The 72,089-nt window shown below is 37.9% G+C and overlaps 3 protein-coding genes and 2 long non-coding RNA genes across 5 annotated transcripts; 1 reads left to right on the plus strand and 4 right to left on the minus strand.

Moving 5' to 3' along the window:
- Positions 1-26,825: 26,825 nt before the first annotated feature.
- On the plus strand, positions 26,826-27,770 carry LOC149677712 (uncharacterized). The gene has a single exon (XM_089837383.1). It carries the CDS (start codon positions 26,826-26,828, stop codon positions 27,768-27,770), a length of 945 nt encoding a protein of 314 aa, XP_089693509.1.
- A 12,932-nt stretch (positions 27,771-40,702) lies between these two features.
- On the minus strand, positions 40,703-43,249 carry LOC149677713 (uncharacterized). Its single transcript, XM_089837384.1, has one exon. The coding sequence runs from the start codon at positions 43,247-43,249 to the stop codon at positions 40,703-40,705; it is 2,547 nt and encodes an 848-aa protein (XP_089693510.1).
- Positions 43,249-44,508, minus strand: LOC149677714 (uncharacterized). The gene has a single exon (XM_089837385.1). The coding sequence runs from the start codon at positions 44,506-44,508 to the stop codon at positions 43,249-43,251; it is 1,260 nt and encodes a 419-aa protein (XP_089693511.1).
- A 3,463-nt stretch (positions 44,509-47,971) lies between these two features.
- On the minus strand, positions 47,972-49,201 carry LOC149677715 (uncharacterized). The gene is made up of 3 exons (XR_016366376.1): positions 49,046-49,201; positions 48,898-48,957; positions 47,972-48,793 (listed from the first exon to the last, which is right to left on the minus strand). It is a non-coding gene; the product is annotated as an uncharacterized LOC149677715 (long non-coding RNA).
- Positions 49,202-49,401: 200 nt separating this feature from the next.
- LOC149677716 (uncharacterized) lies at positions 49,402-49,984 on the minus strand. The gene is made up of 2 exons (XR_016366427.1): positions 49,708-49,984; positions 49,402-49,632 (listed from the first exon to the last, which is right to left on the minus strand). It is a non-coding gene; the product is annotated as an uncharacterized LOC149677716 (long non-coding RNA).
- Between the last annotated feature and the right edge of the window lie 22,105 nt (positions 49,985-72,089).

Here is a 72,089-nt window from a genome sequence, read left to right on the forward strand (position 1 = left end):
AATAAAGAGGTAAAACATGTGGGTCAAACCTTTCCTTCCATCTCACTTTATGGTGCCTGCGCTGTACTCTATTATTATATTTTATGAAAAATCCACTGAATTTTTCAACGTGGTTTAAACCGGTTTAGTCGAGGTAACCGGACTGGATACCAGCGTGCCAACCCTGAAAAGCAGGGTCCGAGTAATTAAACGAAATGTTCACGAACGTAGCCCCCGTTCGTAGGAAAAAGTTTTTTTGTAATCTTCAATAGGGCAGGGTCTGATAAAGATTTTTCTAAACGCGCGTTCCGACCAACCAATTTAGCGTGGCGAAAAATTCAACTCAGTTTCACGAGTTTCGGGTGCGCAGTAGGAGGAGGATGCGTCAAAATAACCCACAATATATGGGAATGGACCATTTCGATGAAATAAAGAGGTAAAGACATGTGGGTCACACTTTTCCTTTTATCTCACTTTATGGTGCCTGCGCTGTACTCTATTATAATATTTTATGAAAAGTCCATTGAATTTTTCAACGTGGTTTAAACCGGTTTAGTCGAGGTAACCGGACTGGATACCAGCGTGCCAACCCTGAAAAGCAGGGTCCGAGTAATTAAGCGAAATGTTCACGAACGTAGCCCCCGTTCGTAGGAAAAAGTTTTTTTGTAATCTTCAATAGGGCAGGGTCTGATAAAGATTTTTCTAAACGCGCGTTCCGACCAACCAGTTTAGCGTGGCGAAAAATTCAACTCAGTTTCACGAGTTTCGGGTGCGCAGTAGGAGGAGGATGCGTCAAAATAACCCACAATATATGGGAATGGACTATTTCGATGAAATAAAGAGGTAAAACATGTGGGTCAAACCTTTCCTTCCATCTCACTTTATGGTGCCTGCGCTGTACTCTATTATTATATTTTATGAAAAATCCACTGAATTTTTCAACGTGGTTTAAACCGGTTTAGTCGAGGTAACCGGACTGGATACCAGCGTGCCAACCCTGAAAAGCAGGGGCCGAGTAATTAAACGAAATGTTCACAAACGTAGCCCCCGTTCGTAGGTAAGCTTTTTTTGTAATCTTCAATAGGGCAGGGTCTGATAAAGATTTTTCTAAACGCGCGTTCCGACCAACCAATTTAGCGTGGCGAAAAATTCAACTCAGTTTCACGAGTTTCGGGTGCGCAGTAGGAGGAGGATGCGTCAAAATAACCCACAATATATGGGAATGGACTATTTCGATGAAATAAAGAGGTAAAACATGTGGGTCAAACCTTTCCTTTCATCTCACTTTATGGTGCCTGCGCTGTACTCTATTATTATATTTTATGAAAAATCCACTGAATTTATCAACGTGGTTTAAACCGGGTTAGTCGAGGTAACCGGACTGGATACCAGCGTGCCAACCCTGAAAAGCAGGGTCCGAGTAATTAAACGAAATGATCACGAACGTAGCCCCCGTTCGTAGGAAAAAGTTTTTTTGTAATCTTCAATAGGGCAGGGTCTGATAAAGATTTTTCTAAACGCGCGTTCCGACCAACCAATTTAGCGTGGCGAAAAATTCAACTCAGTTTCACGAGTTTCGGGTGCGCAGTAGGAGGAGGATGCGTCAAAATAACCCACAATATATGGGAATGGACCATTTCGATGAAATAAAGAGGTAAAGGCATGTGGGTCAAACCTTTCCTTTCATCTCACTTTATGGTGCCTGCGCTGTACTATATTATTATATTTTATGGAGGAGGATGCGTCAAAATAACCCACAATATATGGGAATGGACTATTTCGATGAAATAAAGAGGTAAAACATGTGGGTCAAACCTTTCCTTTCATCTCACTTTATGGTGCCTGCGCTGTACTCTATTATTATATTTTATGAAAAATCCACTGAATTTATCAACGTGGTTTAAACCGGGTTAGTCGAGGTAACCGGACTGGATACCAGCGTGCCAACCCTGAAAAGCAGGGTCCGAGTAATTAAGCGAAATGTTCACGAACGTAGCCCCCGTTCGTAGGAAAAAGTTTTTTTGTAATCTTCAATAGGGCAGGGTCTGATAAAGATTTTTCTAAACGCGCGTTCCGACCAACCAATTTAGCGTGGCGAAAAATTCAACTCAATTTCACGAGTTTCGGGTGCGCAGTAGGAGGAGGATGCGTCAAAATAACCCACAATGTATGGGAATGGACCATTTCGATGAAATAAAGAGGTAAAGACATGTGGGTCACACTTTTCCTTCCATCTCACTTTATGGTGCCTGCGCTGTACTCTATTATAATATTTTATGAAAAATCCATTGAATTTTTCAACGTGGTTTAAACCGGTTTAGTCGAGGTAACCGGACTGGATACCAGCGTGCCAACCCTGAAAAGCAGGGTCCGAGTAATTAAGCGAAATGTTCACGAACGTAGCCCCCGTTCGTAGGAAAAAGTTTTTTTGTAATCTTCAATAGGGCAGGGTCTGATAAAGATTTTTCTAAACGCGCGTTCCGACCAACCAGTTTAGCGTGGCGAAAAATTCAACTCAGTTTCACGAGTTTCGGGTGCGCAGTAGGAGGAGGATGCGTCAAAATAACCCACAATATATGGGAATGGACTATTTCGATGAAATAAAGAGGTAAAACATGTGGGTCAAACCTTTCCTTCCATCTCACTTTATGGTGCCTGCGCTGTACTCTATTATTATATTTTATGAAAAATCCACTGAATTTTTCAACGTGGTTTAAACCGGTTTAGTCGAGGTAACCGGACTGGATACCAGTGTGCAAACCCTGAAAAGCAGGGGCCGAGTAATTAAGCGAAATGTTCACGAACGTAGCCCCTGTTCGTAGGAAAAAAGCTTTTTTGTAATCTTCAATAGGGCAGGGTCTGATAAAGATTTTTCTAAACGCGCGTTCCGACCAACCAATTTAGCGTGGCGAAAAATTCAACTCAGTTTCACGAGTTTCGAGTGCGCAGTAGGAGGAGGATGCGTCAAAATAACCCACAATATATGGGAATGGACCATTTCGATGAAATAAAGAGGTAAAGACATGTGGGTCACACTTTTCCTTCCATCTCACTTTATGGTGCCTGCGCTGTACTCTATTATTATATTTTATGAAAAATCCACTGAATTTTTCAACGTGGTTTAAACCGGTTTAGTCGAGGTAACCGGACTGGATACCAGCGTGCCAACCCTGAAAAGCAGGGGCCGAGTAATTAAACGATATGTTCACAAACGTAGCCCCCGTTCGTAGGTAAGCTTTTTTTGTAATCTTCAATAGGGCAGGGTCTGATAAAGATTTTTCTAAACGCGCGTTCCGACCAACCAATTTAGCGTGGCGAAAAATTCAACTCAGTTTCACGAGTTTCGGATGCGCAGTAGGAGGAGGATGCGTCAAAATAACCCACAATATATGGGAATGGACTATTTCGATGAAATAAAGAGGTAAAACATGTGGGTCAAACCTTTCCTTCCATCTCACTTTATGGTGCCTGCGCCGTACTCTATTATTATATTTTATGAAAAATCCACTGAATTTTTCAACGTGGTTTAAACCGGTTTAGTCGAGGTAACCGGACTGGATACCAGCGTGCCAACCCTGAAAAGCAGGGTCCGAGTAATTAAGCGAAATGTTCACGAACGTAGCCCCCGTTCGTAGGAAAAAGTTTTTTTTTGTAATCTTCAATAGGGCAGGGTCTGATAAAGATTTTTCTAAACGCGCGTTCCGACCAACCAATTTAGCGTGGCGAAAAATTCAACTCAGTTTCACGAGTTTCGGGTGCACAGTAGGAGGAGGATGCGTCAAAATAACCCACAATATATGGGAATGGACCATTTCGATGAAATAAAGAGGTAAAGACATGTGGGTCACACTTTTCCTTCCATCTCACTTTATGGTGCCTGCGCCGTACTCTATTATAATATTTTATGAAAAATCCATTGAATTTTTCAACGTGGTTTAAACCGGTTTAGTCGAGGTAACCGGACTGGATACCAGCGTGCCAACCCTGAAAAGCAGGGTCCGAGTAATTAAGCGAAATGTTCACGAACGTAGCCCCCGTTCGTAGGAAAAAGTTTTTTTGTAATCTTCAATAGGGCAGGGTCTGATAAAGATTTTTCTAAACGCGCGTTCCGACCAACCAATTTAGCGTGGCGAAAAATTCAACTCAGTTTCACGAGTTTCGGGTGCGCAGTAGGAGGAGGATGCGTCAAAATAACCCACAATATATGGGAATGGACCATTTCGATGAAATAAAGAGGTAAAGGCATGTGGGTCAAACCTTTCCTTTCATCTCACTTTATGGTGCCTGCGCTGTACTCTATTATTATATTTTATGGAGGAGGATGCGTCAAAATAACCCACAATATATGGGAATGGACTATTTCGATGAAATAAAGAGGCAAAACATGTGGGTCAAACCTTTCGTTTCATCTCACTTTATGGTGCCTGCGCTGTACTCTATTATAATATTTTATGAAAAATCCATTGAATTTTTCAACGTGGTTTAAACCGGTTTAGTCGAGGTAACCGGACTGGATACCAGCGTGCCAACCCTGAAAAGCAGGGTCCGAATAATTAAGCGAAATGTTCACGAACGTAGCCCCCGTTCGTAGGAAAAAGTTTTTTTGTAATCTTCAATAGGGCAGGGTCTGATAAAGATTTTTCTAAACGCGCGTTCCGACCAACCAGTTTAGCGTGGCGAAAAATTCAACTCAGTTTCACGAGTTTCGGGTGCGCAGTAGGAGGAGGATGCGTCAAAATAACCCACAATATATGGGAATGGACTATTTCGATGAAATAAAGAGGTAAAACATGTGGGTCAAACCTTTCCTTCCATCTCACTTTATGGTGCCTGCGCTGTACTCTATTATTATATTTTATGAAAAATCCACTGAATTTTTCAACGTGGTTTAAACCGGTTTAGTCGAGGTAACCGGACTGGATACCAGCGTGCCAACCCTGAAAAGCAGGGGCCGAATAATTAAGCGAAATGTTCACGAACGTAGCCCCCGTTCGTAGGAAAAAGTTTTTTTGTAATCTTCAATAGGGCAGGGTCTGATAAAGATTTTTCTAAACGCGCGTTCCGACCAACCAGTTTAGCGTGGCGAAAAATTCAACTCAGTTTCACGAGTTTCGGGTGCGCAGTAGGAGGAGGATGCGTCAAAATAACCCACAATATATGGGAATGGACTATTTCGATGAAATAAAGAGGTAAAACATGTGGGTCAAACCTTTCCTTCCATCTCACTTTATGGTGCCTGCGCTGTACTCTATTATTATATTTTATGAAAAATCCACTGAATTTTTCAACGTGGTTTAAACCGGTTTAGTCGAGGTAACCGGACTGGATACCAGCGTGCCAACCCTGAAAAGCAGGGGCCGAGTAATTAAACGAAATGTTCACAAACGTAGCCCCCGTTCGTAGGTAAGCTTTTTTTGTAATCTTCAATAGGGCAGGGTCTGATAAAGATTTTTCTAAACGCGCGTTCCGACCAACCAATTTAGCGTGGCGAAAAATTCAACTCAGTTTCACGAGTTTCGGGTGCGCAGTAGGAGGAGGATGCGTCAAAATAACCCACAATATATGGGAATGGACTATTTCGATGAAATAAAGAGGTAAAACATGTGGGTCAAACCTTTCCTTCCATCTCACTTTATGGTGCCTGCGCTGTACTCTATTATTATATTTTATGAAAAATCCACTGAATTTTTCAACGTGGTTTAAACCGGTTTAGTCGAGGTAACCGGACTGGATACCAGTGTGCAAACCCTGAAAAGCAGGGGCCGAGTAATTAAGCGAAATGTTCACGAACGTAGCCCCTGTTCGTAGGAAAAAAGCTTTTTTGTAATCTTCAATAGGGCAGGGTCTGATAAAGATTTTTCTAAACGCGCGTTCCGACCAACCAATTTAGCGTGGCGAAAAATTCAACTCAGTTTCACGAGTTTCGGGTGCGCAGTAGGAGGAGGATGCGTCAAAATAACCCACAATATATGGGAATGGACCATTTCGATGAAATAAAGAGGTAAAGGCATGTGGGTCAAACCTTTCCTTTCATCTCACTTTATGGTGCCTGCGCTGTACTCTATTATTATATTTTATGGAGGAGGATGCGTCAAAATAACCCACAATATATGGGAATGGACTATTTCGATGAAATAAAGAGGTAAAACATGTGGGTCAAACCTTTCCTTTCATCTCACTTTATGGTGCCTGCGCTGTACTCTATTATTATATTTTATGAAAAATCCACTGAATTTATCAACGTGGTTTAAACCGGGTTAGTCGAGGTAACCGGACTGGATACCAGCGTGCCAACCCTGAAAAGCAGGGTCCGAGTAATTAAACGAAATGTTCACGAACGTAGCCCCCGTTCGTAGGAAAAAGTTTTTTTGTAATCTTCAATAGGGCAGGGTCTGATAAAGATTTTTCTAAACGCGCGTTCCGACCAACCAATTTAGCGTGGCGAAAAATTCAACTCAGTTTCACGAGTTTCGGGTGCGCAGTAGGAGGAGGATGCGTCAAAATAACCCACAATATATGGGAATGGACCATTTCGATGAAATAAAGAGGTAAAGGCATGTGGGTCAAACCTTTCCTTTCATCTCACTTTATGGTGCCTGCGCTGTACGCTATTATTATATTTTATGGAGGAGGATGCGTCAATATAACCCACAATATATGGGAATGGACTATTTCGATGAAATAAAGAGGTAAAACATGTGGGTCAAACCTTTCCTTTCATCTCACTTTATGGTGCCTGCGCTGTACTCTATTATTATATTTTATGAAAAATCCACTGAATTTATCAACGTGGTTTAAACCGGGTTAGTCGAGGTAACCAGACTGGATACCAGCGTGCCAACCCTGAAAAGCAGGGTCCGAGTAATTAAGCGAAATGTTCACGAACGTAGCCCCCGTTCGTAGGAAAAAGTTTTTTTGTAATCTTCAATAGGGCAGGGTCTGATAAAGATTTTTCTAAACGCGCGTTCCGACCAACCAATTTAGCGTGGCGAAAAATTCAACTCAGTTTCACGAGTTTCGGGTGCGCAGTAGGAGGAGGATGCGTCAAAATAACCCACAATATATGGGAATGGACAATTTCGATGAAATAAAGAGGTAAAGACATGTGGGTCACACTTTTCCTTCCATCTCACTTTATGGTGCCTGCGCTGTACTCTATTATAATATTTTATGAAAAATCCATTGAATTTTTCAACGTGGTTTAAACCGGTTTAGTCGAGGTAACCGGACTGGATACCAGCGTGCCAACCCTGAAAAGCAGGGTCCGAGTAATTAAGCGAAATGTTCACGAACGTAGCCCCCGTTCGTAGGAAAAAGTTTTTTTGTAATCTTCAATAGGGCAGGGTCTGATAAAGATTTTTCTAAACGCGCGTTCCGACCAACCAGTTTAGCGTGGCGAAAAATTCAACTCAGTTTCACGAGTTTCGGGTGCGCAGTAGGAGGAGGATGCGTCAAAATAACCCACAATATATGGGAATGGACTATTTCGATGAAATAAAGAGGTAAAACATGTGGGTCAAACCTTTCCTTCCATCTCACTTTATGGTGCCTGCGCTGTACTCTATTATTATATTTTATGAAAAATCCACTGAATTTTTCAACGTGGTTTAAACCGGTTTAGTCGAGGTAACCGGACTGGATACCAGCGTGCCAACCCTGAAAAGCAGGGGCCGAGTAATTAAACGAAATGTTCACAAACGTAGCCCCCGTTCGTAGGTAAGCTTTTTTCGTAATCTTCAATAGGGCAGGGTCTGATAAAGATTTTTCTAAACGCGCGTTCCGACCAACCAATTTAGCGTGGCGAAAAATTCAACTCAGTTTCACGAGTTTCGGGTGCGCAGTAGGAGGAGGATGCGTCAAAATAACCCACAATATATGGGAATGGACTATTTCGATGAAATAAAGAGGTAAAACATGTGGGTCAAACCTTTCCTTTCATCTCACTTTATGGTGCCTGCGCTGTACTCTATTATTATATTTTATGAAAAATCCACTGAATTTATCAACGTGGTTTAAACCGGGTTAGTCGAGGTAAACGGACTGGATACCAGCGTGCCAACCCTGAAAAGCAGGGTCCGAGTAATTAAACGAAATGATCACGAACGTAGCCCCCGTTCGTAGGAAAAAGTTTTTTTGTAATCTTCAATAGGGCAGGGTCTGATAAAGATTTTTCTAAACGCGCGTTCCGACCAACCAATTTAGCGTGGCGAAAAATTCAACTCAGTTTCACGAGTTTCGGGTGCGCAGTAGGAGGAGGATGCGTCAAAATAACCCACAATATATGGGAATGGACTATTTCGATGAAATAAAGAGGTAAAACATGTGGGTCAAACCTTTCCTTCCATCTCACTTTATGGTGCCTGCGCTGTACTCTATTATTATATTTTATGAAAAATCCACTGAATTTTTCAACGTGGTTTAAACCGGTTTAGTCGAGGTAACCGGACTGGATACCAGTGTGCAAACCCTGAAAAGCAGGGGCCGAGTAATTAAGCGAAATGTTCACGAACGTAGCCCCTGTTCGTAGGAAAAAAGCTTTTTTGTAATCTTCAATAGGGCAGGGTCTGATAAAGATTTTTCTAAACGCGCGTTCCGACCAACCAATTTAGCGTGGCGAAAAATTCAACTCAGTTTCACGAGTTTCGGGTGCGCAGTAGGAGGAGGATGCGTCAAAATAACCCACAATATATGGGAATGGACTATTTCGATGAAATAAAGAGGTAAAACATGTGGGTCAAACCTTTCCTTCCATCTCACTTTATGGTGCCTGCGCTGTACTCTATTATTATATTTTATGAAAAATCCACTGAATTTTTCAACGTGGTTTAAACCGGTTTAGTCGAGGTAACCGGACTGGATACCAGCGTGCCAACCCTGAAAAGCAGGGGCCGAGTAATTAAACGAAATGTTCACAAACGTAGCCCCCGTTCGTAGGTAAGCTTTTTTTGTAATCTTCAATAGGGCAGGGTCTGATAAAGATTTTTCTAAACGCGCGTTCCGACCAACCAGTTTAGCGTGGCGAAAAATTCAACTCAGTTTCACGAGTTTCGGGTGCGCAGTAGGAGGAGGATGCGTCAAAATAACCCACAATATATGGGAATGGACTATTTCGATGAAATAAAGAGGTAAAACATGTGGGTCAAACCTTTCCTTCCATCTCACTTTATGGTGCCTGCGCTGTACTCTATTATTATATTTTATGAAAAATCCACTGAATTTTTCAACGTGGTTTAAACCGGTTTAGTCGAGGTAACCGGACTGGATACCAGCGTGCCAACCCTGAAAAGCAGGGGCCGAGTAATTAAACGAAATGTTCACAAACGTAGCCCCCGTTCGTAGGTAAGCTTTTTTTGTAATCTTCAATAGGGCAGGGTCTGATAAAGATTTTTCTAAACGCGCGTTCCGACCAACCAATTTAGCGTGGCGAAAAATTCAACTCAGTTTCACGAGTTTCGGGTGCGCAGTAGGAGGAGGATGCGTCAAAATAACCCACAATATATGGGAATGGACTATTTCGATGAAATAAAGAGGTAAAACATGTGGGTCAAACCTTTCCTTCCATCTCACTTTATGGTGCCTGCGCTGTACTCTATTATTATATTTTATGAAAAATCCACTGAATTTTTCAACGTGGTTTAAACCGGTTTAGTCGAGGTAACCGGACTGGATACCAGTGTGCAAACCCTGAAAAGCAGGGGCCGAGTAATTAAGCGAAATGTTCACGAACGTAGCCCCTGTTCGTAGGAAAAAAGCTTTTTTGTAATCTTCAATAGGGCAGGGTCTGATAAAGATTTTTCTAAACGCGCGTTCCGACCAACCAATTTAGCGTGGCGAAAAATTCAACTCAGTTTCACGAGTTTCGGGTGCGCAGTAGGAGGAGGATGCGTCAAAATAACCCACAATATATGGGAATGGACCATTTCGATGAAATAAAGAGGTAAAGGCATGTGGGTCAAACCTTTCCTTTCATCTCACTTTATGGTGCCTGCGCTGTACTCTATTATTATATTTTATGGAGGAGGATGCGTCAAAATAACCCACAATATATGGGAATGGACTATTTCGATGAAATATAGAGGTAAAACATGTGGGTCAAACCTTTCCTTTCATCTCACTTTATGGTGCCTGCGCTGTACTCTATTATTATATTTTATGAAAAATCCACTGAATTTATCAACGTGGTTTAAACCGGGTTAGTCGAGGTAACCGGACTGGATACCAGCGTGCCAACCCTGAAAAGCAGGGTCCGAGTAATTAAACGAAATGTTCACGAACGTAGCCCCCGTTCGTAGGAAAAAGTTTTTTTGTAATCTTCAATAGGGCAGGGTCTGATAAAGATTTTTCTAAACGCGCGTTCCGACCAACCAATTTAGCGTGGCGAAAAATTCAACTCAGTTTCACGAGTTTCGGGTGCGCAGTAGGAGGAGGATGCGTCAAAATAACCCACAATATATGGGAATGGACCATTTCGATGAAATAAAGAGGTAAAGGCATGTGGGTCAAACCTTTCCTTTCATCTCACTTTATGGTGCCTGCGCTGTACGCTATTATTATATTTTATGGAGGAGGATGCGTCAAAATAACCCACAATATATGGGAATGGACTATTTCGATGAAATAAAGAGGTAAAACATGTGGGTCAAACCTTTCCTTTCATCTCACTTTATGGTGCCTGCGCTGTACTCTATTATTATATTTTATGAAAAATCCACTGAATTTATCAACGTGGTTTAAACCGGGTTAGTCGAGGTAACCAGACTGGATACCAGCGTGCCAACCCTGAAAAGCAGGGTCCGAGTAATTAAGCGAAATGTTCACGAACGTAGCCCCCGTTCGTAGGAAAAAGTTTTTTTGTAATCTTCAATAGGGCAGGGTCTGATAAAGATTTTTCTAAACGCGCGTTCCGACCAACCAATTTAGCGTGGCGAAAAATTCAACTCAGTTTCACGAGTTTCGGGTGCGCAGTAGGAGGAGGATGCGTCAAAATAACCCACAATATATGGGAATGGACAATTTCGATGAAATAAAGAGGTAAAGACATGTGGGTCACACTTTTCCTTCCATCTCACTTTATGGTGCCTGCGCTGTACTCTATTATAATATTTTATGAAAAATCCATTGAATTTTTCAACGTGGTTTAAACCGGTTTAGTCGAGGTAACCGGACTGGATACCAGCGTGCCAACCCTGAAAAGCAGGGTCCGAGTAATTAAGCGAAATGTTCACGAACGTAGCCCCCGTTCGTAGGAAAAAGTTTTTTTGTAATCTTCAATAGGGCAGGGTCTGATAAAGATTTTTCTAAACGCGCGTTCCGACCAACCAGTTTAGCGTGGCGAAAAATTCAACTCAGTTTCACGAGTTTCGGGTGCGCAGTAGGAGGAGGATGCGTCAAAATAACCCACAATATATGGGAATGGACTATTTCGATGAAATAAAGAGGTAAAACATGTGGGTCAAACCTTTCCTTCCATCTCACTTTATGGTGCCTGCGCTGTACTCTATTATTATATTTTATGAAAAATCCACTGAATTTTTCAACGTGGTTTAAACCGGTTTAGTCGAGGTAACCGGACTGGATACCAGCGTGCCAACCCTGAAAAGCAGGGGCCGAGTAATTAAACGAAATGTTCACAAACGTAGCCCCCGTTCGTAGGTAAGCTTTTTTCGTAATCTTCAATAGGGCAGGGTCTGATAAAGATTTTTCTAAACGCGCGTTCCGACCAACCAATTTAGCGTGGCGAAAAATTCAACTCAGTTTCACGAGTTTCGGGTGCGCAGTAGGAGGAGGATGCGTCAAAATAACCCACAATATATGGGAATGGACTATTTCGATGAAATAAAGAGGTAAAACATGTGGGTCAAACCTTTCCTTTCATCTCACTTTATGGTGCCTGCGCTGTACTCTATTATTATATTTTATGAAAAATCCACTGAATTTATCAACGTGGTTTAAACCGGGTTAGTCGAGGTAAACGGACTGGATACCAGCGTGCCAACCCTGAAAAGCAGGGTCCGAGTAATTAAACGAAATGATCACGAACGTAGCCCCCGTTCGTAGGAAAAAGTTTTTTTGTAATCTTCAATAGGGCAGGGTCTGATAAAGATTTTTCTAAACGCGCGTTCCGACCAACCAATTTAGCGTGGCGAAAAATTCAACTCAGTTTCACGAGTTTCGGGTGCGCAGTAGGAGGAGGATGCGTCAAAATAACCCACAATATATGGGAATGGACTATTTCGATGAAATAAAGAGGTAAAACATGTGGGTCAAACCTTTCCTTCCATCTCACTTTATGGTGCCTGCGCTGTACTCTATTATTATATTTTATGAAAAATCCACTGAATTTTTCAACGTGGTTTAAACCGGTTTAGTCGAGGTAACCGGACTGGATACCAGTGTGCAAACCCTGAAAAGCAGGGGCCGAGTAATTAAGCGAAATGTTCACGAACGTAGCCCCTGTTCGTAGGAAAAAAGCTTTTTTGTAATCTTCAATAGGGCAGGGTCTGATAAAGATTTTTCTAAACGCGCGTTCCGACCAACCAATTTAGCGTGGCGAAAAATTCAACTCAGTTTCACGAGTTTCGGGTGCGCAGTAGGAGGAGGATGCGTCAAAATAACCCACAATATATGGGAATGGACCATTTCGATGAAATAAAGAGGTAAAGGCATGTGGGTCAAACCTTTCCTTTCATCTCACTTTATGGTGCCTGCGCTGTACTCTATTATTATATTTTATGGAGGAGGATGCGTCAAAATAACCCACAATATATGGGAATGGACTATTTCGATGAAATAAAGAGGTAAAACATGTGGGTCAAACCTTTCCTTTCATCTCACTTTATGGTGCCTGCGCTGTACTCTATTATTATATTTTATGAAAAATCCACTGAATTTATCAACGTGGTTTAAACCGGGTTAGTCGAGGTAACCGGACTGGATACCAGCGTGCCAACCCTGAAAAGCAGGGTCCGAGTAATTAAACGAAATGTTCACGAACGTAGCCCCCGTTCGTAGGAAAAAGTTTTTTTGTAATCTTCAATAGGGCAGGGTCTGATAAAGATTTTTCTAAACGCGCGTTCCGACCAACCAATTTAGCGTGGCGAAAAATTCAACTCAGTTTCACGAGTTTCGGGTGCGCAGTAGGAGGAGGATGCGTCAAAATAACCCACAATATATGGGAATGGACCATTTCGATGAAATAAAGAGGTAAAGGCATGTGGGTCAAACCTTTCCTTTCATCTCACTTTATGGTGCCTGCGCTGTACGCTATTATTATATTTTATGGAGGAGGATGCGTCAAAATAACCCACAATATATGGGAATGGACTATTTCGATGAAATAAAGAGGTAAAACATGTGGGTCAAACCTTTCCTTTCATCTCACTTTATGGTGCCTGCGCTGTACTCTATTATTATATTTTATGAAAAATCCACTGAATTTATCAACGTGGTTTAAACCGGGTTAGTCGAGGTAACCAGACTGGATACCAGCGTGCCAACCCTGAAAAGCAGGGTCCGAGTAATTAAGCGAAATGTTCACGAACGTAGCCCCCGTTCGTAGGAAAAAGTTTTTTTGTAATCTTCAATAGGGCAGGGTCTGATAAAGATTTTTCTAAACGCGCGTTCCGACCAACCAATTTAGCGTGGCGAAAAATTCAACTCAGTTTCACGAGTTTCGGGTGCGCAGTAGGAGGAGGATGCGTCAAAATAACCCACAATATATGGGAATGGACAATTTCGATGAAATAAAGAGGTAAAGACATGTGGGTCACACTTTTCCTTCCATCTCACTTTATGGTGCCTGCGCTGTACTCTATTATAATATTTTATGAAAAATCCATTGAATTTTTCAACGTGGTTTAAACCGGTTTAGTCGAGGTAACCGGACTGGATACCAGCGTGCCAACCCTGAAAAGCAGGGTCCGAGTAATTAAGCGAAATGTTCACGAACGTAGCCCCCGTTCGTAGGAAAAAGTTTTTTTGTAATCTTCAATAGGGCAGGGTCTGATAAAGATTTTTCTAAACGCGCGTTCCGACCAACCAGTTTAGCGTGGCGAAAAATTCAACTCAGTTTCACGAGTTTCGGGTGCGCAGTAGGAGGAGGATGCGTCAAAATAACCCACAATATATGGGAATGGACTATTTCGATGAAATAAAGAGGTAAAACATGTGGGTCAAACCTTTCCTTCCATCTCACTTTATGGTGCCTGCGCTGTACTCTATTATTATATTTTATGAAAAATCCACTGAATTTTTCAACGTGGTTTAAACCGGTTTAGTCGAGGTAACCGGACTGGATACCAGCGTGCCAACCCTGAAAAGCAGGGGCCGAGTAATTAAACGAAATGTTCACAAACGTAGCCCCCGTTCGTAGGTAAGCTTTTTTCGTAATCTTCAATAGGGCAGGGTCTGATAAAGATTTTTCTAAACGCGCGTTCCGACCAACCAATTTAGCGTGGCGAAAAATTCAACTCAGTTTCACGAGTTTCGGGTGCGCAGTAGGAGGAGGATGCGTCAAAATAACCCACAATATATGGGAATGGACTATTTCGATGAAATAAAGAGGTAAAACATGTGGGTCAAACCTTTCCTTTCATCTCACTTTATGGTGCCTGCGCTGTACTCTATTATTATATTTTATGAAAAATCCACTGAATTTATCAACGTGGTTTAAACCGGGTTAGTCGAGGTAACCGGACTGGATACCAGCGTGCCAACCCTGAAAAGCAGGGTCCGAGTAATTAAACGAAATGATCACGAACGTAGCCCCCGTTCGTAGGAAAAAGTTTTTTTGTAATCTTCAATAGGGCAGGGTCTGATAAAGATTTTTCTAAACGCGCGTTCCGACCAACCAATTTAGCGTGGCGAAAAATTCAACTCAGTTTCACGAGTTTCGGGTGCGCAGTAGGAGGAGGATGCGTCAAAATAACCCACAATATATGGGAATGGACTATTTCGATGAAATAAAGAGGTAAAACATGTGGGTCAAACCTTTCCTTCCATCTCACTTTATGGTGCCTGCGCTGTACTCTATTATTATATTTTATGAAAAATCCACTGAATTTTTCAACGTGGTTTAAACCGGTTTAGTCGAGGTAACCGGACTGGATACCAGTGTGCAAACCCTGAAAAGCAGGGGCCGAGTAATTAAGCGAAATGTTCACGAACGTAGCCCCTGTTCGTAGGAAAAAAGCTTTTTTGTAATCTTCAATAGGGCAGGGTCTGATAAAGATTTTTCTAAACGCGCGTTCCGACCAACCAATTTAGCGTGGCGAAAAATTCAACTCAGTTTCACGAGTTTCGGGTGCGCAGTAGGAGGAGGATGCGTCAAAATAACCCACAATATATGGGAATGGACCATTTCGATGAAATAAAGAGGTAAAGGCATGTGGGTCAAACCTTTCCTTTCATCTCACTTTATGGTGCCTGCGCTGTACTCTATTATTATATTTTATGGAGGAGGATGCGTCAAAATAACCCACAATATATGGGAATGGACTATTTCGATGAAATAAAGAGGTAAAACATGTGGGTCAAACCTTTCCTTTCATCTCACTTTATGGTGCCTGCGCTGTACTCTATTATTATATTTTATGAAAAATCCACTGAATTTATCAACGTGGTTTAAACCGGGTTAGTCGAGGTAACCGGACTGGATACCAGCGTGCCAACCCTGAAAAGCAGGGTCCGAGTAATTAAACGAAATGATCACGAACGTAGCCCCCGTTCGTAGGAAAAAGTTTTTTTGTAATCTTCAATAGGGCAGGGTCTGATAAAGATTTTTCTAAACGCGCGTTCCGACCAACCAATTTAGCGTGGCGAAAAATTCAACTCAGTTTCACGAGTTTCGGGTGCGCAGTAGGAGGAGGATGCGTCAAAATAACCCACAATATATGGGAATGGACTATTTCGATGAAATAAAGAGGTAAAACATGTGGGTCAAACCTTTCCTTCCATCTCACTTTATGGTGCCTGCGCTGTACTCTATTATTATATTTTATGAAAAATCCACTGAATTTTTCAACGTGGTTTAAACCGGTTTAGTCGAGGTAACCGGACTGGATACCAGTGTGCAAACCCTGAAAAGCAGGGGCCGAGTAATTAAGCGAAATGTTCACGAACGTAGCCCCTGTTCGTAGGAAAAAAGCTTTTTTGTAATCTTCAATAGGGCAGGGTCTGATAAAGATTTTTCTAAACGCGCGTTCCGACCAACCAATTTAGCGTGGCGAAAAATTCAACTCAGTTTCACGAGTTTCGGGTGCGCAGTAGGAGGAGGATGCGTCAAAATAACCCACAATATATGGGAATGGACCATTTCGATGAAATAAAGAGGTAAAGGCATGTGGGTCAAACCTTTCCTTTCATCTCACTTTATGGTGCCTGCGCTGTACTCTATTATTATATTTTATGGAGGAGGATGCGTCAAAATAACCCACAATATATGGGAATGGACTATTTCGATGAAATAAAGAGGTAAAACATGTGGGTCAAACCTTTCCTTTCATCTCACTTTATGGTGCCTGCGCTGTACTCTATTATTATATTTTATGAAAAATCCACTGAATTTATCAACGTGGTTTAAACCGGGTTAGTCGAGGTAACCAGACTGGATACCAGCGTGCCAACCCTGAAAAGCAGGGTCCGAGTAATTAAGCGAAATGTTCACGAACGTAGCCCCCGTTCGTAGGAAAAAGTTTTTTTGTAATCTTCAATAGGGCAGGGTCTGATAAAGATTTTTCTAAACGCGCGTTCCGACCAACCAATTTAGCGTGGCGAAAAATTCAACTCAGTTTCACGAGTTTCGGGTAAGCAGTAGGAGGAGGATGCGTCAAAATAACCCACAATATATGGGAATGGACAATTTCGATGAAATAAAGAGGTAAAGACATGTGGGTCACACTTTTCCTTCCATCTCACTTTATGGTGCCTGCGCTGTACTCTATTATAATATTTTATGAAAAATCCATTGAATTTTTCAACGTGGTTTAAACCGGTTTAGTCGAGGTAACCGGACTGGATACCAGCGTGCCAACCCTGAAAAGCAGGGTCCGAGTAATTAAGCGAAATGTTCACGAACGTAGCCCCCGTTCGTAGGAAAAAGTTTTTTTGTAATCTTCAATAGGGCAGGGTCTGATAAAGATTTTTCTAAACGCGCGTTCCGACCAACCAGTTTAGCGTGGCGAAAAATTCAACTCAGTTTCACGAGTTTCGGGTGCGCAGTAGGAGGAGGATGCGTCAAAATAACCCACAATATATGGGAATGGACTATTTCGATGAAATAAAGAGGTAAAACATGTGGGTCAAACCTTTCCTTCCATCTCACTTTATGGTGCCTGCGCTGTACTCTATTATTATATTTTATGAAAAATCCACATAGTGAAGGTCCCCACTTGTAAATTTATCGAGTGTGAAAAATGAAATTGAAATACTTGATGGAACCATATTCTACAGGGCCGGTAGGCCCTTGTAGATATGACAAGACACCCTTCCGTAATGTTAAAGGAAAATTCACAGTTTTTAGGGTTAGCGTCCCATAGAAAAAGCATTAAAAAATTTTCGTTTTTTTAACGCTATTGTCATAAGGCCCGTTCGCAAAGGCGCTTTTAGCTCAAGCTAATTGCTGATAGAACAGAATGAAGTTCCGGCTTCCAATTTACTCGATAAGCGTCTGCTTTACGCCGTCAGCTTTAGCTTCCGCGAATTCGTTCACATAAACGCCGGTATGGTCGCGCTGATTTTTGAATTTAATCACTGGCGTCAAGAAAATAGAGGACGAACACAGGGAGAACAGCCAAAACTTATAAATTCCTTAACTGAAAAATGGGATTTTATAGGAGAAAAACTGTGCTTTTTAGGCAAATATTGAAATAAAAATGCTTATATATAGTATTATTTTGGCGTACATCATAAAAAATACTATACTTTGAAAAGACGAACCTAATTAAAATATAGTTTAAAAAATCTGAGCAAGCAAAGAAAGCTCCGAAATTTCGGTGTCTAGTCAAATGTGATCGCGATAAAAGAGATAAATATTGATAAATTTGATGCTAAACCATAGGAAAACTTCGACATAGTCAAAAAATATCGGATATTTTAGGACATTTCCTGAAATTATAGGATAATATAGGACATGATCAAAATTATAAGATTTAAATAGTATTTGTGAGAAGATGGAAATCGAGCTAAAGTTTTGCTTTAATTGCTAAAAAGGAAAAAAAGCTAGACCAAAATTTTCAATTTATTTCGCTCTCTGTTCAGCTTTTAAAGCCTTTTCGACGACTTTTTTTAGAGACATGTTACCAACACAAGCACGAAAAGTTTCCGTGTGTTTTAGTAGACGACAAAAGATAACGCTGATCAGCTATATATCTAGCAGCGATAGATCGAGGCTGACTCCGACAATCAGCCTCTGCTACCAGCGTACGCCCGTATGAAACCCACCTAAGCTCTTTTGAGAACAGTCACGGAAGACGCCGAGAACGAACTCCGCCTACTCTCTCAGCAATCAGCTTGAGCTAAAAGCGCCTTTGCGAACGGGCCTTTAGTCGGTCTAAGTATATTACTTTAACTAATTAACAAAGTACGTCAAAAAATTACTTTTGGGTCAGAAGTCAGCCTAACCTTATAGCGCGCTTAAACCTATTTCTTCATTTCGTTCTCGTTGACAACTAGAAGGGCCTAGGTTTTTTGGGTGCTAACAAGTTACGTTGACAAATTAAACTGCACTAAACTTTGCAATTAGGGTAAAAAATTCAAATAAATTTTAAGCTTAATCCACTCTCACGAGACACGCTCAAATTAAGATTAAAACGTCACAAGTTTTTCGTACAGCCACAGTAGTTTCCTATTTCACTTTCTAATTAATTCAAATGATCATTAAAATATATCAAAAGCGCATACATTAAAATTTTAGGGTAATTGCAATTTTTTATTGAAACTTGTATTATAAACTAAATCCACACTAGATAAACAAGATAAGCCGTTAAATTAAACTCAATCAACTATAATTAATGTGAAAGATTCGTGTTTTGGGTAAATTCATGGATACCTTATTATTCAACTAACAAATTAAAATTAAAACTACACTTATCTTTCACCCAGCCTCCACTTTCCTGTTTAATTCTTACGATTAATTACATTGTCATTTAAAAGCATTTTTCCCCATTTTGAAAAGAGAGCCATTGAAAAGGAGCGATATTTAAAAGTTTTGGGGCAAAATAGTGATTGTTCCGCAAGAGTCAAACAGTCACGCCTCTAAAGTTTGCAGTTAGGGAGAATTTCTTGTTCAAACTCGATCGTATAATAAACTGAAATAACACTAGTAAAAGAAGATAAGCCGTTAATTTCAACTTAATAACCATATTTAACATGAAATAAATCGAAAACAACAGGTTTTTTGGGTAACTATAGATAACCCTGAACTGAAATAATAAAATAAGATCAAACAACGCGAGTTGTTCTTTCAGCCTAAATGTTTTCCTATTTAACACTAAAATTAATTACATTATCACTATAATACATTAATAGGCTCCAAATGCAAAGTTTTAGGGTAAGGAATGTGTCAAAATGAAACTTTTCCATTTAAATTTTAATATATCAATAACATAGTTCGCTAAATCACCAGCAACAATTTAATCTGGCAACATTCAATGTAATAATGTTCCCAATAAAACAAGGGCGTCTAGCCCATAACTAAGCCACATCGCTAGCCATCTCTCGCTATCCCTAATTCAATAAATTTTCTTCTACTGAAATATCACCTAGCATACCAGTCAAGTGGGGGGAGCAACAGAAAATTTCAAAGCACAGTCTTGCGATTAGTCTTGGAATTTGGGCCTCAAATTACAACCTCTAATCTGTTTGGTACACATCAACGTCAACGTAAATGTTCAATGTGATTACCATTGTGTTTCAGGCACTCTTCATCTGCCCATGTCTTGCAATAACTTTTCGAGCAACGAACTCATGACGGAGGAAGTCCAATTAAATGCCTTCAGAGATTTTCTTATCAAGAAAAAGGGTCCGATAATTTGGTTTACAAGAATGCCCTCCCAAAAATGCACGTTATGAAGGTTTAAGGTACCATCCCTATATAGCCTCGTTAGGGAACAGTACCTTTCTAAAAATTATGGATCGGCTTCAATTAGTTCACGCAAAGGTTTTGCCGTCTTAGGTAATCCTCGTAAACATCATGCTCAATTTGCCCTGGTTTTAATACTCTGGCATTTTGCTAAGAGACGAGACTAATTAAATTCGATCCTAACTGCTACGCAACGACGATTACTTTTAACTACGGCCTTTTTTCTCGGTTCCACAGACAACTCGGACCTTCTTCAAAGTTATTCCCAAAGAAACTTTTATGTTTTCCTTATTTTGTCCAAAGTTTAAGGTTAGGGGTGTTTAAAAATTGGCCAACCATTAATACAATGGTTTTTTTACAGTATTTGTGCCTTTTTAACAGACGTATTGTTACAATTGTAACACTAAAAACCTTGTATTTCTAATGGGACCAGCAATACCGCAACACTGATCCGAAAAACCAAGATGGTAATTGTTTGGACCTATCGGGTCAGGACATTGGAGGACCAAACATACCGTGGTGTCACGTGTCGAACGTTAAAGCGACCTTCACCACTATACACACCATGACTTGCTCAAGTTGGCAATCTTTGAAAACTCAACTTTGAGGAACTTCCGGTCTCTTTAGATATACAGGGTCTTTCAGTGTCGCAGCTAAGTAGTAGAATTACAGTAGTTAGTCTCGTTTCCTAGCAAAATGCCAACCTATTCTAACCAGGACAAATTGGACAGCACGTTTATTTTGGGTGAAGGTCGCGGTAACGTTCAACTAAAGGCAGTGCTCTATGCCGAACGGTCTCCACACCGACAACATTCGGGTGCGAGCACCTTCGTGATTACGGTAGTGCAAGATCGTGAACGTAGAAGAGACTGTATAGTCTGTAATGAGGATAGAGACTTTAACATCGTAGATAAATTTGAAGCCAGTCTCATGCTAGTAGTAGAGCGGTGGAACATGAAGTTGCACTAAGCCATTCTACTGTTCGTGCCAGTTTACAAGGGCATTACTACCGGCATAATCATATCCCCCTACATCAAGCTTTAACGGCAATACCATTAGTCTTACCATAAGTCATGAGTTTAGTGGTTGCAAAAGTAATGTAAGACACGGACAATCCTCTAAAAGAGTGCCTCAACCACAATGGTAGACACTTTGAATATTTACGTTGAGTTGTTTACCAAACAGTTTAGAGGTTGCAATTTGAGACCCAGGTTCTAAGAGACTAAGACTACTCGTAGGACTGTGCTTTAATATATTTTGTTGCATTCAGGCATACAATAAAACATGAATTCTAAATATTTATTTACACCCTGAATAATTTAGTATGATATATCCCGTTGGCAGTATTGGGGGTTTTACATAAAGGAAGCTGTTTATCTGATCTCGACAACACTGTATATGTATACAGTGTACGAAACATATTTTTCTTCCATATTTCAAATACCGTCGTTTTTAAACTTCTTTCATAAATAAAGTACAACTATATTTGCTTAATGAAATCAATGTTTTTGAATATAAGTTAAATGTAATTAACGATACTTGTGTACTTCTTTAAGCAATTAGAAATAGATCCACCCCAAATGTATGACGGTAAAGCAAAAATAAAATAATTCAAATTTTAATTACAATAAGACTGAAGTGACAGATATTATAAAAAAACGTCTTGGTTTGGACCAAGGCCAAAAAAACAAACGATATGTGTGAGGTTTATCATTTGACTGAAGTTCAGATATTGCTATTTTTTTTAGTTATTTTTATCCATTTAATCCTTAATCAATATTAAATTCAATCAAATGATTTTACTGTTAATCGATCCATTCCCTCTAAATTAATTTAAAAAATTACATATCTACGCTTTTTCAAGAACAATTACATTTTCCGAAAACATTTTATCATGAAATTAATTATTTTGAAGGGATTTCGTTTCATTGCTCACTAACTTGTAAGCACCTTGACGGACATAGTTTTAATTGTTGCTGGCTTAACAAGTTTTCAAGTTTGCACCAAAAAAGTTTAAATCTGTAGCAAGCTTCTGAGAAGACTGATGTTAGAGAAAATATGATAAAGAGCTTTTTCCCTCAAATTAATTTTATAAACTAATGTCGTCTTCTTGAGACAAAGCAACAATGTTTATCCTGTGTGGTTTGGTTTAGTAGGTGGCTCTCTGTAGCTCAGGAAAAATATGATATCGGTATAAATATAACCAGCAGTAAGACAAGAGACTAGAATTAAAGTGCCTTAGCATTGGTAATAGAGCCTAGCACTAGTGAACAAATTTGACGAATTTATGCCGCTTCCATCGCCAAGTGAAGAGTTTGGTTACCTCGTTACTTCTAGTCCCTTATCTTACTTCTGATATAACCAAAGGTAAGGGTAAAGATTACATAAAAAGAAATACTTCTCAGTACCAATGACTTGTTATATTCATTTCATGCGGAAATAATATGGGTATACACATTATTCATTACAGAGAAACTAAAACAGAAGGGTGATGCCGCCATTGGGGTCTTCTCTCTCTCGCCTACAAGCACCGCTATAGGCAGAGCGAATTGACTAGCCTCCTGCCTCTTGTGAATTTTGGCACCGTCTGGCGGTGACCCTTGGTGCGAGGGTGAATACCCCAATGGTGGCATCGCCCCTGTCTCTTTTCCGAAATGGTCTTTAAGCGTGCTAAAATGATTACGCGTAATACGTAACCGGTGTACAAGTACCGCCAACAATGTAGAAAGGGGTGGTGACGTTTCAAATGAAGACTGAGTTATGATCAAGAAATTCTAAAGCACGGAAAGGGAAATTGCAGTGCAATCTTTTTTTCATAGAGGCGACAATAGAAATGTAGCATTTCGATGAAATTTTTACATTTTCCTTTCGAATTATGTCAAAGTTCGCTTGCTCTTTTTAGAAAGTCAATTGAATATTTCAAATATTCTATGTTGATACCTCAACACAAACTCCCTTCAAAATAATTAATTTCATGATAAAATGTTTTCGGAAAATGTAATTGTTCTTGAAAAAGCGTAGATATGTAATTTTTTCAATTAATTTAGAGGGAATGGATCGATTAACAGTAAAATCATTTGATTGAATTTAATATTGATTAAGGATTAAATGGATAAAAATAACTAAAACAATTGCAATATCTGAAATTCAGTCAATTGATAAACCTCACACATATCGTTTGTTTTTTCGGCCTTTGTCCAAACCAAGACGTTTTTTATAATATAGAAACTGGAATAACTGGCACAAAGCTTAGTAAAATTTGTCTAAAAGAAAATTCCTTAAAAATATGGAACAAACTACCTGCACAGATTAAAAACTGTATGAACCCTAGGTCATTTAAAAAAGAAGCCATAGTCTATATAAAGTCACTCCAATCTTAAATTATTATAGAATTACTTAACTTACAAAGTATCAGTTCAATGTACATATTTTAACATTTGGCACTTAATTTATATTAAATTAACATCGAGACTCTTTTTTAAATCAGGCTATACTAGCTTGAAAAGAATATCTCAATAAAAGCGTTTATTATTATTATTATTATTAATAAACTAAACCGGTAACCATTAAAACATTGATAACCTAATAAATCAAGCAGTAAAATATACGACCATGTCAATTTTAGTGGCTTTACATTCCTTGTTCCCAATTCGACCGAATCCCATTCGACCAAAAACAGCCCAAATGTGCGGTTTTGGGAAAAAATATATCAAAATTTAAAAAGCAAACGTTTTCACTTTTTTTTACCCTACAGTTTTCGTTATATATATATATATATATATATATTTAATTTTAAGAGTGATATATAATGGAGAGAATTGCATTGTTTTGGAAAAGGTGGCAGCTAACTATTAGGAGAATATTTTGGAAAAGGTGGCAGCTAATTAGTAGGAGAATGTTTAGGAAAATGTGGCAGCTAACTATAAGGAGAATATTTTGGAAAAGTTGGCAGCTAATTAGTAGGAGAATGTTTTGGAAAAGGTGGCAGCTAATTAATAAGAGAATATTTAGGAAAAGGTGGCAACTAATTAATAGAATATCTTGGAAAAGGTGGTAACGAAATATTGGAACCATTGGTTTGGAAAAGATGGCAGCTAACTATTAGGAGAATATTTTGGAAAAGGTGGCAGCTAACTATTAGGAGAATATTTTGGAAAAGGTGGCAGCTAACTATTAGGAGAATATTTTGGAAAAGGTGGCAGCTAACTATTAGGAGAATATTTTGGAAAAGGTGGCAGCTAACTATTAGGAGAATATTTTGGAAAGGTGGCAGCTAATTAGTAGGAGAATGTTTAGGGAAAGGTGGCAGCAAACTATTAGGAGAATATTTTGTGAAAGGTGGCAGCTAACTATTAGGAGAATATTTTGGAAAGGTGGCATCTAATTAGAAGGAGAATGTTTTGGAAAAGGTGGCAACTAATTATAAGGATAATATTTTGGAAAAGGTGGCAACTAATTAATAGGAGACTATTTTGGAAAAAACATTTAATTAGCGTGATAATAACGTGCATAATTAAGTTAAAATAATAATAAATTAGTTAAATATTTAAAAAAACCTCCTTAAACTTGATTCAAGCCGTATCTGAAGATGTTTTTTTCTATACCGGACTAATAAAGCGCCGTTGGTAGGAAATCGAACCCTGGAATGGAAACTCAAATGTTGTTGAAACAACACAGAGCTGGACGCATTACTACCAGGCAACCACGCGGTTTGTTAAAAAGCTCCTTTTACACTTTTTTAGTCGCCGTATATGATTTTGAAATTGTTTAGCAATTTTCATATCGTTAATTTCTCGATTTGCGGTAAAATATTTTAGGAAAGCTTTCGTACTTTTCTTCTTACTTCTATGAATAAGATAGAGGGCGCTATACTGCCCGCATACGCTACCTTCTAGCCTCTGAAGTTGTCGCGTACCAAAAGTCCATTTTCTGCAGTTTAAAGATAAAAAATTTCTTATACTAGGCAGAAATGGTGGCAACCCGTAGGTATCGAAACAGTACCCTACACGAACTCCGCCTATGAACACCGAGACCCAGTGAGAGCCCTTTTCGTAGTGCTGATCTAAATTTATAATTAACGATGCGGGATATCTGGTAACCTTAGGTAACCTATTTTACGCGAAAACACCCAAAAAGTTGGGCGTATCTGATAAAGCGAGAATCAATTCTACGGTGTTAGTTGCTGACATTTTAATAATCTACAATTACGTTTCTATTTAAATCGATTTGAATCATGCTTTGAAATTCGGCGTATACAATGCAGACTGCGGCTTCGGTCAAAGGGTTAGCGAATCCCATGCCCAATCTTAATTGTCCTTGTTTAACGGGATTCCAGTGGTTTGTTTCGCTAGCAGATAGGTCCGGTGTCAGATCAAAAGCGTGGAGAGTTAACCCGTCCTCGTAAATGCAAGGAAGTCTGTGACTTGAAATGTGAATGCCGTAAAACTGGTCCAGTCTGTTCTTCAATTTGTAGACAATGCAAGGGAGTATATTGTTCAAATTAACATAGAGATTTTGAGGCTCAACCCCAAGTAGAGGACTATGATTAATTTTAAGCTTAACCAATATTGATAAGTATACTAATATACAAGTTGGTAAACCAAATAAACCTCTCCGATACGAGACGCAATTAAGAGGTTATTCTTAAATAATTAAGAAAATATAATTGATGTTAACTACTTTAGTCGTCAGTAGTTTAACGTAATTCTACTGAAGTCATTTTAAGAAACCTAATTCCTAAAATAAATTTAAACATAGCTATTGTTGACGTTTGAATTCTAGCGCGTGCCTCTTTAACAATTTTTGGAAATTTAGGGTATATAAGGCTATTGATTCACGACAAATGATAAGAAATCCGCAATTGCATGAACCTTTGGTTGAAGCCCTGCAATTGGAAGGCTAGACCTTTCTCGTAACCCTAGCCGATCGCCATGCACTTTTTGATCCTAACTTTGAGAGTAGAAGCCAAAAATTACAGCGAACACGTTTGCTCCGATTTGCCAAGTGCGGACGCGGTGACCGACACACAGACAGACAGACACCCCCCCCCACACACACGACCAGTATAATACCTCTCTGTGACGTCAACGTCACTTAAAGTGGTAAAATTATAATGGGAATAATATATTTAAGGTTTAAAACCCTCTTTGCATTTATTTCGCTCGAAACCGTTTCGAAATACTCAAAAATTAGATTTGCCTTACCTTCCGGGCTTGATTGTGAATTTCCGGTTATTTGTAGGACAACATATCTTAGGATAAATTATGTGATTGGAAGTAATCTACAATTGAAGCCTAATAACTTGTTAATCGGGTTAGTAGAACCAGAGTTATTAAACTTTTTCTCGATTTTGGAAATGTATTCTGAAAATAGAAACCATAAAATGCTTTAAATTCCCATTTTTATATGAAGCTAGTCTTCAGAGTCCGATTGTGAACTTCCGGTTAGTTGTAGGACAAAATATCTAAGAGATGAATTATGTGTTTGAAGGTGATCTACAATTGAAGCCTAATAACGTGTTTATCGGTTAAGTAGGACCGGTGTTATTAAACGTTTTCTCGATTTTGTCCGCCATTTTCCAATATGGCGGAAATTCCTCCAATGGGAGAGTGTGGGAGACCACACCACGTTAAAGAGCGCCCTAAAATCTATAAGATCTGAAATTTTCAGCTTTGTTTCAATTTGTTGCGGGTTCCCTCTATTTTTGGGCTAAAATGATTGTAATAAAAATTGACCGGATCTCGTCCTCCTCGAAACAGTACTTAGATGGATGGCGCATGGCTCCTCAAGTATGGAATATTCTCAAGCCAGCATCAACACCGTTACTGTCATGACAGCCATTTACGAAGAACAAAGCTTGTCTGATCAATTAAGAGCTTTCTGGGAGCTGGATTCCATAGGAATCTTGGATAATCAAAACGAATTAGAAGATAGAGATCAGTCTTTAGAACAATTCGAGAAAACAATTTCTCTTCAAAAAGGAAGATACGAAGTTACTTTCTTCTGGAAACCGAACCGAGACCAACTCGGTGAGAACTATCGCGTAGCGGCTAAAAGAACTGAAGGCCTAATTAGAAAACTAAAATCTGATCCCGAGCTTTTCAAACAATATGACAATATAATCCAAGAGCAACTTCAGTTGGGTATTATCGAAGAAGCCCCTGACACTGAGGGACATCCGATTTATTATCTTCCTCATCACGGCGTCAAAAGAGAAAGCGAAACCACTAAATTACGAATAGTTCAAGATGGTTCGTCACACGCGGAAGGAAGATCTTCCCTCAATGACTGCTTGGAGATCAGAATGAATCTGAACCCAGAACTACTTGAGGTCTTAATACGGTTCAGAGAAAACCCAGTAGCCTTCATAGGTGCCATTGAAAAGGCGTTTCTCCAGATTTCAATATCGGAGAAGGACAGGGACGCACTCAGATTTCTATGGGTGGACATCAACAAACTAGATGACGGGTTCAAAATTTATCGAATGACCCGAGTGGCTTTTGAAATAACGAGTAGCCTATACATCTTGGCCGCCACAATTCGTTATCACCTCAAGTCTTATGAAGCCACTGAACCGGATATCTGCGAATTAATCGACAAAAGCCTCTACATCGATGACTTAACGGCTAGCGCAAGATCAACGTCCGTAGCATTTAAAATTGCCTTGCGGTCAACTGAAATCCAGAAGGACGCGGGATTGAAGCTAAGAAAATAGCGAACCAATTCCTTAGAGCTGCGAGAACTATTGGATAACACCTAAGCCCTTCCAACTTCGAAACTGGTCAAGGTTTAAGGTGTTCTGTGGAACTCGAAGCAAGACACTTTCCTCTTTGAGGTGGAAGCCCTAATAAAATTCTTGCTTAACCGAAAAGGCACTAAAAGATGGGTCCTCAAAGCCGTCGCTAGAATCTTTGACCCTTTAGGATTGGTCACCCCATATACCATACGATCCAAATTTATTTTTCAAGCACTATGGGAAAAGGGGTTGGAATGGGATGAGCCCCTTCCACAAGACATGGCTTCTCAGTTTGATTCTTGGTGTACTGAATAGGCCTTTATAGAAAGTTTTTACGGCTTGCGCACCTTGTTGATTTGTCCCGCCGTGCCTGCGCATTATAACAGCCATACGTCACCAAAATTCTCTCTGACGTGACGTCACTAACCCTAACCGTTACGCCTATGCTTCCATAGCCCATTTTAAGCGATGGATACACAGGAGAATGAGTAAGTTATCTTAAATGTTAATAAGAGGAACAAACGCGTTAAAAAAAGCCCACCATTTTATTAGTCTGCTTTATCTCTCCAAATCTTGCCTCCAGTTCGTGTTTTTTATAACACAAAACTGGCTGAACTGAACTGACTCAATTTGATTTTCAAGAGGGGCCAAGTACCCATAATTCCTTAAGAACTTTCTGTAAAGGCCTATTGGCGGACATGAAGAACATAGAGACACCTTGCTACTATTACTGTGGTTTAGACGACAGTGACTCAGTCAAAGCGGAACTTCACACATTTGTTGAAGCTAGTGAAAAGGCTTATGCAGCAGTGTCTTATTTGCGATATAAGACTAGCGATAACAAAATACGAGCGTCTTTGGTGGCGTCTATGGCAAGGTTGGCACCGCTCACCACGCCTCGAGCTAACAGGAGCACCCCTTGGGGTTAGACTCGCTGACGCCATACTCAAGTCCATGTCAAAACCTGCAATGCGAGTTTTCTTTTGGACCGATTCGCAAATTGCCCTACAGTGGATTCGTAGCTCCTCCCTTCAATGGAAGCCATTCGTATCAAATCGGGTACGCGAAATTCAATCTAAAAGTGATCCACAAACGTGGTTCCACTGCCGAAGCAAACATAACCCCGCCGACATGCCAACTCGCGGACGCACCATCAATGACCTCGAATCAAACTCCTTTTGGTGGCATGGACCATCTTGGCTTTGTCAAGATCAGTTAAGTCCACCTCAAGGCCAATCTAGATAACTCTCTAAAGAAGAATCCCAAGAATTAAGAGCTGCCTACAATACCTCAATTACACAAGCCCTCACGATAAATCAAAGGTTTGAGGAACCCATTTTGGACATAACAAAATTCAGCTCCTTGACAAAGTTGTATAGAATCAGCGCTTGGGTCCTCCGATTTATCCACAATTGCAAAAGCATGAACAAACGAATTTCGGGTTATTTGACAGCGGATGAAATGAGTAATGCTGAAATTTATTGGTTTCGTCGCTCACTATCGTACCCTCTTCAATGGATGGATATAGATAATTTTATGGTAATTAAGGAAATCCAAATTCGGTGGCCCTTTCTATTCTCATCAAGTGGAATGGAAATTCACCTCCAAGAACTTTTAGGGCACAATGTTCTTAAATTGTTTGCGGATTTTCTCAAAGAAAAATGTCCATTGTTTTTAAACTTTTTTGCGACAAGGAAAAAAAAATATTGCGCGGACATAATTGAAAAATTAATTGCTGATCGTACGGACGCTAATATTATAGGATAGGTAGTGCTAATGATTATGAATCATTTTAAAGAAGATTCAGAAAAAGTGTTTCCAATATTTGACGTAAGGGATCTATTCTAGTTTTTAAAGGCGTGCATCGCCATTTCTCTTAAATCTAAACTGTTTTGTTCGATTTTTGAAGGAAGGTACTCCAACATCGGAGATACTGAAGAAAATTGAGAAGTTTTCAACTTTGATTGTCTAAGTTGATTAGTTTCTTAATTAGTTTAAGGCATAGTCTTAAATTGAATTTTTCAGTAAGACAAATAAATAAAATTTTTCAGTAAGACAAATAAATTAATTCTTTTTCTTTTACATTTAAGAGGAGAGTTTGCCTACAGCATCCTATTTTATGTTGGCAACGGACATTGCGGTCGTAAATGAACACATCGCAGGTGATAAAATATCTACAGCCATAAGGATGTTTTTTGGTGTTTTTACCTCTCCGAGTGACGTATGTCACGGAGAGGTATTACACCGGCCGTGTCTGTCTGTCTGTCTGTCTGTGTGTCTGTCACGCCCCACGTGACCGCGTTCGCAGTTTGCGTATCGGAGCAAACGTGTTCCCAATTTCCGGACTGCATTGACAGTTCACGGAAATTTGGGTTTGTCTCCTCTGGCTATTCTACTTGAGTTCCAACACCACCAGCTTTGGTTTTCGTCCACTCCACATGGACACTAGTCTGTACTTGCAAGCTTTCAAGCACAGCCATCTTCTGTTCTTCGTCAATTTCACCTTGACACCAGCTTCTATGCACCAGCATCTTCTGTTCTTCGTCAATTCCACATTGACACCAGCTTCTATGCACCACCATCTTCAGGTCTTTGGCCATTCCACATGGACGCCAGTCAGTTTATTCTGGCTTCTTTTCCTTCGTCATCGTTTGGTTTCAAGATATACGCGGCGATCGGCTAGGGTTACGAGAAACGTCTAGCCTCCCAATGGCAGGGCTTCCACCATCGGTTCACGCGAATGCGTTTTTATCTATTATTGGTTTCAAGATATACGCGGCGATCGGCTAGGGTTACAAGAAACGTCTAGCCTCCCAATGGCAGGGATTCCACCATCGGTTCACGCGAAGCGTTGTTATCTATTATTATAATGGAAACGAATCGTATATATACCCCAAAATTTGAAGAAAGCGGGCAAGAGGGGTACCCTTCACTTTAAACGTCAATATTAGCAAAGTTTCGAAAGATAATAGGAACAACTTTATTTTAAACGATTTAACTATTTTTAAAGTTATTTACTGGCGATTAAAATAATTAATATCATTTATATTTAATTAATTATTTAAGATAAACTTATTTCTTTGAAGTGACACAAGTGAGAGTTTATATAGAACGAGTAATGAAGATTGAATCTGAATCGAAACACTACACGCATATCAAAGTTAATATAAAGCGAGTAGGATGATAAGATCTCTTACAAAACGATAACATTTCCTTTTTGCAGAATATTAAATGGAAATATTTTAAATAATTTTCGGCATTACGATTCTTTTAGTAGTTGTGTAGCTATAAAGCTCTGTTCATCTCAATATTCCAAGAACATCTTTTGATATTAACATTTCAAATTTGGTGTTTACTTTTTAATTCAGCTTTACTACATTTATATATAGTGTAAACGCAACCTTTGATTTCACTACATAATAAGGATTTCAATACTTCGTCTCTTTGTAAGTGTTGAAGCGATTGAGCCTATGAAAAGAGATACCCTAGAATTAAACTAGAATTGAACTTGTTTCGTGTCCTCTTACAAGAGGTGTTAACGGTTCAGAGTGAGCCGAAAGTTAAATACACACTTAAGTGATAGATATTAGGTCCTCATTAGACTTATGAGAATACACAGGGAAATGTTAAACGATTAATCCTTTACAAATGGTCTTCGCGATATCCCGACAATTTGAGATACGTATTTCCGGTTTTCTCATTGGCTGGTGGACCCATGGACGAAGTAATACTGAAAAACCAATGGCAGCCCATTACTGCCCCCATTACTAAGCGACAAAACAACCAATGTAAAGCTTACAGCTCCAAAATGGAGGGGGTTATGAAAATGCGGAGTCAAAACCCGGAAAACGCTAGCGCCATCTAGACAAAATAAGACGTTAGCTGCTTCCCTCGTTAGAACGTTGATTCCCCCACTATCCGGTTTGCTACTATCTGCCGCTAGAAGGCGAATCAACAAGTATTTTTCAACTTTCTCCATCTACCATCCGTCCTTCAGTATTAGTTCATCCATGGTGGACCTGTGTTTGGAAAGTAAATTCGTATAGACTCGGAGAGGTTTATTTTGGTTTCCCAACTTGTTTTATACACAATAAACATTCAATTATAATTTTTCTCTGAATTTCCTTTGGTAGAAGTAATAAAGAAACTCCCAAATGCAGATCAATTGAAGCCCCTATGATGAATAAAAGAATAAACAGCGGAAAATTATAAAAATTTAGATTTAATAACATATCTTACTTATTTGTTATCAGGGTTGTTTTTGCTATTTATTGAGGTTAATTCCGGAATGAGGAGAAAAGTCTTTGTAAACAGTTACTTCAATTGGCCAAAAATGTTAATAATTACGCTCATGAAATAGAATGAATGTATGTTAAACTTGTTTTCCTTCGGCTATGTTAATGCAAAGTTTAACATACATTCAGTCTGTTTTATTATCGTCATTATTAAAGTTTTTGATAGCTAAATTGACTACAAGAACCGCACTTCACAACACTACTCTCTTCATCCTGGAATTAACTGCAAAACTTCAGAGAAAAATGATCCTTCAAACAAAATAGCTGTTAGAAAACAATTAGTCTTTCATCGAAAAAACAAGACATTCCAATTTAGGCATCATCGCTCGGTCTACAAATAATTTTAACCATTTTTCTTAACGTCGGCATTAATAATACACGTAAGTCCTTTATTGTTTACCAATAAACAATACGTATGTTGTTTTTAAAACATGTTGGGAGAGATATTTCAAAATCTATATAATAAGACAAATATTCACCATTTTATCAAGATTTGAACTAACATTTTCTATAGCAAGACCAATGTTCTAAAACTAAGCATTTTAAATTTTGCGCCAAAGTGTAGACTTTCCCGCCATCTTCGTGTTGCTGTTGGAAGTAAAACATCCAGTGGTTTTCGCGCATGTCAATGGGCGGGGCTTTACCTTTCCCCACTCGGTCTATATCCCACTCTAATACAGCCGTGTAAGAAGAAATATATGTGTGCGAAATGGTTTAAGGACCTGATATATATCATTCATATGTGTATTTAATTTTCGGCTCACTATGAACCGTTAAGACCGCCTCAAAGGGGACACGAATCAAGGCCAGCTTTGGTTTAGCGCTAAGGTTTCTTAATTCAAGGATCCAATCCGAACAACACTTATTAAAATATTAAGTTTAACATCCATTGTAACTAGGAAGGTTTAATTTCACGCTTACACTGTATATAAATGTAGTAAAGGTGAATTAAAACGTAAACACCAAATTTGGAATCTTAATATAAAAAGATGTTATTGAAATATTGAAATGAAACAGTTATATAGCTACAGAACTGCTAGAAGAGTCGTAATGCCAAAACATTTTTAACATATTTTCATTTAATATTCTGCAAAAAGAAAATGTCATAGTTAAGCAAGAGATATTGGCAGATGCAATCTTCATTACTCGTTCTATACTGTATAATTTCACTTGTTTCGTTCTAACGAAGTTTATCTTAAATAATTAAATAAATATAACTGATATTAATTTTTTTAATCGTCAGTATTTTACATTAATTCTAGTTTAGTCGTTTTAAGAACGTTATTCTTAAAATGATTTTAAACATAGCTAATGTTGACGTTTGACTTCTAGCGTACACCGTTTTCAAAATTTTTGGAAATTTAAGGTATATTAGGCGATTAATTCACAATAAATGATAAGAAAAAGAGCAATTGCGTGAGCCATTGTTTTAAGCTCTGCCATTGGGAGGATAGACGGTTCTCGTATCTTAAGCCGATCGCGCGTAATTATTTTGGTAATTTATTTCAAATGCATGCATACAATAGTTACGCTTTATATAGGCCTAATTCAAGTAGTGACGTTTTTGGCTCTACTTCTCAGAGGTTTTTATAACAAAACAAATAATAACATTTTAGTAGATAAAAAATGATGAAAGAATATAAAATAAATAAAGTTAAAAACAAAATTAATAGTAAAATAAAAATTTTAACTCAAAAAAAAAATAAGACGGTTATATTATTTCGACTAATACAATCTTCAACAGCTAATACAGATTGAAAATCCTTAAGATGGGTTTATTATCCATAAGAAAGGTTTATTATCATAAAGAAGGATTTATTATCTCGAAGGTACCAATTTAAATTTTTATTCAATTTAATAATGTAATTTCTTTTAATTTGAATTTGAATCGTTTAATACTATCCATACTCGGATTTCGAGGGGAAGGGTGTTATATAACATCGAACCCATATAAAATACGGAGTTTAGTTTTTTCGAAGTGTTGCACTAAGTGCATCTTTTGATCTAGTATGTACGATTATGTTAGCTCTGATCGTACTGAAGGAATTCGTTAATATATCTCTGTGTAATCATGTAAATGTTACGAAGTTTACTACTTCGCTTATTTTTAGCAGACGAGACTTTTCGAAGAGAGGTTCCGTATGAGCAAGGGAAGGAACAGAGTAGCTCATGGTACTAATTTTTTGCACTCATGTATCAGTCCACACTCTTTAGCTAATCCCTTACATACCTTATCGAATAAAGTATTCCATTTTAAGTTTTCATCTAGCCATACCACCAAATATTTGTAATTTGTGCCTTGTTAAAGAAAACGACTATTAATAGTAACCTGTTCGTAAGTGTTTTTGTCACTGCTGTTGTTGGAGAATGTGATATATTCTGTTTTGTCTGTGTTGAGTTCTAATCCATTTAGCAGCAACCAGGAGTAAATTTTAGCTATGCTTAAGTTGGTTGAGTCAACAATGCCATTGACGCAATTTCCTGAATATAACAATAGGGCATCATCAGCATATAGAAAAATTGAACTTCATTCAATAATGGAGGTCAGGTCGTTAATATATAAAGAGTGGAGCGATAGCCGATCCTTTTGGTACTCCAGCCTGCAAGGTACGGTTAGAGGATAGAGTCTTTCCCACTCTTGTATGACATTGTCTATTGAGTTGACAATCCCCGGCTTGTCCGCGGACTCCGAGTCGACGCAATTTGGTTATAAGACTATTGTGAGGGACACTATCGAAGGCTTTTCTTAAGTCCAGAAATAATCCGAGGCATTTGTTCTCCGGATCTAGTGAGTTAAGGCTCGTTTACACAAGCGCGAGGTTCTCTAGCTGAAGCGGAAAGTAGGTCCCGAAGTATGAAGTCGTATCTCGCGCAAAAAATAGGTTTCGGCGTAAGCTTGTTCTCTACGCGAGGCCTATCGTTCACATAGGCGGTTCACATTACCGCGCATTTGGGTACTCTTGCGAGAAGCAGAGAAGGTAAACATACAAAATGGCGGCTGGACTAGTAACGACGTAATCATTTAATATAATTTTAATTAAATTTCATTTTCATTTCCCTGGCAATGGCTTCCCATTTTAAGTTTCGCAAGTCCCTGTCTCGAGTAATCGCGAATTATATTTATTAAATGTTCATTTATTTCCGTGTCCTTTTTGCTATTGTTGGCTTTCAAAATTTTTTCAAGTTCCAATTTTTTCTTTCTCGACCATAAAAAAGCTCGCTCGTTAATTAATCGAGCCGCAAAAGTGGCGGCTCGGCTCGGCTCGAACTCGGCTCACTCGTCACGAGCCCGAGCTGGTATAAATGGAAAACTAGTGCGTTGTGGTGGTGATAGAGCAAAAATATTGTCAATTTCTGGGACTTGAGAAGGCGTTCCGGAAATTGCGAACACATTTGCTCCGATTCGCCAACTGCGAACAACATGCCAGACAGACACACACACACGCATCCCCAATGTAATACCTCTCCGTGACGTCATCGTCACTCTGAGGAATAAAACCAGTGTTAAGGGGAAATTAAAGTGTTTTTTAATGAATTCCAAGACATTCCAGCATATTGAACTCTCCAAGAATTATTTCCCAATGATTGAAAAATCAAAATAAGTATGAATTCCTTCAAACATTAGGTATAAGGTAGTCCGAAGAAATATAAAATAATTTTGATTTTTAAAATCTTTGGGATATTTATAGGATGTTTAGCTTTGCAGGTAGAATTAGTATATGATTTCCCTCTTAACCTGTCACGCTCAAAGCTCACATCGAATAACCTTTCACTTACAAAAACACCATATCAATAAACGGAGCCGGTTTTCATCCTCCCTCCGTGTAGGCCACTGTGAAACTCTATGCTAAATTTCGCGCACAATAAGGCACCTAGGCGGGGACTGACGAAACCCCGCCTCAAAAACTCTCCTTACCCCCGAATTGAAATAGCTCTATTATTAAATGATGCCAATTTAATTTCATCTCATTTATCACAGTCAAAAATATTTCACCACATTACCTCGATAGAAACAGAGGCAACCAACTCGCTCAAACAAGTTAAGTTTAATGTACTTGACATCAGTGGGGCTGGTTTTACAATATATAACCTGCTACACTTAAGCTAGACTCGCACTCGACGGAAATCACGACGGAGACCCGGCAGAAAGAGGTTCGACCGAAAAATCTTTACACCGAGCCCGACGGAATTTCCGCTAGGCCGGGCGCAAGTTGTGTTCTATTTACGGTCGTGTTCGGCGTTACGCCGGTGTCTCAGACAATGAAATTATCCCACTGACTACCTCATAAATTTCAAGAGTGCACGCATACGCTAGATAGATTGATAGCCGCCATGTGTTTTTTTTGGTCCGAAAAAATGCCACGAAGAAAGAAAAGTGTACCTAATGGGAGTATATATAGGTAAGATGTTAATAAGGAAGTCTTTATTGAGGAGGTTACACTCTAAAGGTACGTCCGCACTAGGCGTAAATTTTCGCTCGCCACGCTACGTACGCTACGCTCGCCACGCCTGCCGAGAAAAACCACTGTCCGCACTTGGCAAATTTTCGCGCCAACCGCGCTGGGCGAAGGAAGCGTAGAGAGAAAAAATGTTCGCCAAGTTGAACTTTTTACGTCGGTCTCGCCAGCGTTGGTGGCGTACATCCAATCAGAGAGCGTCTCTGGCTCACGTGCGAATGTCGTCTGCTTGAAAAAATATATACGGTTTTTATTTGAATAGTCTATCGTCGTGAATGACTTAAATATGGCCATGTCCTTAATTACCCTCGATATTAATGACAAATAGTCAAATTGGGTTGGTGTATATCGACAGTATTCAACAAAAAGATAATCCCCGTATCTTTGGAAATTAGGTTTTTAAAATCGCCATCTATTCCCTATCCTTAAAAACTTCTCTAATCCGTATTCTTCGTTTATTTACGTTTTGTTTACGTTTCTGAATTAAAAGCAGTGAAACTATTTAATTAACTGCGTGAGCTAATCGTTCTACTTTGCTACAAACAGGCGCTATTTTAATATAGAAGGCAGACAACATTCTCACGTGAGCCAGAGACTCTCGCCGATTGGATGTACGCCACCAACGCCGGCGAGACCGACGTAAAAAGTTCAACTTGGCGAACATTTTTTCTCTCTTCGCCTCCTTCGCCCAGCGCGGTTGGCGCGTAAATTTGCCAAGTGCGGACAGTGGTTTTTCTCGGCGTGCGTGGCGAGCGTAGCGTACGTAGCGTGGCGAGCGAAAATTTACGCCTAGTGCGGACGTACCTTAAGAAAAAAGGTTCTACTTTGCCGAGAAAAGGGTTCTTAACGCTTGTCTCCTATTTTAAACCCTTTTTTGATCTACAAAGAACTCTTTGATATGAGTTCTCTATAAAGCCCTAAGGAGTTCATCTACGATCCGAGCTGGGCTTTTCTTTGAACCAAGTTAGTTTCTTTTGGAACCGTATTAGGTTCCTCCCTGAATCATGTGGCGTGTGCATCAGAACCTTGTTCAGTTGTAATCGGAACCATGTGTAGTTTGACTGAGAACCGTGTTGAGTTCGACTCTGAACCCTGCTTCGTACGGCTAAGAATTGTATTGCGTTAAACCCAGAACCCGGTTTAGTTCGACCCAGAACCCTGTTTAGTTATAATCCGAACGCTGTGTAGTTCGACTCTGAACCCTGTCGAGTTTGCCTCTGAACCCTGTTTAGTTATAATCAGAACGCTGTGTAGTTCGACTCTGAACCCTGTCGAGTTTGCCTCTGAACCCTGTCGAGTTTGACTCTGAACCCTGTCGAGTTAGCCTAAGAACCGTGTTGCAGTCAACCCAGAACCCGTGTAGCTCGACTCTGACTCCGGTTTAGTTCAAATCTGAACCTGATTTATTTTGACTCAGAACCCTCGTTTGTTTCAAATTCGTTGGAAATATATTATAGGGAGAGGGCAAACCCATTCTTGCCACGTCACAGGCTTATATCTCTTACCTCGATTCCATCCCCCTAACAGGGGAATTTCAGCATCGCGCCTACAAACGCTCCCGTAAGTAGAGGTATAAAATGACGTCGGATGTTCTTTCCCTCCCTGACAAACGCCCTCTCCCTATAGCATATGACCACCTCATAGAGGTTCTTATTTTAACAGTGTTAGGTTGCAATCATGACAATGATATTCAATTTCTCTCTCTTGGTGACTCTTTAAAAACACTTCATGAAGTATAAGTTTACACTATACAGGGTGTTTGTGAAAAGTCCATCAATAATGAAAGGGCGTATTTATTGGGCCATTTTGAGTCGAAAATGTTCTATGACATTTTGCCGTCCGAGCCACGGTTTTCGAGTTATGATTTGAATATTTTAGGGATGACCCCTTCATTAAATTAGCGCTGTCTTTCAATTTCTTAATTAAATTTAAGGGGTCATCCGTAAATTACTCCAATCATAACTTGAAAACAGTGGCCCGAACGGAAAAATGTCATAGAACATTTTCGACTCAAAATGGCCCAATAAATACGCCCTTTCATTATTGATGGACCTTTCACAAACACCCTGTATATAAATGTAGTAAAGCTGAATTAAAGAGTAAACACCAAATTTGAAATATTAATATAAAATAATATCTTGGAATATTGAAATGAAACAGAGCTTTATAGCTACAAAACTACTAAAGGAATCGTAATGCCGAAACATATTTAACATATTTTCATTTAATATTCAGCAATAAGAAAATGTTATGATTTTGTAAGAGATCAATTCATCCTACTCGCTTTATATTAACCTTGTGTTTCTATTCATATGCAATCTTCATTACTTGTTCTATATAAACTTTCACTTGTGCCGTTCCAAAGAAAAGAAGATTATCTTAAATAATTAAATAAATATAACTGATATTAATTTTTTTAATCGTCAGTATTTTACCTTAATTCTAGTTAAGCCGTTTTAAGAAACATTATTCTTAAAATTAATTTAAACATAGCTATTGTTGACATTTGACTTCTAGCGTATAGCGTTTTCACAATTTTTTGAAATTTAGGGTATATAAAGCGATTCATTCACAAATGATAAAAATAAGAGCAATTGCGTTAGCATTTGGTGGAAGCCCTGCCATTGGGAGACTAAACGTTTCTCGTAACCGTAGCCGATCGCGCGTACATCTTAACCCCAACGATGATAATGTAGTAGAAGCCAATGTTCCAGATTGGCGTGTATGTGGTATACACAGAAGACCAATGGTGTTGTCAGAAGCCAATAAGTACAGATTTGCGTGTATGTGGTATATACCATACGAAAGACAAGTGTGGAGATGAATGAAGTAGAATTTTCCTAATTTCTGTTAACTGCGAACGCGGTCCGGAAATTGCGAACACGGTTGCTCTGATTTGCCAACTGCAAACGCGGTGATAGACAGACACAGACACGTCCAGTGTTATACCTCTTCGTGACGTCATCGTCACTCGGAGAGGTAAAAACCTGTGTTAAGGGAAAATTCAAGTAATTTTATGAATTCCTCTAATTTGAAGACATTCCAGCATATTGAACTCTCCGAGAATTATTTCCCAATGACTTAAAAATCAAAATAAATATGAGTTCCTACAAATATTTAGTATAAGGTAGTCCGAAGAATTACAAATTAATTTTGATTATTAAAATCTTTGGGATATTTTTAGAATGTTTCACTATGCAGGTAGAATTAATAGATGATTTCTCTCTTCACCCTTCACGATCTAAGTTCATATCGAAAAACCTTAAACTTAAAAACACACCATATGAGGAAAAAAGTGTTAAGTAAAGCTATCGCACCTTCCTAGTGGCGCATGCTAATTGCTGGGATATTTTAATAGCGTTTGGCTACTTAATAGAGCCTATCACCGACTGAAAAATGATAGCCTATTTACCTTGAGTTCTCTGAAGTCCAAAAACGTCCAAATTCGCTGTTTCCTAAAGTCTCTAGGCTAAGTTAGAGTCAAGTAAATTCCAAGTTTTGTAACAAATAAAAAGAAAGTGATCCGAGTTTTATTTTGCCGTCCAAGTGGCTACAGGTGAAAATTTTGAAAGGGTCTAATTTTACAAAGGAAATGCTTTGGTATTTATACCTTTTGCAAAGGGGTTGGTCCTGCCCAGTACCCTTACCAAAGGCTGGGTCCGGGGGACCAATGAACTTTCTTTCTAGGGTATAAGTTCTTGCTCATCCCTATAGAAGTGGTATTTTTCCATGAAAGGTTGATTTCGAAAACACCTGACACCTGGTTTTTGTCGGTTTTTCCATTTTCGTTAAGTTTCAAAACATGTTGTTTTCGATTTCTATTTCTATTTCTATTTTTTACATCTTATTCTAAAATTATTTGATGTTATTTATCTTTAAGTTAATTTACTTTAATTTTGATTTAATTGAAATTTCTCGTGATATTTTCTACACTCCCCACCGTAATATGTGACGCAACCTTGAGTCATGTATTACTTAAAAATTATACAAAACTTTTCGCGAGAAATTTGGTCCTATTTAAATTCTAATTTTCTTATTCCTAGTTTTATGTCTTATGTTTTATGTTTTTCACAGTAGTTCTTAATTTATTTATTATACAATCCAATTTTAATTAGTTAATTTCAGTTTTAAAGTTTTCTTAATTTCTTAAAATTATGGTTCAGTTATCTCTAAGGGGTACAGAAGTTCTTAATGTTGAACCATTACTTAATCTTATCATGCAAGCTCTGACCTGGTTGTCTCTACCCATTAATGTTTCCGTTATTGTTCCTAATTTCCATTCATGTTTTGGTTTTTTGTCTTGATGTATTAAGACTACGTCTCCTAACTTAATTGTATGAGTTAATTGTTTATCCGAATAATGGGCTGTTCTCAACTGGAGTAAATACTCCTCGCGCCATCTTTTCCAAAGCCTATCTAATAATTGCTGCCTGTACTTTAATCTATTTGATAATTGTTGTTGTGTTTGCTTTTGAATGGTCTGATCGAATGTTTGGGGTGGTAAAGAATTAACTCTTTTACCTAGTAAAAAATGCGAGGGACTTAAAGGGGTTGGTTCCTGGGGGTCATTGTAAACAAATGTAATTGGGCGTGAATTTATGGATGCCTCTGTTTCTAAAAGAATGGTTTCCATTTCGGGGTAGGTTAGTTTCGAATTTTTAAGTACCTTTTTCAGAATTGTTTTAGTCGACCTAACCATACGTTCATAGAAACCTCCCCACCATGCGGCTCGTTCGGCTATAAATTTCCAATTAATTCCTTCCCTCCCAAAATATTCCAATAAATTTTCCTCTTTCAATTTTTTCCAAATGTTTTGCATGTCCTTGTTTGCGCGCTCGAACGTTTTTGCATTATCTGTGTAGATAGTATGTGGCAAACCTCGTCTAGCTACCATTCGTCTGAAGGCTAACATAAACTCCTCTGTTGATAATGATGGTATAAGTTCCAGATGCAAAGCTCTTGTAACGGCGCAGGTTACTAAACAAATATAAGCTTTGTCCAAATCCTTATTTTTCTCAAAATATGAGGGTCCCTTCACATACACTGGCCCCGCAAAATCTATCCCTATAACTGAGAAGGGTGGGGCTTCCTCAATCCGGTCTTTCGGTAAGGGCGCAGTTGGTGCGCTTCCAGCTTTACTAAGTAGTTTCCTACATGCCATACATCCCCTAACCACTTTCCTTGCTAACTGTCGACCTGAAATAATGAAATATCTTTCTCTGACTTGAGTTAAGGTCTCTTGGACTCCCCCATGCATAACTCGGTTGTGACTGTGTTCCGTTAACAAATAGGCTAACCCTTGTTTCGAATTTAGAATTATGGGGTGCTTTTGTTCTTGAGTCAAATCCGATTGGTCTAATCTTCCCCCTACACATAATTGATTTTGATTATTGAAAATTGGCTGAAGGGTTGCTAGCTTATTTGAGTTTCCTAATTTCTCACCGATTTTAGTTGTAGCTATCTCGTTAGCATAGTCTATCCCCTGGACGCAGTTCACCCAATCTATTTCCGCTTTTACCATCTCCGCCGCGGTTATGGGCCCACCTTGTTTATTTTTTCTGAATGCCCTTCTAACATAGGCTGTAACTCTTAATGCCTTGTCCAATTTACTATACCTACGTAGGTCAATAATCTTATCTAATCCAGGTTTTTCATCAATGTTTATGACTAAAATTGTTTTTCTCATCTCCTGTTCTAACTCTTTGGGGTCTATTTTTATTTTTCTGGAATCGTCCATGGGCCATTCTGATCTCGGCAACAACAACCAACTAGGTCCCTCCCACCATTTTTTGAGCGCGTGCAGATTCTCCGCTTTTACTCCCCGTGTAGGAATATCTGCTGGATTATCAACCCCTGGGCAGTGGAACCAATCTTCTGTATTTGTGAGCCTTTGTATTTCTGATATTCTGTTTGATATAAAAGGTTTCCACGTGGTTGACGCTCCCCTAATCCAATAAAGGGCAATTTTGGAATCTATCCACATAAAACTCCTAATCAATTTTTTGCTAAACGTTGATTTTACATAATTTACCAAACGCGCTCCTAAATTGCATCCCATTAGTTCTAATCGTGGTATCGATAGTTCGGGTTCCAATTTGGAACTTTGCTGAAACTGCTTAAGCGGCGCGACTCGTGCCTTGGATGTTACAAATGCTACCCTAATTTTTCCTGCCTTTGTTACATACCTAACGTAAACAATAGCCGCATAGGCGTTCCTACTTGCATCTGTAAAACAGTGTAACTCCCAATTATCTACTTCTTCCTCCCCATCAAAATAATGCCTTGGCATACTAATATTTCGAAGATTGGGAATATCGTGGCACCAATCAAGGAATTCTTCCGCTAACTCTGGTCCTAAAGTTTCGTCCCAATCTACCTTCTCCACCCATAACCTCTGAAATAAGAGTTTTGCTCTAATTGTAAATGGGGTCAAAATTCCTATAGGGTCAAATATTTGTGCAACGGCACTGATTACGCAACGTTTGGTCGGCTTGATGTTTTGTAAAATCTCAATTAATTTTGTTAAGTCAAAAAAGTAAGTGTCCGAATTTGGGTTCCACCTTAGCCCTAACAGTTTGATTCCTTCGGGTGCCTCCTTACCATCAAACATGGGGACCGAATTTTCCGATTTTGTGTCTCCCCATAACTTCCTAAGATCTGGAGAATTTGTGTTCCATTTCCTAAATCGCATGTTGGCGCTGCTCATTATCTTATTAATTCCACAGTAGTTTCATAAGCCTTTTCCACATTTTGTTCCCCACTAGTCAAATCATCTACATAGAGATCCTGGTCCAATATTCTAACTACATTTTCGTCCGCTCCCTCCACCTTGTGTATGTGATACTTTATTGTTAGAGCTAACAAAAGAGGGCTTGAAGTGATTCCAAAAGGTACGCGTGCCATACGTAGGGTTTTAAAATCATTTTCTTTTAATTGGTCATGCGTCTCAGCGTTTACCCATAAAAATCTCACTGAATCCCTTTCTGACTCTGCTAGGGCTATCTGGAGAAACGCCTTCTCAATATCCGCTACGAATGCGACCTTATTCATTCTAAATCTCAACAATAACAATAAAATATCCGGGTTCAGATTTGGTCCCGCTGCTAAACAATCATTTAAGGAGGGGACCCCCTTTCCATGAGCTGACCCATCTAACACTACTCTCAAGCTTGTGGTGGCCGACGCGCTTTTTACCGGCTGATGGGGAAGGTAAAAAGTTCCCGCTGGGGCTAAGCTGTTTTCGGGTACAATCTCTGCTATCCCCTTTTCCAATTGGTCATCTATGACCTTTTTATAGTCCTCAAACAAAATAGGGTCCCGAATGAATCTACGTACTAAAGAATTCCCCCTTTTTGTTGCTAAGTCCAAGTTATCAGGCAACAATTCCTTCTCTACCTTCCACGGAAATTTCACGTGGTATCGCCCATTCTCCATCTTAGTTTCCAAATTAAAATTCTCAATTATTTCCTGGTTCTCCAAATATGCTACCCTTTTCTCCTCATTCTCAATTCCTATAGATTCCAATTTCCAAAATTTCTCAATTATCTCATCAGCTTTTCTTTCCACTACACCTACCCTCATTACTGTTATTGGGCAGCTATTTAAGTTTACCTGGTTCCCCGAATCCAAGGGTCCTTGCACGGCCCATCCCAATTTTGTTTCAATGGCCATAATCCTAGGTCCAAATCTTTCTGTCTTTCCTGACGCGACTGTCCAATAATAATCTCCCCCTATTAACAAATCCATCCCATCTGAATCTGGGTTCTGAGTTGTTGGTTTATCCGCTAATTGCCAACCCTTTTGTTTCATGTATGTCTCAATCTCATGGCATTTAAACGCGGTTACTGAGTTGCAAACGTACGGAACTTCTATCGCAATAATCTCAACCCTTTGTTCCGGTTTTTCTACGTTTTCGAGAGTTACCTTGACTCGCTTCCTAATTTGTTCCGATACCTCCTTACTCATGAAGGTGTTAAATCCAACCTTAGTTTCTCCCACTACTGGTAATCTTAATTTCCTAGATACATCTTCCCTAATAAATGACGCTTGCGCCCCAGAGAGTATGCAGCCAGTATGGCGTACAAGATGGCGGCCACTGTTAAGTCGGAGGAGTCGTGTTTTTTCGCTCTCTCGTCTTTTTTTGGTGGGGATATTATTTAAAGATATAAATGAAGACCATAATGTAAAGTGAAAAAAATGAAGACCATAATATAAAGTGAAAAGTTATTTATTTTCTTTAAAAGTATAGGTTTTAATATTAAAGATATTTTTTCAATTTTCATATTAAAATGTATTTGATTAATTCTAAAATAATTTCGTCTATCTTCGTAAGGAAGAAGATAAATTTTAATATTATTTTTAAATCTTACGCAAGGCATCAAGTCGTTCTTTGATATACAAAGCGTTAAGTTGTTTTCTAACGTAGAGTTCTAGGACTAGTCTTTCGAGATCTTTAGTTTTAACTTTAAAGGTATGATAAAGTTCTTCAGTGTTTTCCATGGGTTTTTCGGGTGTTTTTTCCTCGGTTTTAATGTCGTTATTTATATTTTTGGTGTATGTTTCTGTTTCATCAAAACTGAAGGGTATATTTTTTGTTTGCCCACCTCTAATAAAGTTGCATTTAGGGAAATGTTTTAAATGTTCTTCGTAAGGATTATCATCGGGTTTCCATGCTAATAATATTTCGTCGCATTCGAAGCACTGTACTAGATCGTCGGTATGTAGGGAATAAAATCCCGCTCTGCTTAAAGTTTTTATATACTTTCCGTCTTGAGGGCCAGGAGTTAAAAGTACGATATCTTTGCAGCTCTGAGTTCATGATGAGGAATGAAAATGATTATGGGAATATCCGATTTGTACATCTGCCAAACATTTCCCCCCCCCTTTTTTACCTCCCCCTCTCACATTCCAAACACATTCCTACCCCCCCCCCCCCCATTCCTTAATATATGAAATAAAAGAAAACAGTATTAAAGGTGACACATTTATATTTTAAAGATACAAAAGAAATTACAAAGAGTATTTTTTAACAAAAGGATTAAGTTATTCATTACGGGCTCGTTTCAACATGTTTGTAACAATGATGTCATTTTTCAAATAATCTCGACCAAAACGCTTCATGAATGATTCGTGGCTCTTTCTTTTTGTTCTTTGTATTATATAGGCAATACAGTATAGTCCACATGTCGAACTTGACAAGTTTTGAAGTCTTCTATCTACGCCTAACAGTTTCGGCGGCGTATTTTGGGACCAATGGGTACTTGGACAGAATTTAGTTTTTGTTTACCCTGATGGCGTACAAAGGTTGCGGCCACTGTAAAGGCGGGGAGACGGGTTTTTACGTTCTCTCTACACTTTTTATAGATAACAAAGGATGATTTTGTAGGTTTGTACGTTTATAGTGAAGACCATAATATAAAGTAAAAAATTATAAGTGGCAAATTTTATTCTTATTGAAATAAAACTAATTATAATTAACATATTAAAAATTTTAATGGCAAAAATCTATACAAATATATATAATTTTACACACTAAAATATATTTGATACGTACGTAATGCGCGTGATTAGGTATTTGCGGGACCAGTGGGCGCTTGTACTGAGTTTATTTCTGGACGACGGCTACCCAATCATACTTTAATTACGATAGAACAGACCAAAACATATCAGGTGGTCGTAGATAAAGTTCGCGTTTTCCCCGATTATACTACAGCACCTTATGGTTACATTAAATAATTTTAAATTTGTAAAATTGTATATATTTTAATTGACCGGTGGTTTGTTTGCTGACTTTTCTATTAACACAAATTAGTCTTCATTGTTCTTGTGAGATAAATATTTCTCACCTTATATTATGGTCTTTATAAATTTATTCTTACATTTAAGCATACAAAATCAAATATTGACAGGTGTTCCTCCAAAAAAAAAGAGAGAAAACGCAAAAACTAGGCTCCCCCGCCTTAACAGTGGCCGCCATCTTTGTGGGTTTTCCAGGTTTTTCGTCACGAATCCCATCTTGCCCAGACCGTTTTGAACAGAATTAGGGACTCATTTGCTCAATCTCATATTCAACCACCTACTCCACAACCAAATCTCAACAATCAACTGTAAGTGAAAACACCGAATAACTTTATCATACCTTCAAAGTCAAAACTAAAGATCTCGAAAAATTAGTTTTAGAACTCTACGCGAGAAAACGACTTAACGCGTTGTATATCAAAGAACAACTTAATGCCTTGCGTAAGATTTAAAAATAATATCTCACGCAGTAATCTAAAACACGATCTCCGACATTGGTGGACATTCTTTGCGACAGGTCTTTACGGCTTGAAAGGTGATGACCTAATCATCTTTATCGAGAGATTTTCTTGGAAGCCTGGGGTTGATATTTAGCCTGAGGGTATATTGACTGATGCTTATTTTATTGTCCTTTCTTCAATTGGCTACATACCAGGTGGTTTAGGACCTTAAAAGGGGGCGTGGCTAAACCATTTGTATTGTTATCAATGGAATCTGTATTTGGAGTGATTTATGACTCACACAAACGTGTTAAGACATTCCATCGGCTTTTTTATTTATACGTAACCATGTTCAGACGTTCTATGGTAGATCGTGAAAGATAGGCTTATGCTATTTTAGGCTTATTCTATGGTAGATCCTGGTAGGCCTATATGCTGTATTAGTTCTTGAAAGATAGGCTTTTGCTAGGTATATTCTTTGGTAAATGCTGACAAAATATAGTCTTATGCTAGGTTATTCTATGGTAGATCTTAAAGAAAGATAGGCTTCTGCTAAGTTATTCTATGTTAGATCAGGAATGATTGGTCTATGCTAGGTTATTCTATGCTAGATCCTGAAACACAGGCTTATGCTAGGTTATTCTAGTTGTATAGGTTGAAGAATCAGAGTTTGATTACTAACGGTTTTTCATACGATTACTACTAAAATACACATGAATATTGATTAAAATACTGGCATTTATATAAAACTACCTAAAAGACACGATTTTTACCCTGCACAAGTGTCTTATTAGAAATTAATACTGAATTCCATACGAATATTACTAAACTACAAGGGATTTATATAAAATACATGCAAAAGTTATAGCTGAATTCTGGCTAAAATACACATGAATATTTATTAAAATACTGGCATTTCCTTAATACTACCTAAAAAACACCAATTTTACCATACACTAGTGGCTTATTATAAACTAATGCTGAATTTCATACAAATGATACAAAATTACAAGGGATTTATATACATTACATGCAAAAGTTATAGCTGACTACTACTAAAATACACATGAATATTTATTAAAATATTGGCATTTCCTTAATACTACCTAAAAAACACCAATTTTACCATACACTAGTGGCTTATTATAAACTAATGCTGAATTTCATACAAATGATACAAAATTACAAGGGATTTATATACATTACATGCAAAAGTTATAGCTGACTACTACTAAAATACACATGAATATTTATTAAAATATTGGCATTTCCTTAATACTACCTAAAAAACACCAATTTTACCATACACTAGTGGCTTATTATAAACTAATGCTGAATTTCATACAAATGATACTAAATTACAAGGGATTTATATACATTACATGCAAAAATTATAGCTGACTACTACTAAAATACACATGAATATTGATTAAAATACTGGCATTTATATAATCCTCCCAAAAAAAAAACAATTTTACCCTGCACTAACGAATACGGAATTTCATACGAATATTACTAAACTACAAGGGATTTATATAAAATACATGCAAAAGTTATAGCTGAATACAGGCTAAAATACACATGAATATGGATTAAAATACAAACATTGTTATAATGCAAAGTGAAACATACCCTTTTTTATGAAGCAAAAGTTGATTTATATTAACTATGATGCTTCCACAATTCTATTTCATCTCGAAAGTCACTGCTGTACCTGATTTAAATCTCTGGTGAATCATCTTTCCAATTGTAACACGGACACAAGTCCTTAATTCGGTATTTAAACTCACCGCACAGAGTACAAAAGTTTCGCTCGTCAAGAAGATGTCTTCGCTTTTTTTGGGTCGACATACGGATAAGGTTTTTAGACTGAACTAAAACACAACGTCTGAAGTGCGCACAATCACGTGATGTGCAGAAATAATTTAATTGGCCGCAGTCAGGCACGTCTTTTAAAGTCCCATCACAATGAGGGCAGTGTAGATGACTCGTACGTGGCATGGGGACATACCCTAGTTTTTTGAGGTTTCCATGAACATTTTCGGCCATACCGAAAGAGACGTGGTCAGATGAATGAAATATACCGGAATATTGCTTATTATGCTAAAAAACTTACCGATCTGAACATTTCAGAGTAAAGTATACACGAATATGGCTAGACCGTTTCATATGTTTTCTATTTAGCACACATTTTAAGGGACATTTTTACAAAAAAAGAATTACATATTACGTAAGGTGCATAGGAGGAAACACGGGTTTGTCACCTGTGAAGCGTTGTTTGCGAGGCCCAAATTGATTACATTTAATACAATTAAAATCGAGGGACGTTTCGTCAATGCAGTCTTCGCAGACCGAGATGCTAACGCATAAGATGGCTTGATGCTCGAGTATCTACCCGTTATACGAAGGTATTTACTACCCCCCCCCGCAAACCAATTTTTTGAGATGTTTACCCCCAATAAACACCCCCCCCCATCTGTGACGTATGCATTAGCTTTGAAAATATTCTTATTTTAATTAAAGAGGACCATTATAAAAAATGTACATTATACAAACTAACAATTACGAAAACCGTTCTCCTTTATGATCTATTATTTTGTATGCCAATAAGAAATCCATATTTAAATGCAATAAACTTAACTTTAATTTTTTAAATTTTACACTATTAGCATAAAATTTATACTGTCCTAGTTCTGGTATACGAAATCAGCGTATTAAAGGCACTTTTCCAATGCTCACGGACGATGACGGGCTAACGTGTTTCTTTGATGATCATAGAGACAGGTGACACGTGTCTCACCTTCTATATCCATGGCCTTTGGACAATCCACGTCATTCAAATTTATGACTTCTTTATTTAAAATATTAAAAAGAAAGAAACATTTTTGATTACCCTTGCAATATATACGGTCTGCGAACCGGGTACCTAACATGAGACAGCGACGAAGATTATGATAAGGCGTTTCTCCTCATCCAAATGAGATTCCGTGAAAATTTCTGGTGATGTAGCTATTGAGTCGTTGTGTAGACGAAGGAAGCGTAGATTGACTATAAGGCGGTAAAAATGTCCATAACACTATTTCTGGAAGTTTAGTAACAGTAGCACAACTTAGTTCTTTAACTATCAGATCGCCTGCGAGGTTCCATTTTTCGTCCTTCCCGTGTAGATACTCAAAGTCAACTAGTACAGATTTCATGTTATCTAGAAGGTAGTTTCCTAAATGATACGAATGGCATTAACACCAGCGGATACATCCTAGACCCCACGATACGCTTCGAAAAAAATATAGATCAGGCTATCCAAGTTGATAATGAGAAGAAAAACTACATGGATACAACACACGCGTACTTCCGCGAGAAGTATCCTGACGTGGCTACATGGGAGACAATTGGCCTTTACATTGGGTCACGCGGCACAATTTCGAAGTTTTTTGTTGAATTTGTTAGGAAATTCAACCTTGAAAGAACGCTAATTAACGAAATCGCCACCTCAGTTGCGCACGACTCCGTAAATTTATTAAATTTCCATTTATTCTCGACGAACGTACATTAACGTACAAAATGTTTTTATTAATATTTAAACTAGACTTTTTATAATTCTAAAAAAAAAGTTTTAAAATCATATGTAATGATTATGTCAATGAAAATTTTTAAACTAGACTTTTATAATTCTAAAAAAGTTTTAAAAATCATGTAATAATTATGTCAATGAAAATGACTAAAGGTAAACTGTGCGCAAGCAACTTGTGTAATGACATGGGCAGTTATACTAATAAAAGTATATTATCTCTCTTTCTCTCTTTCTCTCTCTCTCTCTCTCTCTCTCTCTCGCCGCTTTGAGCGATGGGTTGGCCACACACACTCGCACGCAGATTCCTGGAGCCTGGTTGCCCCCCCAAACCCGAAACACAATTTATGCAACTTTACGTTTACCATCCTTTTAATAGTCCTCGCTGACCTTTACAAGTCAGTTGAATCTTTGTCTCTGATGGCTGATGGGTTTATGACCCAAGTGACTTCCACCACTAAACTAATTATTAATCGCGTTGCTGCTCGTTTTCGGGTGGAGCGTTCACGAGCCACGACCCCCACCCTCCTTGAAAGGTTTTTCCACCATTGGGGGGTTGGTAGGGAACCAGTATGGTTTACTTGATTTTACTTTTGACCATTGTTATATTATTTGGCTAATTTTTATGTATATAAATCCTCATTTGTTATTGTTACTAAGCAGTTCCTAACTTTTACCTGTTTTTTCCTAAGAATATCATTATCTGTACCTGATTAACTGATTTAACTGCCACTGATAATATCCACATTTGTACCTGATTGTTTTTAACTAAGAACATCCACTTTTGTCCCTGATTAATTGTACCCAAGAACATCCACATTTATACCTGATTAATTGTCTCTAAGAATGTCCTCATTTATAACTGATTAATTGTCTCTAAGAATGTCCTCATTTATAACTGATTAATTGTCTCTAAGCATATCCTCATTTATAACTGATTAATTGTCTCTAAGAATATCCTCATTTCTCTTTTGCACCTGCTTGTCACTAAGTATTTAATTAATTGTAACTACGAATATCCTATTTTGAACCTGCTTTTCACTAAGTATTAATTCATTGTCACTAAGAATATCCTATTTTGAACCTGATTGTCACTAAGTATTAATTAATTGTAACTAAGAATATCCTATGTTGAACCTGATTGCCTTTACGTATTAATTATTTGTAACTGTGATTACAAGCAACTTGTGTAATGACATGGGCAGTTATACTAATAAAAGTATATTATTATTATCTCTCTCTCTCTCTATCTCTCTCTCTATCTTGAAGAAATGAGAAGAAGGGTGCACGATGTTGGAGACAGTGAGTCGGACCTAAATAAAAAAAAGTGGGAAGAAAGGTGCGCAACTTTAGGGCGCGAGAACACAAGACATTGGCAGTGGTCGAAGGGTTTAAGGAGATGATCGGTGAGACTGATAAGGAAATTAGTAGAGGAATAAACTCGAATATGCTCGACTGCCTAAAGTTCAGAATTTTTCGAATCACCCGCCAGAAAAATACGGTTTGATTATTGGTTGACAAAATACTTAGCGGGTGCCTAAGGGTAGTTTGGAGTGGTTTTAATAAGGATTACTTGAGGAAATATAGTGTAAAGTTACAGGGGTGAAAGGGGGTGATTTTAATTCGTAACATTTGTTTTAATTGATATAATTAAATGAATTAGGCCAGGATAATTAAGAAACATAAATTGGACTAAGATGACTAAAGTACAGAATTGTGGGCGGAGTTAAGTTCACTCCCGACACCTGTAGAGCCTTGTTCGTAACGCCATTAATATAGGGGATGAAAATAATTAACTAGTTTTAATGAAGATTAGTATCGTGTTTGATATGATATTTGAAGACTAGCTTATTGTATTTTTTAAAGCAATTAAAAAGTCGAATATTTTTCATGTTTGGTTTCGGTTGTTTTGAGGTTACCGAAGGGTAGAAATGAAAGTTTACCTCATCAATTATTTTAATTACAATTATATTTGTAATCTATATTGTGTTAGGAGACATTGATAATTGAAATTTAAGCGTTTAAATTGTAATAATGGCCTTTTTTAGGGTGCCTAAGGGGGTATCGTCCGTTTCAACCGAATTCCCAATGGACCGAACTCCCATTCGACCGAATATCCCGCAATGATTTTAGATTTCCAGCCCAATGGCAGTGGTACTGCTCTTTTTTGGTAATTAAACATGAACGTGTTGTATAGCTCTCAAAAGGTCACGATCAAGGTACAGATCTTTTCGAATTTAATAACGATATCACAGTCAAACGGCCTATGTTATATTCCGCTTCGCAATATTTTCAATATTAAAATATCAAATCAGATATCCGAGTATTTGAACTTCTTAAAAGCAGATATTAATAAATAAAAAAAAACACTGGTATAAAGCTAGTATCCATAATACCTTAAAATATTCTTGGAAATGACATTTTTTCTAGAACTATTATTAAGAGCAAAATACTTGTTTAAATAATGTTGAAAAATATTTTCGGCAAATTAAATTTTGGTGAAAAAAACTAACATAAGAATTTTTTTTATATATTAAATGTTTTATAATCATGTCTTCAAAAGTCAAAATTTTAATATCTGTTACTTCAGGCAATTATTTTATAAACTTATTTCTTACTTTTTCAAGTCTTTGTCTGCAAAGACAGTTTTTATTAATATCTGGAACTTCAGTCTTGTTTAGAAACTAACGTTTTAAACCTTAGGAGAGAAAATCAGGCGCTCCTTTTAAGGGTTTTGCGTGTCCATTGTTTAAAATTTCATCCTGACTGGTTGATCAACGCCCAGTCCAACTCAAATAGCTTTCCCTTCGTTTCCACAGTGGAAAGTTACCCTTGATCGCTAACCTAGTTCAATTACCCTTGATCGCTAACCTAGTTCAATTACCCTTGATCGATAACCTAGTTCAATCACCCTTGATCGCTAACCTAGTTCAATTTATCTTGATCGCTAACCTAGTTCAATTTACCTTGATCGCTAACCTAGTTCAATTGACCTAGATCGCTAACCGAATTCAATTAACCTTGATCGCTAACCTAGTTCAATCACCCTTGATCGCTAATCTAGTTCAATCACCCTTGATCGCTAACCTAGTTCAATCACCCTTGATCGCTAACCTAGTTCAATCACCCTTGATCGCTAACCTAGTTCAATCACCCATGATCGCTAATCTAATTCAATTACCCTTGATCGCTAACCTAATTCAATTAACCTTGATCGCTAACCTAGTTCAATTAACCTTGATCGCTAACCTAGTTCAATTAACCTTGATCGCTAAGCTAGTTCAATGACACTTGATCGCTAACCTAGTTCAATGACACTTGATCGCTAACCTAGTTCAATTTACCTAGATCACTAACCTAGTTCAATTGCCCATGATCGCTAACCTAGTTCAATTAACTTTGATCGCTAACGTAGTTCAATCACCCTTGATCGCTAATCTAGTTCAACCACCCTTGATTTCTAACCTAGTTCAATTAACCTTGATCGCTAACCTAGTTCAATTTACCTAGATCGCTAACCTAGTTCCATTAACCTTGATAGCTAACCTAGTTCAATCACCCTTGATCGCTAATCTAGTTCATTCACCCTAGATCGCTAACCTATTTCAATTAACCTTGATCGCTAACCTAGTTCAATCACCCTTAATCGCTAACCTAGTTCAATCACCCTTAATCGCTAACCTAGTTCAATCACCCTTGATTGCTAATCTAATTCAATTACCCTTGATCACTAACCTAGTTCAATTTACCTAGATCACTAACCTAGTTCAATTAACCTTGATCGCTAACCTAGTTCTATTAACCTTGATCGCTATTCTAGTTCAATCACCCTTGATCGCTAATCTAGTTCAATCACCCTTGATCGCTAACCTAGTTCAATTTACCTTGATCGCTAACCTAGCTCAATTTACCTAGAATGCTAACCTACTTCAATTAACCTTGATCGCTAACCTAGTTCAATTAACCTTGATCGCTAACATAGTTCAATTACCCTTGATCGCTAACCTAGTTCAATTACCCTTGATCGCTAACCTAGTTCAATTACCCTTAATCGCTAACCTTGTTCAATTACCCATGATCGCTAACCTAGTTCAATTAACCTTGATCGCTAACCTAGTTCAATTAACCTTGATCGCTAACCTAGTTCAAATAACCTTGATCGCTAACCTAGTTCAAATAACCTTGATCGCTAACCTAGTTCAACTACCCTTGATCGCTAACCTAGTTCAATCACCCTTTATCGCTAACCTAGTTCAATCACCCTCGATCGCTAACCTAGTATAAAGGCGCTATAATTGGGGTGAAACGACTACCTAATCCATACCACTAAAAAGTCTTATGTTCCACAGTTTCAGGGTAAATAACGCAGTTTAGAGTATGAAATTAATATTAAGAAAAACAATACTTCAACTTAATTGTTTTTAATGAAACTTCAAAAGGCACCAGTTTAATGTTCGACCTTTCATTTAAAACCGTTTTCAGACCTATCGAACAAATAGTCTTCAAAAAATGGTCGAGAAACTTTGGCTATCACAACAAACACTTCCCATGTTATTCCTATGGGAAAATTTCCCTTTTTTTGCCAAAATGACTGAATCATTTTATGGAAATGAAAACCACCCTTAGCAACTTTATTTTTTATAAAATAAACTAATTAATGGATCTCGTTGAAATTTTAACCACATATTTAGGGCCTGGATTGTAGATCCGTGGAATTTTTTCAAAACAGTAAACCTAATACGAAAAAGTTTGCATCCAAACAAAAAACTCTCCTTATACATTAAAGTGATAAAGTCAGTATCAAGTCTTATCTAAGAGAGCAACCGCTCTCATAGAATAAACACGGTTGCGAATGCGAATGAAAAATCAGTGACTAAAATTTTTGAGTCAGGTTTGAACCTTTGTGATTTTAGAAATAAATTTCGCTCTAAGTCCAACGTGTCTATAACACTAGATGGTGCTGAAATCGTGGTGAGAATAGTTCCTTTCCTGGGACACACGGCTTATTGCGCTGATAGTGAAGATTGCCAAAGCTATTTACGTTCTTTTGCTGAACTGGCTCCTGATTATTGGGGAATTAGAACTATTTTGAATTATATTTATCACGTAAGGGCGTTGCTTAACGCGTTAACAAAGATTTCGAATGAAATTGAAAGTGGTGATTACGATTCTCTCGCGAATGTCATGGTAAAATTGGGAAAAATCCTTGCCGCAAGAGGAAAAAAATTAAATAACGACGAAAACAATGCCTCCACAGGAAGCGCAAACGCTCCAAGACCGAGTCTCGATGAAAGTGATATCTTGAGTCTTTACGAAAGTATAATTGTTCGAGCGGCGCTAAATAATAAATGATTTCACGACACTCCCTGTGACTGCTGCTTAAGATTGTACATAAAATCTGATTTGAGATCAATAGCAACAAGTTGGGAAAACCAAAATTTTACCTCTCCGAGTCAAGAGGTCTACTACTTCAAACTAATTTAAGTAGATATGGAATTATTTCTCTTTTTTGAATTAAAAATTTACGAAATATTGAAGCATTATTCCAAGCATAGCGAATAAACTGTAATGCAGACGAGATTTTACATCCAATAAGGATAAATCTTGGACACATGGAAATCGGTCAATGGGGAAAATAACAGGAATTGAAGTCTACGCTTCACCTGTTTACCCTATATTTTGATAGCAACATTCACAACTGGGTGTAAACACTATCGTCTCGTCTCACCTGTACAATATTCTTAGTTTGCCAACATGAGTGTTAACGTTGAATAACACTAAAGCTAAATTGTAGCTAGACGCACTGATAGTCAATGCGCACCATTAAGAGAATAAAAACTCTGTAGCTACTACCCGTTTACCACTAGCCCTTTTACTAATCTAATTGCCACCATGATCTTTTCTTCTATTATAAAATCTTAACCTGATTATTTAAGAGTGTATTTAACTTTCGGCTCACTCTGAACCGTTGATGTCGCTTCATTTCAGACACGAAAATCAAAACCCAAAGTTTACTTCACCTCAGGCCTCAATTATTTACTCTTTGTTTCACTAAGCCTATTGCGGATAATACTTCATAAACCCGCCGGATTCTAGGTCTTAGCTTTCTTCCTGAAATCACTAAATCAAGGATTATTCTATATACTGATGTAGTATAGCTTAAGTAATATATAAACAGCCATTTCAAATAACAATATTAAAAAAAAATTTGGAATATCAAAATGAAGCGGAGCTTTTAAGCTACAAAACTACTAAAGGCATCGTAATTACAAAAAAATTCCACATATTCACTCTATATTGTGGAAAATTGGAATATTAAGGTTCTGAATGATTTCCTTACAAATCAACACAAGGCAAACTGCAAACGCAGCGCACTAGTGTAAAAATGGACGGCCACACACAGACAAAAACATAGACTGCTTTTTAACTCTTTCCGTATTAACTTTGAGTTGAGAAACAAAATTATCTTAAATATTAAAATAAATATAATTAATATTAAATATTTTCTTCGTTTGTTGTTCGCCTTATTGAGCGTTACATCGTTTTGATAAAGAATAATTAAACATTCTTGAGAGACTTGACTAATATTGGCGTTTGAAATGAAGCACACGCCGGTTGCTCCGCCTTACTCAAATAGGTAGTATTTAAAGGTTTCGAATCGCAGCTATAGGTTTTGAACAGCGCAATTGTGTGAACCTTTGGTGGAAGCCCCGCCATTGGGAGGCTAGACGTTTCTCGTAATCCTAGCCGATCGCCGCGTCTTAATCTTCACGATGATGATGGAGTAGAAGCCAGGTGTACAGACTGGTGTCCATGTGGGATGGACAGAAATAAGGACCAGAAGATGGTGGTGTTAGATGCCAGGTGTCCATGTGGGATGGACAAAGACCAGAGGCTGGTGGTGTTAGATAAGCAATGGAGGAATAGCCTGTAAGTGTAATACAATTTTCGAAATTTCCGGAAATTGAGAACACGTTTGCTCCGATTTGAAAACTGCGAACGCGGTCTCGTGGGTGTAACAACAGACAGGCAGCCAGACAGACACACCGACAGACACGTCGAAATTAGAACCTCTCCGTTTTGAAAACTGCGAACGCGGTCACGTGGGTGTAACAACAGACAGACACGTTGAAATTAGAACCTCTCCGTGACATACGTCACTCGGAGAGGTAAAAATGGTAGCCAGGGCTGTTTTCGATAACGAGGCCTATCTGATTTTAACAGCTGGCTGGATAATTAACAATTCAGAAACGAGAGAGGCAGACAAACTTCTATGTCGTTACTGCTCTACTGATTTACGAAAGGGAAAAGTTCCCATCAGATGCTTCCTGAACAACTTGTTGGTTGACAAACCTCCGACAGATGTCACTGATTTAAACATGTTTGAGAAAGTTTTAATTCAGCTTGTCAGACCCTTCCACACTGTGGTGCGGTTAGGTACTAAAACCAATTCCATCATGCAGTTCGGTACGGTTAAAGCTTTAAAGGGAAGAGTAATCTATCTTCCAATACCGTGGAGAAAAATTTGAAGATGATTCCCAAGACGTTGCCCAAACATCACGAACTGCACATCTTGGTGAATGGCGTTCCACCTGCGGACAAAAAGGTTTGGCAACAGGTTGTTTGCCTCGAAAAAGTGTTGAAAGCGTTCACTGTGCTGAAAAATTAATCCTTTGTATAAGGACATTGATACTTCGGCAATGAAGGAGGATTATATTTGTGGGATGCAAGAAATTGATGCAAATGAAAGTTCATTGACTCCCCATGAATTACTGAGCGTAACAGAACCACTTGCGTTGATTAACGATGGATCTGATGCGGTGACACGCGCTTCGGCTGCGCTTCAAACAGAAGGGCCAGCGGATAGTCCTCACCAAAACGCTTCGAACATGCAGGAGCAAGACGAAAATCAGTCTAGCCTTGCTCCAGGCAACGTCTACAAAATTTTAACACAGCCCGAGGCTTTGTTGCGAAAACTTTCTGAGGATGAAGCCAATGATCTGTACGATGACTACTCTATTCATCCGGTGAACGTCTAACCACCGAAAGATTTATTGACCGCTTACCAAAAGAAGAGCGTCGAAGCCGCGCCGATTAATGCTTGGGACAAAAACTTGGAATACGTGAGCTTCGTTCATTTGTTCCCAAGGGTCGCTACGGCAAAAACGATGATAGACCATTTGGGAAATTAACTGAAACAGAGTATCGTTTGAACAAAAGTCCAATTTTCAGACGAGATTACGCCTATATGTTTCAATCTTATCAAGAATGCGAAATGAAGGCGATCTCAAGCAGTTTGAACTACATTCTTCGTGTTAAAAAACCCATGGCAATTGGGGTTGAAAACTTGCTCAGTTGCGTTGAATCTGGCGATAAAGAACTTGACAGTAATTTAGCCACTTTCTTGGGTCATATTCGCGGAACTAAGGACTACTGGTATAAAGTCCTTAGATCCGTTCTAGCCATGATACGGGAATTTGGTCCTCCCACCTGGCTTTTGACTTTTAATCCGGCCGAATACAATGACTTGGAATTTCACGATCGCATGAGAAAAGTGAATTGCGACGTTGCTGGAGTAGAGTCGATGACGGTTGCTGAATTGTTGAATTTCGACCCACTTAGCGTCAATTTGCACTTTCACAACAAAGTGCGGTCGCTCCTAAACAACTTTGTTTTGTGTAAGCAATATCGAGTTCTTGGCATGATAGAACATCATTTTTGGTGGGTTGAATACCAATCTCGAGGTTTACCTCACTACCACATGTTATTGTTGGCCAAGGACGCTCCAAAGATCGGAACTTCCTCGACCGATACTATTTTGTATAACGTACAAAAACACGCCACGTGTTCGATGCCAAAAGCATCGGTAAGTCCGGAACTGCACCGGCTGGTAAAAAAATTCCAAACTCACAAATGCACCTCCAGTTGTTATAAGAAGGTCAAAAATTCGAAAAAGGGAATGAAAGTGTGTCGTTACGGTTTCACTCGAAACGTAACAATCGTTGCCACTATGAATGCCGTTAGATCAGTTACTCGACACCGTCAAATGAAAAAGGTACAGAAACGACTATACCACTTGCCGAGAAAACATCACGAAGTTTTAATTAATGATTACAATTCCGCGCTACTTTTAGCTTTTAAAGCCAACATGGATTTGCAATTTGTCGCTGACAAATCGCAAATAGTGGCAAACTATGTCACTGCGTCCATGACAAAGGGAGACCGAGCTAACATGGACCAAACTTTTACCGAGTTAGGGAATGGAAGTTTGTCCAAAAAATTATTTGCCTATAGATTGAAATCTTCACTGTAAAAAATAAGCGTGCTTTTGGCATTCAAAAATGATAGTGACCTTTCAATTTTGAACGAGCCACTATTGACGCGTTCACATTTAACCAGAGACATTCAATTTTGAACAAGGAGTGTTTTAGGCGTTCAAAACCAACCATGAACATTCAATTTTGAACAAGGAGTGTTTTAGGCGTTGAAAACCAACCAAGAACATTCATTTTTGAACAAACTACCGTCATAGCGATCAAAACTTGACTCTAGCAATTATTTTTGAACAGCTTATATATTACCATTCAAAAATGAATCCTATCCTATTCAATTTTGAATATTCATTTTTGAATAACTGCCTTGCGTTAATGAAGCGCTCAGATATGGTCGTTTTTGCGTCCTTATAGGATTGTATTAGTATATGTATTAGTATTAGTATTAAAACAAGAGCGTTTTAAGCGTTCAAATAAGAACTTTTTGACTTTCAAACGAGATTGTTTTTGACGTTCAAACGAATGCAATATGGCCATTCAAACGAACGCGATATGAGCATTCAAAAGAGTGCGATATGGGCATTCAAAAGAGTGCGATATGGGCGTACAAACGAGAGCGTTCAAATGAAAGTGTTTTTGGCTTAAAAACAACACTAAGAAAAAAAGCGTTTCATTGGTATTCAAAAGTGAACAAAATTTTTCAATCACAAAAGGTGTGCAAAAACAACTTAATTCTGCCCTAAAATTACTTGCTCCGCTGCTGTAAGTTTGTACTACAAACATAGCTTTCATTAAATATACAATAACTTCTCAACAATTTACTATAACTTGCTTATTTACCGTGGATTAAATATTTATTTGTCTGTATAAACATCATTATATAATAATATCAAAGGAAATGTTACGGATTATTGCCTATTTCACCTTTCCCTTATATTTACATAGGCCTTTCATTAAATCCAGACTTTCTTCATATAAATAAATTATTATTTAACACAACGGGTATAGTTTATGTGTTTCAAATTCACCCACCCTCAGAAGATGTACAAGCTCCAAACACATTAAATTTCTACCGTATCAGTGCGTATATTAAGTATAGTATGTCCTACCATAAGGCACTCAGCGATGAAATTTGAAATCAAATTTCTCTATTCAACGCTGTAACTGTCAAATTTCAATGCTTCATCAAACGCTTGTCCACCATGTATTATTAAATGGTGAATTACTCGATTTTGAACTTAAGCAATTGAATATGAACGCTTGATCAAACTCTCCGATGTTGCTCAATAATGAATGCATAAATATACAATATTAAACGTTTAACCACTCTCCTCTCTGGTCTAACTTTGCAATTAAATTTGAGCGGTTTCGTGCTTAAATTTACACGATATACTAACCTCTTTCGCACCGTTCAAATGTGAATGCGTGAGAGTTTAATTTTGATTAATAGTGTTCTGTTCAAATTTGAACGCAAAGAAGTTGTTCAACTTTGAACGCAAAGAAATTATTCAAATTTGAACGTTAAGCGTACCACCAAAGTGTCGGGGCTATGCACGCCTAAGTATTCAAATATGAACCTCACTTTTTTACAGTGTTTGACGTGCAAGCAAATAAGAATTTATGAAGCTCTCGATATGATGCTGGGCCAAGACCTATACAACAAGTCTGTCAGCACTAGATTTATAAACACTAACTTGAAAGAAAACCGATCCAGAGTTTTGAAATGTTACAAGGAACTCGAACGCTTGAGGGAAACTGACCCCGAAAGCAAGGACACTTGCCAAAAAGGGTTCGTCAACGACAAATATCCGAATCGTCCCGACAGCTTGGAAAATCTTAGTTTGCGGGAATTTGGTCAGTTTTACGATTATGCGAAGCACCCTAAGGGTGTCGCGAAACATACGAGTGTAATCGTGTTGAAAAACAACCTGGGTTTCATGAGAAAGAGAATTAAGCCCAACATAATAGAGCACTTTATTCACCACCCGATAGAGGAGAAAGAAAAGTATTGTCACGCTCTACTGATCCTCTTCAAACCGTGGCGCGACGAAAATGAGCTATTGGTCGAGTTTGAAACCTTCGCGGATGGTTTCGAAAACTCGCTTTCGGTGTTAAAAGATATGAGAGAATACCACGAGAAACTCTCGGTTTCCAAAGAAAATGAAAAGAAACGGGAGGCTTATAAATAGGCGAAAGAGCCAGAAACCATAATTTCGGAGACAGAAAGTGATGACGATGAAAATGCGCTGGTAAGGGAAAGAAATTGTTATCGAAACTGAACACGCGATGCCTGATGTGGAAGCTGCTATGGAAATGAATTTAGAGACTGATGTTGACAATGTGGCGTCACTAAACTCGGATCAAAGGAGAATTTATGATCACATCATGGATCACTTCTCCCAAGAGGGAGAAAAATCTGGAAACAAGTGCCTTTTGGTGTCGGGACCTGGTGGAACTGGCAAGTCGTTTCTTATCGACACTCTCGCCAACGCCGTAAGGCGACGCTTTCAAAATCCTGCTAGCGTGGCAATTGCCGTGCAAAGGGGTTTGGCAGCGTTAAATGTTAATGGCGTAACGTTACACAGATTACTAATGTTGCCAATAGATCATGGGCGTATCGCCGAATACCATTCCCTGAGTTCTGAGAATATAAGCATTATGAAAGAAACTTTGGGTAATTTAAAACTGTTAATTTTTGATGAAATTTCTATGGTCTCATCGGTTTAACTGACTCACGTTCACTTGAGGCTGAACGAATTTGGGAAATGAAGCAACCATTTGGTGGAGTGGTCTCTATCCTTGTTTTGGGGGACTTTTTCCAATTGCCTCCGGTTCAAGGGAATCCCACGTTTATCAAAATCACTTCCGAAGAAGCCAGACTTAGATTCAATTGCATCGGAGGAAGTGATCTTTGGAAGTTTTTTAAATACGATGAACTAACGCAAAATGTTAGACAAGCCAACGACCAAAGTTACGGCGACATTCTAAGCAGAGTTAGAATTGGAAATATTTCCGAAGCTGATGTTGCAACCTTACAATCTAGATTGGTTGAGAGAGGAAAAAACATCGAGGTGGCTATGGAGCTTTTCATTAAGCTGTCCAATGAAGGGTTTTAACCAATTTGTTTGATGCCTAAATTAGCCATGTGCGTAAAATTCAACTTTGATATGCTGCGAAAAAACGGCCAGAAAGTTGAAGTCATTCCTTGTCAGGATAGACTCGCTGACTATGGCAGAAAAATGAATAAAAACATTCTCAGGAGACTGCAAGGGCTAGAAAACGAACCGTCCAAAACAGGCGGTTTGGAGAGCGAGTTGGCTCTTTGCGTCAGCTGCCGGATAATGGTCAGAAGGAATATAAGTTTTGAAAAAGGCGTTGTAAATGGTACGATGGGTTTCGTAACTGGGTTCAAGAAGGGCGAACATGGAAACGTTACTGGTATTTTTCTAAGAGTACATCGCGAACCGAATAACGACGACGCTAACACAGATTTTTTAGTTGAGAAAATTTGCGACAAATTTTTGCTCATGGCAAACATATACGTTAAACGCTCCCAGTTTCCTGTCATCCTGGCGTACGCTATTACGATACACAAAAGCCAAGGCATGAGTTTAAAATGCGCCATTATGGATTTGGGTCCGAATTTGTTCGGAACGGGCATGGCGTACGTCGCTTTATCGAGAGTGACGTCCTTAGCCGGACTCCATCTATTACAGTTCGATCCGACTAAAATTAAGGCGGATGGACGAGCCATTATGGAGTATAACAGGCTTCGCAAAAAATATAGGCCAGATCTGCCTCTTTTGGAAATAACGGAGTCGAAAGAAAGTAGAGGTGGGAAAAGAAGTGCGCCTACACTATCTAAAACCCTTTAAGAAGGCGAGGAAGTGAGATGTGAAGAAACACCGAAGAAGAAAAGGAAAGCCCAACAGAGTTTGGATAGTTTTCCCTTGAAATGTTTAGCTAACGATGATCAAGTAACGTGCTATTCTAATAGCGTTTCGCAACTACTCTTATTAGTGCCGGAATTAAGAGAATTGGTTAAGTCTTGCAATGGATCGTTCGTTGAAAAACCAGTTTTACGTTGCCTCCATGACACGATAAACGACATCGAGAGTTCTCAAGGAAGTTTCAGTCGTAAAGGGTTGGAACTGAGAATGGCTGTCGGAAATCATTTTACGCAAAACGATCAACAAGACGCCAGTGAATTTTTGATGGTTCTCTTGACGACACTAAGTCAAGAAATGGAAGCCAATTACTCTAAGGCTCTAAAAGATCTTTTTTGGTCAAAATGGCGCAACTTTACCAAATGCCCCAAATGTAAAGTTGAACAAAATTCGGAAAATATTGTTGAAAGCAACATTTTCAATCTTCCGCTAGAAAACCGAGATAAAATTGATTGGAAATCTCTAGAAAAAAGGATGAGATTAACAGAGGTGCCATGCGTATTTTGTAACAACCCAAAAATACAAGAGCGTGATGTATTGATATCCAGCGGGAAGTACGTATTTTTGTGTCTTCTCCGTGTCGATTACAAAGATGGTCGTCCAGTTAAGATTTCGACCAAAATATCAAGTTTTGAAAATCAAAATGTCACTTTGAGCAAGATGCTTTTTAAAACTAAAGGGGTGATTATTCATAAAGGTCAATCGTTGGCCGAGGGACATTATGTGAACTTTGTGAGAAAAGACAACAGCTGGTACGAGGTCAGTGATGCAATGATCAGAAAAAGGGAGAGATTCGTCAGTAACTTGACTGACGTCACTGTTCTGCTCTTGGAAAGAGTCCAGACACATTAAAGGATCTAACGTGATTGAAGAATCCATATCAAATTTACCACGGGTAAAGCTTAAAATTTCAATATTCGTACCAGAAAGGAGCATCATATCTGTCAAAGATATACTAATAGTTTCATATTCCCTTTAAAGTAATTTATGATTGGGTAAAATTGTAAATTCTCGAGCAAGTTAAAGGTTTACAATGGTTCGAGATAGATTTTTATGTTGCCCAGACTAAACCGTGAATGGGAGAGGAAGGAGGATTGTAGGGCCATGCTATTGTTACGAAAAAAGGCGATGATTCTTGAATTAATTTTTAAATTTTCTAGTGAAGGGTTTTGTCTTGCCCCAATGGTATTTTATGTAAAAACAAGTTAAAAACGTAGCCCCTGTTGGTAATGCTATGTGATTAAATATAATTCTTTAATAAGCTGGTGTTACTATTGAGACAAACTCATATTATTAGTTAACATTGAATATATTTTTGGAACTGAGATTTAGACACTCGTACCCAAATTTTAAATAAATACTGATTAAAATTAATATATTCGAAGTGTTCTCTAAATATCAGTTTCGCACTTCCTTTTTTTCTCTTTTATGCGCGCTATGTTTTTCTTTTACATTAAGACGCTTATAATTTTTTTTTGCATTAACAATTTCAAACCGTTCCAAAAAAAGTCCACGAGATTTTATAAACTAAATTAATTTAATCTAGTATTATACTGTTTTAATTTCAACCCCTGTAGCGAAGATTTTGTGTTTAAATATTATTTATTAATATAACCTTTTCTTTGTATAATTTATCAAGTATGTGTACCCGACCCAATCCGATACCACTTAAAAAAATTGATTTTTAAACTATTTAATAGTTAGGCTTAAAAAAAGCCATATGAACTTATTAATCTGTCCTATAACTAATATCCTACTATTGTTTTATAATTTGTTTTTATAAAGTGTGAAAATTATTTCCCAAATTGCGGTTACCATATATATAGACATTACCCTTGTAATTAAAACAACTGAACCATTTTTCCAATTAATATTCCAGTAAGTTTTGCATAATCTCTTTGTGTTTCTCACCAGCTGGGGTAGTCTGTGTGGCAGGTTGCATTGCGTAAATCCAACAGGGGTACAATTTGCAAAGCCTTCTGGAATATTTTTTTCCCAAAAATTAAAAATTTTTTCATTGTCCCTTTGGTAACCCACGCGCAAAACAATAATTGCCATGTTCTAGCAGCACTGTTCCCAAACTTAAAGTTAAGAGTTGCGTGACAAAATTTTAAAAATAGACCCTCAAAATCTTATATTTAAATGAACATATAATTGCCAGTAAATTGTAAAGTTTTCTTTCAACCCCCGCCCCTTTACATAACTAATATAACGAAGATTAAAATTATTTCGACATAAATACTACAAGCAGTGTATATTTTCAAGTTTGAAACATACAATTTAAAGACTAATTTCGTACAACTACATGCGTATCGTATCAACACGTGCCAGCTTCTAAGCTTCAACAGAAAGATAATTCATCATAGCTATTACCAGTATAATTAAAGATTAAAACTACACAGCTCAAAAATATGATGATCATCATCATTATAAAAAAAACCACAAAAAGTCTTCAATAGACAAACCAAAAAATATATTCAACTTCTCCACCGAAATAACAGACACTTTAGACTGGCGTGTTCAAAGAGTGAGAGCGTCTTTGGATTAAGAACAGCAAAGATATTCAAAGAAATAACCTTTCTATTGGCTTGAGTCAGTGTCTATAGAACATCAAGCTGTATCAAAGCCAAATAATACATCCCACCTCTTTGGTTTCCCTATATAATTACGTTACGGCTTGGCAAGCCGTGCCTACAAGTTCATCAACAAAATAGAAGTTCATAACAGCTATGGATTCGCAAAAAAACCTTTTTCGGGCAAAAGTTGCCTCCACGTTGTTAAAATTTAGAACAGCAATGGTTTGTTACTAAAATTATGTACTTGACTATGTCGGGAGTTTGGGCGCACTCTTGTAAGCCAAGCTTCTGGGCGACAAAGTTTTGATGGAATAAGGGACTTGTCAGCATGCCTACCCTACAGGAACTGACTACCCCGCGGGTGGTGAAATACCCCAAATCCCCCCTCCTTCACCACTCGATTAAACCTCAAGTACTTCACTCGTTACTCTAAAATACCAACTGATTAACCTTGGACTTCAATTTTAATCAAAACGCCTTAAAGCTAATATACCATGATGGTATATTACATTGTTTAACGGACGTTTGCCAAACAAAACAAGGTCAAGCCAACCAGTAAAAAAATGCTGCCAATTAATGACGTTAACCTGTAATGCCATCTGAGTTCAATAGTAATAAATATAGAAAAAAACCTAAAATCAGCTGGATTGGAGATGTCACTAACGAAACACAAGGCACCTCATTAACTCTCTGAACTAAACTGCAGATTCTACATTAACAAATCACTACCAATTTTAAAAAGCATCTTTAAGTATATTAGGAGTAATTTAACGATTGTCTACCATTGGGTCGAATCCCATTCGATCTAATGTCTCGTTCGACCGAATCCCATTAGACCGAATACCGCAATTTGGGCGGTTTTCCAATCATGAATTTTTCTTTCAATCCTATTTTTCTATTGATTTTCCTATTAAACTTCTTGTTATTGCAGAAAATACTAAACCAAACGTAACCTAATATAACAGTAATGTTTTGGAAAAGGCATATTTTTGGAGAAGTCAATGAAGCTAAATTTCAATATTTTGGAAAAGGCGTAACATTGTTAAAGGATTTATAAATTATTACTAACCTAATTTAACCAAACCTAACCTAACATAGAAGTAATGTTTTGGAAAAGGCATATTATTTGAGAAGTCAATGAAGCTAAACATCAATATTTTGGAAAAGGCGTAACATTGTTAAATGAATTATAAAATATTACTAACCTAACCTAACCAAACCAAACCAAACCTAACCTAACATAACAGTAATGTTTTGGAAAAGGCATATTATTTGAGAAGTCAATGAAGCTAAATTTCAATATTTTGGAAAAGGCGTAACATTGTTAAATGATTTATAAAATATTACTAACCAAACCTAACCTAACCTAACCTAACCTAACCAAACCAAACCAAACCTAACCTAACCAAACCTAACCTAACCTGACCTAACCTGACCTAACCTGACCTAACCTAACCAAACCTAACCTGACCTAACCAAACCTAACCTAACCTAACCTAACCAAACCTAACCAAACCTAACCTAACCTAACCTAAAAATAAAATTGATTTTCTTATTAAACTTCTTGATACTGCAGCAAATAATATGTGTTCACCAATAACATTCTTCAATAAATTTCAGAAAATAACTTCCATTTTTGGAAATTGTCTAACCCTAACCTAACCATACCTAACGTAATCTAACCTTACCATTAAGAGATCTCCCTCCCAAGTACTGACGGCGCTCGATGCTGCTTAACTTCTTCGATCATCCAAATCACTTTATCCATTGCGCTACTGGAGCCCGGCAACTCAAGGAAAACGCTATGATTTTATATGTGTAAACCCATCCAATTCAGTCGAAAGCTCTTCCATTTAAATATTCCCATTCAGTAGAAAATCGCTCTTTGGGCTATAAATTGTTTTAAATTTGGCTACAATTTTAGAAATTTGAATTCGATCCAACGGGATTCTATCCAATAGGATATTACCAATTTAACAAACTCCCCTTCCCTTTTTTTATACCTTAAAAAAATATAATATTGAAACACATGCTTACTATTTATCTGGCAATTATGTAGTCTCAATTTGACAATCCTAGGATTAAATGTGTGTAAATATTTTTCATCATTGAATTGTTCACTTGAGAGATTAACAAAATTATTATAGGCATTCATACGATAATGTTTAACTCTCACACTTTTTAAATCCAACCTTCACGTATGACTGTCTTTGAACATTTTTTTAATCCCTCTCACGCATTCATTGTGAAACTTACATTTTAGATTCATTTAAAATTAATTATAGTTACTCTTAGCTTTTCCCTGTTAAGGTCTATTTTTTGGCAGCAGGACGCAATCGCTAATTATCCTCAAAAGTCTTTCTGGTGTCAAAGCAATTTTCTTTGGAAAGACCCTTTGAAATATGCAACTTTTACCTTTAAACGTAAAAAACAATATATTTATTGACTGGAATAAATTTGTAATGAATACCATAATTAAATAACAACTAGGGAAATTAAGCCCAAATTACATGCTGTAAATAATCGTGGCAAGTATCAAACCAAATGTTTATTCAAATAAATCTTTTGCGCCTTCCAATATCATAATCATGCGTGTTTAAAAACTTGAAAATAGTCGAACAAAAACATTCATAATGCAATTTGAAAGTAATTATTAAACAGCCATTACTTAAAAACATTCCTATTTGTATTTTAACTATTATATGAAATAATATCATTAACCCTAAACTTTGTCATCAATAAATTACCGTAACTGTCATTTAACTTTATTTATTAAAGGTAAAATAGTTTACATCGCATAAAATTAACATTAATTTCATGTGTACAAGTAAATAATAACAAAAATATATAATATTTCATACAAAAAGTCTGGGAGAGCGAAATTTATCGAGCAGACGACCCGAGAGAAGCGCGTGTACAATCTCATTGGTTAAAATCTGACGCCTTTCAATCACGTGGTTGAATAAATTTATTGAAAGTAGTTTCCAAATATCCTGTGTAACTGTAATCTTTTTTGGTCGTCGACTCGTCGTACAAACTCATTGAGGACGTTTCACAACTTTTTTAATATTATTCTCCGAATAATTTGACTGAAAGGTACAAAGCGGTAAATTCTTAATCACTGAACTTATTTCCGTAAAAGTTTCATAGTAAAATTAACGCGAATTATGAGAGAGTAATCAGAGTATACGTATTTACGGTAAGCCTTGGCTACTTTCGGCTGGTATTGGAAAATGGAAACTATGGATTCATCAAAAGCTACTCAGTGTAATTTTTACCTGAATCAAACTGTTGTCAAATCTGTGCAAGTAAAACCGGAAAAAAAGCAGAAATTTGTTCAAACAGAGGGTACGATTCAGACCTTTGACCAACAATTTAAGAAAAGTAATGTTTCTCCTGAGTGTGATTGTAAAAACGAACCCAAGTTTACAAATGAAAGGTCAACGCAGTGCGATTTCTATATTAAATTTCTTCGTACGGCTGAAACACAAACACATATTTGTGCGTTAACGGAAAAAACCCCTGCAAAAGAAAACTGGACAAAGAAACGTCAACTGATGGAGAACTACAAGTTATAAGACCTAAATTTGCCGAATGTAAAACATCTGAATCACTAATTCAAGCTTTAAATGTTTATATCAAGAATCTAAATAGAAGTATGGTATAACTTAATTAACACCTGTTAACAGTGACATTAGAATTGTAATTAATTGCTTTAATTTTAGGTGGCATTTGCCTATCTTATAAAAAATTAAAAAGTGGAGACGAACAACTAGAAATTACTCGGGCGGAAGGGATTCAAATGAACTCAAACTACTTTGATTCGCCAATTAGACTATTGTTTCATTCAAGAGGAATTCGCATTACATTAATTATGTTCAAACCACTCTCTGAAATCAGCTTTGTTGATGTTGAATCCAATGCATCAATCATAAATTATGCAGTGGTCAACGACGCTTAATCCAAACTTAGCGATGATCATGTTTTCTGTTGCGTAATATTAGACGTATGTCTGCTTATGATTTAATTTTTTTACAAATGCTAACAGAGAGAATTTTAAGAAGGATTGCAAAAGCTTCCAGACCAAAAATATCGTGAAGATTATAAATCCCTTTGAGCGGTTTCATAACATTAGCTGTCCGGTTTGGCATGTTCCACCAAAAAATGTCGCCCGAGACCAACTAAAAGATGAAATTTACCAGTGTGGGAAGTGCCGATACCTTCAAAGGTAGTAATTTTTTTTAGTAGTGATTGCGGGTACCATAAATTAACCGATATTGAAGTTTTACTGGAACCAACTCCGATTTTAACCAACTATTTAAATCAATGGAAATATTATATCGACCGATTATCAACAGATTAGTCAGTAAATTAACCTTGAACCGATTAATCAGTTAATTTAACTAAAATCGATATATCGGTTAAAGTGCCATATTTTTCACGATACTGATATATCTCTTTGTGCCCATTACTATTCTTAAGTATCAAATATGAATGAATTAAATTTGGGGCTAATAAATATTTTTTTCTGATTCAGATACATCTCATATCAGAAAAAGAAGACTGAAAAAATTACCCCAAACACAAAACGAAAAAGACAGTCTGCGCTTTCTTCTTGTAGGATTGGTATCTTAACTCCAAGATCCAGATCAAAAAGAATTCTTGAAAATCGAAACAAACTGAACAAAAAAGCTATGGAATTGGAAAAGACGCTAGAAAATTCCGCAGTTGAATTAAGTTCAGAGCAAACAAAGCAATTGAATGTCATTATGAATGAAATTAATTCAAAAGGCCAAGAAGACTTGAAAAAGATTTTTCGAGAAGCTAAAGCAAGAAATAAGGTATTAGGGATAGCCCTTGAGAGAGCTTGCAAAAGAGACTCGGAAAAAACTGATTTTCAAAAAGAGCAGGATAAATACGAAAGAGGGTCGAAAGGAAACCGATTTGGCCCACTAACCTACCGAATAGCTCTAACTGTTTATTCTAGGTCTCCAGCCGCGTATGATGCCTTAGCTTCATTTGATATTTTGAAACTTCCCAGTGTTCATTCTGTGCAGTCAAAAATTCGGCAGATACCTAGTAAACAAGGGGTTGATTACAAGTTCCTACAGAGTGAATCTGAGAGATTTGACCAATTTGCGGAAAATTATAAAGGAGCCATAAAACCGCCAAAAGAAGGACTGTTAATCTTTGATGAGGTTAAAGTTATTGGGAAAGTAGTATGGAATTCCAGAAATAATGAATTCGTTGGTTGTGCGTTAGACCCAAATGAGTGTGCTTCGATGGAAGACCTCAATAAGGAAAATATCATCAAAAATACTGTCGAGGCAGAGTACGTTTTACAGTTCTTGTGGAGGTGTGCGTCTGCCAAGTTTGATGTGATAGGTCCCTTTCTATGTTGGCAAATCCCGCTCCACATTCATTCATTACAAACTCGGTTTTGAAATGTATCTCAGCGTTCCATCTAGTAGGATTTGAAACATTGGCGCTTGTGTGTGACGGTGAAACATTGGCGCTTGTGTGTGACGGTGAAACATTGGCGCTTGTGTGTGACGGAGGCAGCTCTAATGTTTCATCTCTGAGGCACAGCATGGGTGTTACAAAAGCCCAAATGCACACAATCAAAGAGGATGGTACTATAGATTTCACCATTATTCCGCGCTTCCGAAACCCACACCTAGAAGACCGTTGGATTCACTGGATAATCTGCCATAGCCACCAGATGAAAAATATGATTAATGCGGCCCATCATTCCCAAGATGAAGGAACGAAAGATTTCTTGTTTAAAGGTGTACATTTTGGATGGGACCAACTCAAAGATATGAAGAAAAGGGAAGACGATCGAAGGGTTTGTAATGATTTAGCCCAAGTTAAAGGCTTGTGTCAAGCTTTCATAGACAGAGACTCGTGGACCAAATTGAATGTCACACCGGCATGCATAATGC

Source organism: Phalangium opilio, unplaced genomic scaffold, assembly GCF_054372755.1.
Source record: "Phalangium opilio isolate 3A_F unplaced genomic scaffold, DU_Popi_V2 ptg000043l_1, whole genome shotgun sequence".
Taxonomy (NCBI): Eukaryota; Metazoa; Arthropoda; class Arachnida; order Opiliones; family Phalangiidae; genus Phalangium; species Phalangium opilio.

Bases quoted from the DNA above. Each gene is read 5' to 3' on its own strand.
- LOC149677714 (XM_089837385.1), bottom strand. From the start codon at position 44,508: ATGAGTAAGGAGGTATCGGAACAAATTAGGAAGCGAGTCAAGGTAACT.
- LOC149677713 (XM_089837384.1), bottom strand. From the start codon at position 43,249: ATGAGCAGCGCCAACATGCGATTTAGGAAATGGAACACAAATTCTCCA.
- LOC149677712 (XM_089837383.1), top strand. From the start codon at position 26,826: ATGGCGCATGGCTCCTCAAGTATGGAATATTCTCAAGCCAGCATCAAC.